Raw genomic sequence first — 72,089 nt, 5'->3', positions numbered from 1 at the left:
TTCAGGAGCGAAAATACCCTCGAGAACTGCTAAACGTAATTTATTGTATTTTCTATATGTCTTTATATGGTTGCGATGTAGTCACCTGAGTTAAAGTTTACCTAAATAACTTAAACATAAATCTACATATAAATGAGTACAACATTCTATTATACTTGAAAATTTGTTGTTTCAATTGTAATATTAATCTTGATATAAAGACATTGGATAAAGCTTACTTGTCCTATATAACAAGTACAGCCGGCCGCGGTGGTCTCGCGGTTCTAGGCGCCAGTCCGGAACCGTGAGACTGCTGCGGTCGCAGGTTCGAATCCTGCCTCGGGCATGGATGTGTGTGATGTCCTTAGGTTAGTTAGGTTTAAGTAGTTCTAAGTTCTAGGGGACTAATGACCACAGCAGTTGAGTCCCATAGTGCTCAGAGCCATTTGAACCATTTGAACAAGTACATACTTTGTACGTAACGTGATCGAGTAAACTGAATGTCATCAGCAATCATTTCCTCTGAAAAGAAACTGATTGTAGAGGATATCAAGAATGCCAACCGATTTATGTTAGAAAGATTTGAGAAGCGATCCACAGGCTTGAGACTGTTGGTAAGTAACAAGGTCACCTGACGTCAATCACGGTGAATGCATCTGGCAAGCCATGGTGGAAAGTGTGCCTTTCTTTGGACCTTATAATATCCCAGCTCCTCAACAAAATTATAATATCCCAGCTCCTCAACACCAAATTAAAACGTTGCATTAGGAGGTGTCTGCCTCGTGCAAAAGGTCTTGAGTTCATATTGACGACAACAAGTAATTCTTCATTACAGACGTTTATTTTCAAACAGAACTGACAGACTTCACAGACTCAACAACTGACTCTCCGAGCTAACCACACTGCATATCCGAACTGGCAACTGACAACTCCTAGGTGTATTAATATCTTTCCAAACAATGAGAATCTTTGACAATGTTTTGTTTACAATACAATAGCAATTCACGACTTAAAACTAAATTAGACATTACAGAATTTTAGTACAGATTAAAGTAAGTAAAAGGATCAGTACATATAAATTCTTACAAGCATAATTTCCAAATAGATTTTATAACATTTTTCTACCAGCTTCTGGATAACCTTCACCAGATTGGTACCGATGTTTCCAGAAATATCTTGACATTTGATTCTGGATATTTCTTGAGTGATTTAGAACAACTATTTATATGTAAAATGATTTAAATCGTGTTTCAAAACGTAAATAAATCTTTTTAGCAATATTTCTTGATACAAATCGTCTTTCGAAATTAGGTTATGAAACAGTTTTCACAAGTTTTCGTATTTTTGCGATCATAATATAGAATTTCTCCATAGAAAGTTCCAGAAGTGTGCATTAAACGTTCATTTACAGACTTTCTCTTTAGCTGGTGAGTTTTTAAAAGTATCTTGTCCATATTATACGAAATAATTTAGCTCAAAACTGATAATTTATACAATTAACCAGAGCTACAGCAAACAGTGAGTCTTTCTTTTACAAAATGAAATATACTTACAAAACACTAATATATATTTACATTAATTCTATTTTTGTTCTTTCTGTGCAAAATGTCCTAATATTGACACAGTACAATATTTAAACATCACCAAAGTTTCCCTTTACATTTTGCATATCTGTATCGACATCCCCTAAAAGTCTACAGTATCGAATACTTCAATATGTCCCGATATGTCCTGTAATGTTACAACCTGTTTCAGTCTATTGAGTTTTACTTGAGCGATCCTAGATTCAAATGCCTCCAAAATACATTCTGTGTACCATGTAGTCAATGCAATGAAGCATTGATGCTGTCGTAAGGCTGAAAGGGGGCGCTGCATGATAACAGAGGGAATCTAATTTATCAAAGTAATTGAATGTACTTTCGAATGACGCAGTATAGAGACACAGGAGTAAACTAAATGTCATAGGAGTCACGGGAGGACAGATCCAATTCTCGACAGATCATGGATGTGTGGGTGTACCATTATTAGTCACTACCTTAAAATACTCAGGTGGACTAAGAGCACTGTAGGTGGTGTAAAACTGGTGGCGAAGTGTTGACGTAAATCGTGTTAGTGAAGTGTATGCTTGTGGCAGTCAGAACAGTAGAATGGAGCTATGATGACATCCTGTTCTGTTGATTGGACTGTCAATACGGACAGCACGAAGTGACTACAAGAAACGGTGTATCACTGGCAGCCATGTAACATGTCGTGATAACAGTGGTCGTAAAACTATTCTAACTGATAGGAAATGAAAACGAGTGTCACGTTTAATCAGTGACAGTCACTTTCAAACCAGACAGGAGAATTGGGATTGTCAGTGACTGCAGGTCCATCTTAACCAGTTTTCAAGTTAACACTGCCAAAGTAAATGTGTGCAATCTACATTTTGAGTCTGGTGCATTGCGAAAGGCCATTGCCAACAGCAGCTCATAAAAACTGCATGTCTTCAATGGAACAAACAACACGAAAACTGCAAAGTAGCTGGTTGCAGGCATGTAGAGTGGGCTCACGAGTTGCAAGTTTGCCTCTTTTCAAATGATGCAAGAAGTCGAGTGCATCCCAAACCAATAAGGCGATATCCCATACTGTTTGAAGGGTATATAGTTCAGGCCAGAGAGCATCCTGTGACATTTGGAGATGCTTTTTGTACAAGAACAGGGACCCACTCAGTCACATTATCTTGAATATGAACTAGGATGTTTCTTTAAACATTCGTGCCGGCCAGGTCTTGCCCTTCCTTCTACATCTTCATGATAATTATGCTGTAGACACTGCCCTCTTCCAAGATAACAACTGCCCATGGTCACAGGGCTGCACACACACGTTCCTGATCTGATGGACACTCGGGCGTCCTGTAAATTTAGAATGGCCCCCTGTATCATCCGATTTTCGTAATATGAAAAGTACCTAGAACTGTTTGGAACATTGGGTAGAATCTAGCAAACCATATCCTAAATCGTCAGTAGCTCTACGAAATTTAAATATCAGTGAGTTGCTTCACATGGCTATAATTTACTTGAAGAAATTTTTGGTATCTTGTCCTCGCCGAATCGAAGTCATTTTCTAGACTAGAGGGTTAATTACACGTTATACGCGTGATGTGTCCTGTGGGACGAGTAACCTTTTGTCTGGGGTTGTTATATTCCTTCGACCGCCAACACAGCACTTTAAGCCTATCAGCGCTGCAACACCACTGAACTGGTTTCTTTCCACGATGTTCATGCCTAAGAGTGGGTTCGGTGAACCAACAACCTGTTATATTCATTAGTCACCGTCCAAGTAAATGAGATACAACATCTTTCCCTTAGTTATCGTTTACTGAATATAGCATGAACTTTAGTAACAATGAAATTTATGGAAAACACATTATTTAAAAGAGAACAATGAAGCTTTTAATATTATGTGAACAACACTCCCACCCCCACTTTGGATTCCATGCTACTAAAGGTTTTTCTGTGTAACATTTTTTATTCTCTGCCTCTACAACAATGCAAGTCTATGTTTGTTATTGGTTGGCATTCTTGATATTCTCTACAATCAGTTTCTTTTCAGAGGAAATGATTGCTGATGACATTCAGTAGTTATTTGTTTTGTATACTTCCAGTGATTTAGTTTAGTTCCCTGCTGTTTACATCAAGACTCAGAAATGTCTAAAAGAATACGTGAATCATCTTTAGAAAGAGTTATGAATGAAATTTTAGCTGAAGATTCCAACTCAGGGTGTGAAAATGAAGATGAGATTGGGGTTATGGAAAATGATTCAGATCAGAAAAGTGATGTGGACGTTAGAGTCGATGAACATGATGTAGTGTCCATCAGGAAGCGACTGTTGTCAAGCCTGGAAGAAGGTATGTAAACGCACAGTCCAGAATATATAGGTCTCTTGCAAATATTACAAGCGAGCAGACTGGAGAAACTCCAACTGGTGTCTGTCATTCTCCTTGACCTTACTTTTTTCGCCTGATATCATGTGTATTATAGTGTTGCAGAAGAAGCTCAGTAGCACAGTCACTGTGGGGTTGTGGTTATGATTCTAGACTGTTGCATGGAGGGTCATGCATTCAAAACTCACCTGAGCCGAAACATTTTAATTTCTATATTCGGTTCGACTACATTCTAGAAGTATCCACAAATGTCAAGAATTATTGTACTGGAATGTTCTTTAACTGTATATATACTGTATGTGTTCTGGCCGGAGGCAGTTTGCTCCTCATTCTTGTTTGTGCAAGTGCTGAATAAACCTTCATTAAGTGAAGTTAGTGTTTGTCTTTCATCTAATTACACTTTCTTCTAGGTGACAATAGTAAAATATTCAAATGAAGAGGTAGTCAGTCTAAATGTTACTTTTACTAATTAGAAATAATTGCATGCCTCTGCAGGAATACTGATACTCGTGAGTGTAAATAAGGACAATTCCGTCATTGAACGTGGCCAGTGGTCAAACCTAAGGAGTTGGCTTGTTCACAAGGATATTATGGCAAAGAAACATTTCAAGGAACTTATTAGAACCCAGGGGTGTGATGACAAAACTACCAGCCAGCAAAGAAAGGAAGCAAACAAGTTCACAGCACTCTGTGAAGTTTTCATCTAAGTGAATAACAGGTTTCCACTACTGTATAAATCAGGAGTGCACCTCACCATTGATGAGTGCTCAGTTTATTTAGAGGTCGCCATCCCTTCAAAATGTTTATGAAGGAGAAAACGTTCCAGAACAGCATCCCTATACACATGATGTCATAAGCAGTACACAGATACACCATGAATATGGAACCCCATTCAGGTAAAGTACAGAGTTTTTCCGAGGAAGAACGAGGTTCAGCAGCTGTCGTTAAACATCTGCAGCATCTGTGAAAAATACTGGTCGAAGTATTACTACAAACCGATACTACACATCGGTGGGTTTGCCATAAGAATTAAAGAGTTATACTAAGACTACAAAGTTACTATGGTAGAAACTCTCCAGTTTAACAAGAAGCATATTCCCGACATAATGAAGAAAACATCAGATCGAGAGCGACTTTCGTAAATGTTTTTGTTCGCCATCCGTTACTTTGGAATCCTACATAGCAGAAACAAAACCAAGTAAAACCTTGCTGATAAGAATAAACCCATATAAATATGGATTATAAGTCCACTGAAGTTGGAACTGATACTATAGATCAAATGGCTCTATAAGTATTTTAATCTCTTGTCAATATCTGTACTAGCAATGACACCACCATATTCACCCAGAAATATCCAAGATGGAATGAAGAGAAATTTAACAAATGGAAACATTTTTTTCTGCTAGATGGGTTGGAACTAGTGAAACTGCAGGTAGCAAAAAGATAAGTACTAATACATGTTGGTTATCCAACTAAATTATTCAGTCAATGAAATATATTCTACAGAAAAAAATTAAAGAAGTGATGACATGTGCAGAGCAGCTTCCTGCAAGGAAAAGTCAGCATATAATTGTGTAAATGAGACTAAAACAAAGAAGCAGAAGTACACAAATCTATGTAAACCAGGCATAATCACATTCAGATAAAACTGTGAAGTGTGTCCTGCATTGAAGCTGAGGACTCAGAGTAGTTTGTCAAACATAAGAGCACATCTGTACTTTGTATCGTAACATGGGAATTTTTTTATTGACTGAACATAATATTTATAACTATTAACAACATTTATAAGTCACTGCATTAGTTAAAATACATAAACGTTTTGAAAGTTGTAATTCTTATCAATAGACTATCTTAATATCAGTAGGTTCACCAAACCCCCCTTCTCTTCAGCATCCATGTTACAAAAAGCAGCTCAGGGTTCCTATGATTATGCTATAGCTCTGCAAACTAAAGAGGGATTCTGACAAAATGTGTTCAGCCTTCCAGCCAGGTAGACTATATTGAAATTCGGCTACATTCTGATGAGTGACACTCATTATTCATTATCTTCTGGGAATAATGAGTGAATGAGTGAACAAATGAATATTAAGTATTTAATACAAGTGATTGTTACAGTATACAGGTACCCACAGGACAAGTGGGTCACTTTCATGAAAATCCTTGATGGTTTACTGTGCTGTCTACCAGATAAATGGAAGGGATTATTAATTTGTAGTGATTACTATGTAAATTTATTGAATGATTCTGAGAGGGAAAGTGATCAAGCAATTGCCATAAGCCACTAGCAATTTACTACTAGTTATAAATTTACCTATCCAAGTTTCTTAAAATAAAACTCCCCTTAAAGATGATGTGTTCAAATAAAGCAAAAATTTAAAAATGTATGTCTATCCTTTGGTAAACAGATTATTAGATCACTATGCACAGTCGCTAACATTACGTAATTTAGCTCCATGCCATTTAGAAACAAAAAAAGAGTGAGGTTGGTTAATGACAGAACAACTGAAGATTTTAAACAAATCTTTGAAAAATATTGCCTAGGATATGTTTACAATGAATGTAATGCAAGATCTAAATTCAACACTTTTCTTGGTGAGTTGTTACCTATTTTTGGAAGTAGCTTCTCTAAAAATACGATTAAATGCAATACTAAGAATTCATTACAGAATTCCTAGATCACAACAGGTATGAGACTATCTTCACAGTATAATGGAGACATATACAAAATAGCCAGAACATGTATTCATACAGAAATACTTTGATAGAATAAACAGGACTGCAATATAATAAAAAAGTTATAAAGTTGCAGGGGTATGCACATCTTGTCCAAAACTGACAGATCATAAATTATATCAAATTAATATGGAATAGTGTTAAAAGAGAGACAGAGAAAGAAGTAATAGAAGATAGTATTCCTTGTGTTATAGGGAATATGTGAAAGATACTTTTAATAAATATTTTTATAAATGGGTGATAAATTGGTGCAAATAGCTCAGAAAAAAAAGCAAAACAATGCAAGATAGTGAAGAAATGAAATGGAAGATGTTTAGTGGAAGCAATATTCTTAACTCCACATCTGAAATAAGGAAAACCATCACTATACCAAAAGGTGAAAGTTCATATGGAGAGGATAATACCTCCAACAAGGCACCAAAATATGTAGCCCTAAAATACTTATGTAATACAACATATAATGTTCTTAGTCATGTATGTATGGTGTATGTAATAGATTGTTACCATAGAATGTTTTCACAGACATATTAAATATGCCATTGTTAGGCCTCTCCATAAGAAAGGTGAGTCAAAGGGTATCAATAATTATCAACCAGTGTCATTCTGTACATAATTTTTAATTGTTTGAAAATCTAACATACCCCCAGATTGCCACCCACCTTTGATTGCCACCCACCTATATAATGCCTGAGTACTTGCTTTGGATATCAAAATGACCATATTATTTGAATCAAAAGCCATGATTATTTCTGTCTGCAGATGATACAAGCACTGTCATGAAATTAAGCTAAGAAATTAGTGAATAATGTTTTTGTGAAAGATGCTGCAGGTTTTCTACTAATTTACTGGATTTAAATTTTGAAAAATACAGCTCATTCAGCTTTGTACAGTCGAAAATATGTCTTGCCTATTAACCTACAGATACTATTCCAGCAATAAATTATAAAGTTGGTAGATAGTTCTCAGTTCTTAGGTGTGCATACCAACTAAAACTAGAAAAGCCATATAGCAGACCTGCTAGAATGTTTGGGTCGGCTACTTTCGCCATAAGAATAATTGGCAGCTTTGGACATATAGATTTACATACATTAACATATTTTAATTCATTGGTGCCTTACAGTATAACATTCTGGTGTAACTTTTCACTTAAGTAAAAGATATTTATTGCACAAAAGAAAGTAATCTGAATTATTTTTGTGGTTCACTTACATACATATTGCTGACATCTCTTTAAATGTCAGGGAATAGAAACCATACATAGTCCATTTGTTCAGTAATGAAATTTGTTGTCAACCATGTATCAAAGTTTGACAGTAACAGAGATTTTCGCAAATACAACGCTAGAAAAAAAATGATCACCTTTGCATTTAATGAATCTAACTTCAGCACAAAGAGTTGGAAAATATGGAGCTGTAAAACTCTTTGACAATATGACAATGGAAATAAAATGTGTGACAGAGAGCAAAAGTGTTTGTAAATCGCCTTCTGTCACAGATTTCGAATGTTTAGCTATCAGCTTCCACAACTGCTGCTTCACTTTCTCTTGACGCATGAGCTGACAGTTACTAACGAAGTCAGGACAGTTTTGATGAGGTCTGTTTAAAATTCGATCAGCATCATATGAGCTCTTGTTTTGTAGAACATTCAAAATTCTACTAATTTCACTACAGTGAAACATATTGGTGCTACTCTCAACTGCTTAACATTTTGTGGAACGATATTTTGGAAATATTTTCTAGCTTCTTTAACTGAACCATTTAATTGTATTTTTACTGCTACGTTTAGAAAGTACATGGTGGGGTAAATAAAAGTGGCCTAGACAATGGAGCTCCATGGTACAAAGAAACTCAGGAGAGAAAAGGAAATGCATTACTAACCTGACAATGGTAGATGTTGAAAGTGATTACAATTCATCTCTTGCCACTTTTGGGACTTGGTCAATAAGTTGCTGAAGGCGCATCGAAGACAGACTGCTGGAATTTCTGCAATCTCATCCAAAACGTTCTGCTGCAGTTCTTGAAGACTATGAGGGTTATTGTAACACACCTTATACTTGAGGGCTCTCCACACAAAGTAATAGCACTGACAGATAAGGTGACATGGGTGGCCAGGTAGGACCCCAACCAGACTGATTTCTGCTAACAGTTCCGTTAGGCGTGAAGATCGTATAAATGTTCTCCAAGAGTCAGCCAGCTATATGGGCAGTTGTTCTATCCTTTTGGAAGTAGCTGTAGGTCCTTTCTTTCTCCATTAATGCTGCCACAAATGGTTTCCAAATGTTGACAATGTAACGTGCCAAACTCTTGATCATCCAATGATGCTTTGTGAAAGTTATGGGGATTCTCTGCTGCCCAGAATCTGTGATTCTGTGAGTAGACATAACCACTCAGGTGAAACTAGATTAATCAGATATAAAGAACAGCTCCATGTCCAAGCCATTGATTGTTATCTCAGTAAACAGCCACTCACGAAACTGGAGGAGTGGGGGAGCATCGGCTGGTTTCAATGGATGAATTACAGACACTCTCTAGAGATGGATTTGCAGGATCAGGTGAAGTTTTCGTCCGCATGATCGACGTAATACGCCGGTTCTTGTGATAGGCATCGGATTGATTTGGTAGGGCTCTGAAGCATTTTCTGGTGAATTGCAGCCACATTTTATGGTGTGCAGTCACATCTCGGAGTGGTTTTTGACTTGTTCAAATTAGATCCCGTCTGAAACCGTTTCCACGACTGTATTGTTACTTAACAGCTTCTGCTCTACTGTGAGTACCCTTGGCCGCTTTGCACTACTACACTCACACTGACACAGGCCGCACTTTGCTCTGAACTGGTGTGGATCACGTGACGGACGTGCACATGGTGCACGTGTCATGGGGTTTGGTTACATACGTACATTCAAGTCCAGTGGTATCCACCCACTCGGGCTACTTTTATTATCCTCACCCTGTAGTTGTTAAAAATACAACTTATCAATTCTGTGTAACGACATTGTTATTTCATTTGGACACAGTCTGGTTATCCTGCCTCCTGCTTCACAATATCACATGTAATTTTAATCATATTATCTGCATTATTATTAATTTTTGTCAGGATGCGCGTATTTCTGGACATTTTAGTAACTTTCCTTAAGATATTGAATTAATTTTTTTTTTTGTAGAATGCAAGTAACATCAGGCAGTGACTTGTTTTTGCTAATTCCTTACTTATGAATGGTTTACTTTTTTTTATTAGACTTCTTGGATAACTACTTAGCAAAGCTACTTTCAAATACTGACACAGATTTACTGTGTAGTATATTGAATTTAACATTAACGTCTCTTTCTGTATATATGCCACCCTGCATTGCCTCTTTTACATTATTCTTAAGCATTGTACTGTATCTTAGTCTCTATGAACAGGCTTCGGGGCTCTATGGTACTATTTTTTTTATTTCCATTAACTGTGCTTCACGTTCCATTAAGTCCATTAACAACTAGGTGCACATTAACTGTTTCTGGCTCAGCACTGTCTATAAAAATGTTATCTTCCTGTATATGTGAAAAATTCACTACTGAAAACAGATTGAAACAGCTAAATAATGATTCCAGTTCATTTTTACTGCCAAAGTCTTTAAATAAATCTATACTGGGATCTCCACAAATCAATAATTGTTTCTTCTTGTCTGACAGGCATCTCAGTAATGCAGCTGGATTTCTCACAAACAGCTGGAAGTTTCCTAGAGGGTGAAGGTGCTACACTGTTATTTCACTCCTCTTATCGCAAATTATTCATCGATCATGTGACAGATTTGTTCATTTTTTCTTGATTAATTCAAACTTTGATATCAAAATGGATGATTCAGATGATTGTATAGATCAAGCCATCCCTCAGCATGGCACTCTACAGAGGCAGCTGACAGCCAGGCGTTTGTCCTGAGAGAGTATGACACTTTATTTGGAAAAAGTAGGGACCAACTGCAGAGGGCAGAACTAGAGAACTAGTGGAATTCCCAGCCAGCCAGCATTTACGACACAAGAAAGTGAGTTCAGTGCTACTCAGTGCATTAGAAAACCTGCCACGGAATGTAAAGAACAGGGCGACAGAAAGGCCACATCATGACGATACGAAATAGGTCAGGAGGTCTTGATCAACTAACACAGATCATCAAGCAAAAAAAAAGGCTGTGTGTCACAATTATTATGGTAAATAAGTAAATGTCGTGTGACTAGGGCCTCCCATCGGGTAGACCGTTCGCTAGGTGCAAGTCGTTCGATTTGACGCCACTTTGGCGCCTTGCGCGTCGATGCAGATGAAATGATGATGATTAGGACAAACTAACACCCAGTCCCTGAGTGGAGAAAATCTCCGACCTGGGCCCTTAGGATTGACATTCTGTCACGCTGACCACTCAGCTACCGGGGACTGACAATTATTGTGGTGCACTCTGCATATGAACAATTATATAAATGTAACTGAGGTGGAGAAAATTTAAACCCAGAAATCTTATGGAACACATCACATTTGCAACGTTAAGCCCTCATTGAATGAGCAATCAGAATGTGAGACAATGGCTATAAAGGGAGTTAGTAGCAGGAGAAATGGAGCACTAGCATGAAGTAATAGTTTAGGCTTAAGGCAGGTAGTCATGGGAAATTTGTGGTTTTTAAGCGTTGAAAAGGCTTCTAACGTTTTTGTGTTCGAGTAGTATCCAGTATAGTAGAATATGTTCGTTAGATTGTTATGTACACTTGTTTCCCTTTAAGTAAGTATAATAATGTTGTGTGGAAGAGTTCCATTATCCCTTTGTTTGTTTAGAAAGTATAAATGGTGGAGTACACATTGCAAGGAAGTAAACAGAATAGGTGAAGTTGTGATTATGGCAGATCCATGCCAGACAAGAATTCATGACATAGAGAATCTCATAGATGATGTGACGATTGTTTGTAGGGTGTGACAGGAGCGTGTGGTGAAATAACGAGTGGAAAGATAAAACACCAGTCTGATAGTTATGGGTAAGAGACTAGTTTTCGTTGCACACTGGACTTTTGGTTCTATTATTTTGTTTTGTGATGTCTGTAACTGGTAGAGAAAGAGAGACTGTAATAGGGAGAGCTATGAGATATTTAATATCCATGCCGAGTCAGCATTTGGAACTTTGGTTGATGAGAGTATAATGTCTAACGTCGAGAGTACCTGTGGACATTGTTTTGAGAGTGATGATTTTTTTATCGACAGTTCGAAGAAGCACATGGAAATGAAATCATCAAACAAGTTTCTTCTCTTGTACATTAGTAGATGGGGATCACAGACAAGAGGATAGTCCACTGGAACGAATGAATGAAGCGACCAACTGCAGAAACGGAACATATGTGAGTAACCTTTAGTCTGTAATACCTTAATAAAGATGTTCGGTGTTTCATTTTGTTGGGCAGATCGTGGAGAGTATCACCATACTAAGTAAAGCGATATCAGATAAAGAAAAACCACAAAGCTTGGATGAAAGTGAAGTACCATGAGAGAGAGCAAATCCTACAACGTTCAAAAATTAACAGAAATGTATATCAGAGGTAATGGCAGATAAAATAAGAAAAAGAGACTAATTAAAGATGGTAATCAACGAAGATGTGGTTGAATAAAGTTAATTGTGCCTATAACTTGTTGTCATAGGTCGATGTGTTTTGTGAGGTTTTTTGACTGAAATTTAACGGAAGGGGTGTAATGACCATTATTGAAATTAAATATTGTTTTGTTGTTTGTCTTATTTAATTGTTTGTCATTTTGCATTGATGTATTTAATGCTTCTGAATGTTCAGAATTATGTGGGATTTAAGTGGATCCATTAACTAGAAACATAGAAAATTAACTAAATTTGTAGTTTACTCCACATTTCTCATTTTTGCACTCAAGGCTAAATTTTTATCTGTATAAATAATTATATCAGCTCAAAATTTATGATTACTTTCCCTATATGCTAAACATCGAAAAATTAAGGATTTATTAGGTGTCATGGCATATGTGGTACTGTATTATGTAATCTGAATGTGAGGCGATGTTTCCAATTACACAGAGGATGAATCACCTAAGACTTACACCGCAAATATTGCGCAAATGGAAAGTGCTATTGGTATGTAGTTTTCACTGAACAGATTGGTAGTCGGGAGCTAATATTTTTTGAGAAAACATGCACTTTTTAAACATAACAATTCCTATTGACATTAACAGACTAAAAATGGGGTAAATTAGGATGTCAGTGGTGTTTGTCACAGGGTTCTAATGTGAGTCAGCAAGATATCGCATTTCGAAAAGTTTCCGCACAAACACTTATTTGTGCCATTCAACCTGTGTAGTTGCTTGGTAAAATTTTGTTATATTTGCTTGCGCGTTCCTTGAGTGATTGCGACTTGTTAGTCAGTTAATGTGTGATAGTGCAAGCAGTAGGCCTTGAGTGGGCGTGGTATTCACCAGTTCATGGTGCATGAAGAGTGTAGGAACAGTATACGCGGCAAGACATCGCAATAGACGTCAACCATCTAGGCAATTATTTATCAACCTCTTCAACCAGTTACGTGAAAGTGGTAGTGCAACAACTAGATAACGCAGCAGAAGGAAACAAGCGACGACAGAACAGGGAAAAATTAATGTTCCTGCTGCTGCTATAGTTGATCCGCATGTTAGCTCCCGCGCAAATCGCATAAGGAAGTGGCATGCATCGGACAAGTATCCTATGCATTCTTATCGAAATATGTTCCATTCCTATCATATCTCTCTCCATCAAGACCTGTATGGAAACAATTGTGAGAATCGTGTTAACTTCTGTACATAGGTATTAAGACAGGATAGTCTGGATGCATCACATACAATGTTTAGTTATGAACCCACATTTACCAATCATGGGCAAGTAAACCGCCGAAACATGCGCTAATGGTCTGTTGACAGTCACCATTGGCTTCATCAGGTGGACTGTCAGTGTCCATGGAGTGTAAAAATGTGGTGTGAAATAGCGAACCATCAGCTCATAGGCCGGTTTTTTATAGACGGAACACTGTATTGCAGCCTCCTCAGCAGGGTCAGAGGTTTTCTCTGCTTCGTGATGACTGGGTGTTGTGTGATGTCCTTAGGTTAGTTAGGTTTAAGTAGTTCTAAGTTCTAGGGGACTGATGACCGTAGATGTTAAACCCCATAGTGCTCAGATCTATTTGAACCCTTTTTTTTTTTTTTTGTTTTGCAGCCTCCTAACGGACCATCTTCCACAGATGCTAGAAGATGATCCTCTGCAGACTAGGAGGAACGTGTGGTACCAACATGATGCTATACAGCCCATAGGGCACGAAGTATTACATCATGTCTTCACAGATTCTTTCCAAATCATTTGATGGGGTACAAAGGACCTGTACCTTGGCTGACCCTGTATTTGACATTTGACATCTGTGGTGAAAACTGAAAAGCACCATCTACAAGGACATACCAACTACACCCAATGATATGTAACGACATATTACTGTAGCCTACTCAGATATCTCCTCTGAAATTTTAGCATGTGTGCAGCAGTCGTTTTATACCAGACTGGAAGTGTGTATTGCCGCCGCCAGTGATCATTTTGAACACAACCTATGAGGCCAATTTGTCTCTTTACTGGTCTGAATCCACATGCATGAATTTTTGTTGTTTTTTAGTGTGTGCTACCACAGGTATTGTACAAGTGTCATTGAGAGAACCTTTCAAAATACAATATCTTGTAAACGACATGCACTAGAATCCTGAAACAAACACCACTGACTTTCTTTTTTACCCTACTTTTAATTTGTTAATGTCAATAGGTATTGTTCTATTTACAAAAGTGTATGACTGGCTAACAACATGACACCCTGATCACCAGTCCATTCTGTGACAACTGCATATCAATAGCACTTTCCATACCTGCATCATTTGTGTTGCAAGTTTTGGGTGATTTACACTGTCTATTGTTTTATGATGCATCTAAGAATTACTGAAATAAGAAATGAATATATTTGTTGATTGTTGCGTTTCAGTTGCCTTTCAAGTTCAAGAAAATGTGTTTAATACCTATTTTACAGATTATAAGACACTGCAGACTATTAGATACACCTTAATTTTTAAGCAGTCATTTTTAAAATACCATTTTTACTATTTTTGTTACTAGATGGCAAAGCCAGAGTAAAAAATCTTAGTTTATAAAATCGAACTAAGTGGGTTATGTGAGGGTATAATACTTCCCAGATTTTTGTTGGAGCTAAAGTTTTTGGAAATAAATGATTTCCTTCAATGAGGAAGATATCTCATACTAATTTTTAGTATAAATGAACAAGCTTTATTAGCAGAAGATCAGTTCATTTATTTATCCATAAAAATCGTCCATAACTTAAAATTTTAATTGTTATGTAAGAATATTTATTAAGGGGCAAGTCTTGTTTTATTATTTTTGTCTGGGGCATTCTACATGAGCTCAGTGCCATCCCAAGAACGATAAAGCTGTACTTGGCATCAGGATGTGCAAAGTAATTGAAAGCAGTGAAGAATGTTTTACTCAAACTATGGGGTCAAGGAATATCAACGTCCAGAAGTTTGTAATAATAATGTAAATACAGATGTCCTGATACTCTTGTTTTTCTTCTAAAGTTCAGATTTTGCTAAAAACGAAACGTACCTAGATGATTAATCTTTGATCACATTTTATAATTAAATGCATAGTAAAAGCCTTCCTATAAATCAGAGTTGATGAATCCTGGTTTCGGTATAAACTGAGTTCTTCTACAGACATAAGAAGAATTATCAGTGAGTCGGCAGCCCACGGACTTCTCAAAGCTGAAGATCAGCAACGAGATAATTTATAAATTAACTGAACTCTCGCAATTACCAGAGAGTTGATGAGTAGATGAGTGTTTGTGACACATAAGGCTGAACATTTGTAGCTTCACTGGCTTGAGAGCTATTTAAGATAGGGAAAATTGTAAGTGAATTTTTCTTATATCAGCCAATGAGACATGAGCTGGATTTGCATTTTGACATTTGCGCAGAAAAAATAAACTTATTATCTCAGGCTTGCATGAGTGTGGTAGCTCCAGATTAGTGTTAATAAGTATTGCTGAAATGTGAACAAAGAAATAAGCTGACTTGGCAAAAACAACTTTTCCTACTTCACTTCTCATTCTCACTTTTTAATTGATGGTAGGAAATTTAAATTACAAAATTTGTTTGATCATTGCCATACTAACGCTGTCTAAGTGTGACATCATCTGCACACGTTCTACCCTGAACTGAAAATGCATGCAGCTGGTGCCAGAAAATCGTTTCACTCTAATTATCAGTAATTAACCATCATACAAGTGGCATATTCATCCCTTTTTTCTCGATTAATTCAAATTTTGATATGAAATTGGATTATACAGATGATTTCACAGATCAATTCATTCCTCTATAAAGTAAATCTGATTACCTTTGAGTATTTATTCTGCATGTGGTATTGAGGTAGGGAATTTGGCTGTCTTGGGGTTTCCAGCTGCGTACAACTTCCAGCCAGGGGCTGGGAAGACACTTCAGATGACCACTAAACCTGAGATCTGAAGACTGTCCCCACACATTGCAGGGTGATGCTCAACAGTGACCAGTCACATGGGAAGGAAGTCGCCAGGCTAATGTTATTCTGTATTCATTACCACACTGCTACAGTATGCTGGCTTTTTGGGCAAACTGCTGAGGTAGCTGGAGCACAGTTGTCGTCGAATAGTCCTCAACACTGAACAGTAAAGAGAAATCTAGGACTGTGCAGGAGCCGTGTGATTTCTTTGCGGGGTGCCCTATTCAGTTAAAATGGTATCATGTGGAGTTTGCTGGTCATGAGTTGGGTGTTGGTCATAAAAGAATAGTACGAGGATGATTGGAAAGGTAGATAAGACCTTATTTGGCTCATGAGAGGGCATAACGCGTGTTTGGGAATGAAATGTCAGCCTAGGCTACTGAGTTTGTTGATCTAAGCACAGCAGAAAATATTTATTTGCTATTTTCTCTTAGTCTGTTACCTACATAAAGGAATAGACCAAATATTGCACATGAATTGGTTTGAATATGGGACATAATATTTTAGCATAACTTCAAATGTGCTAGTAATAACTAAGCATTATGCTGTTTAAGAGGAAAAAATCTACACTCCTGGAAATTGAAATAAGAACACCATGAATTCATTGTCCCAGGTAGGGGAAACTTTATTGACACATTCCTGGGGTCAGATACATCACATGATCACACTGACAGAACCACAGGCACATAGACACAGGCAACAGAGCATGCACAATGTCGGCACTAGTACAGTGTATATCCACCTTTCGCAGCAATGCAGGCTGCTATTCTCCCATGGAGACGATCGTAGAGATGCTGGATGTAGTCCTGTGGAACGGCTTGCCATGCTATTTCCACCTGGCGCCTCAGTTGGACCAGCGTTCGTGCTGGACGTGCAGACCGCGTGAGACGATGCTTCATCCAGTCCCAAACATTCTCAATGGGGGACAGATCCGGAGATCTTGCTGGCCAGGGTAGTTGACTCACACCTTCTACAGCACGTTGGGTGGCACGGGATACATGCGGACGTGCATTGTCCTGTTGGAACAGCTAGTTACCTTGCCGGTCTAGGAATGGTAGAACGATGGGTTCGATGACGGTTTGGATGTACCATGCACTATTCAGTGTCCCCTTGACGATCACCAGAGGTGTACGGCCAGTGTAGGAGATCGCTCCCCACACCATGATGCCGGGTGTTGGCCCTGTGTGCCTAGGTCGTATGCAGTCCTGATTGTGGCGCTCACCTGCTCGGCGCCAAACACGCATACGACCATCATTGGCACCAAGGCAGAAGCGACTCTCATCGCTGAAGACGACACGTCTCCATTCGTCCCTCCATTCACGCCTGTCGCGACACCACTGGAGGCGGGCTGCACGATGTTGGGGCGTGAGCGGAAGACGGCCTAACGGTGTGTGGGACACACCTTCCGCCGACCACTGGCGACAACATCGATGTACTGTGGAGACCTCACGCCCCACGTGTTAAGCAATTCGGAGGTACGTCCACCTGGCCTACCGCATGCCCACTATACGCCCTCGCTCAAAGTCCGTCAACTGCACATACGGTTCACGTCCACGCTGTCGCGGCATGCTACCAGTGTTACAGACTGCGATGGAGCTCCGTATGCCACGGCAAACTGGCTGACACTGACGGCGGCGGTGCACAAATGCTGCGCAGCTAGCGCCATTCGACGGCCAACACCACGGTTCCTGGTGTGTCCGCTGTGCCGAGCGTGAGATCATTGCTTCTACAGCCCTCTCGCAGTGTCCGGAGCAAGTATGGGGGTCTGACACACTGGTGTCAATGTGTTCTTTTTTCCATTTCCAGGAGTGTACATAGAATATCTATATAAAAGAAAAATCATAATAATAACTAAAAAATAAAAAATTAAAAACAAATGTGTCCATACAACCATTAGGCCATCTGATGCAGAAATATCTCTTCTTCAGGAATTCATAAGGCGCATCTCTCTATCATGGCATATGGCCTCTTCTTCGTTGTGTCTCAGCAACGTAGGCTTGCAGTCATAAGCTGATATTTTAGTCGTCCACGAGTTCAGCTTAGGCCATGGTTCCTCATTCCCTATTATATTACAGACTGTTGCATTTACAAATGCGTTCTGGACTTAGTCTGTTACATCTTGTGTAATGGCATGTTGCCAGACGATGTAATCCTGGATGCTAATTGCTCGACATTCACAAGTGTTTGTCGTGCACTGTCGTATTTTCAGTAAGTTACTCGTATACGGACAGTGTCCCAACAGGTAATGTTTAGCTCCCTTGGTCGGAAGGAAGTATGTCATTCTTTTTCTTTTTTATCGTAGAAAGAAACTAGAAGATTCTGCTCCCTTCTCTGCCCTGTTCCAGATTCCTTTCCATTTTAAATCAATACAAGCTATTATTTTGTTATTCGATATGGCTCCTGTGCATACTATCTCCTTTACCTTAACATATTCGAGCTTTATGAACCACCTTCTTCTACTGCTACATCTAGATGTAGCAAGCCTAATATCACCAGCAACGTCTCAGTCAGTGTTGTTCTACATGCACCTGTCAGTCACAGAAGTACACTTCTCTGTGCTCGCCGTAAAGCCTGTGCTGTCCTTACCTTTCTGGTTCTGTGAACCCAAACGCTCAACCCGTAACACACTAGGCAATAATACAGCATTAAGGCAAGTTCTGATTGCACTTAGTGACAGCTAAAAATATCTTTACACCCGTTGCAGCTATTTTATTTAGGATTTTAATGCCTTTGTGGCAGACGATTTGCACATAAGCATGAAATATTTGCTTTTCGTCGATGCTAATTCCAACGTCCTTCATATTTCTTCTCTTTTCACAGGTTGCTCATTTATTCAGATTGTGGGATTTCTCTTCATGATAATGTTCCTTTTAGTAACATATAAACTGTTTTGTATGCTGCTCTCGTTAAATTGTTTTCTACACAATAATTGCTTAATCTTTCAACAACTAACCTATTGTTTTCCTCTAATTTAGCCTCTGGGTTATCAGATACTATAATTAGCAGATCGTCAGCGTAGGCGACGACGCCTCTAGTGTTTGCTGTACTTTGAAGCTGGTTCAGTAATGGCTCTATGCCAACATCTCAGAATTCTCGACCACAAACAGAGCCCTGTGGGCAGCCTTCGTTAAGGTGTTTCACAATTTTTTTCCAGGAAATTCTAATTTTGCATGCCTGTTTGTACAACAACCTCGTGGAATGTTGTAGAGACACCTGGGACAGTCTGTATATTTCAGTCTTTTGAACCATAAATTATCAAACGCTCCAGCTACATCAATCATTATTCCTATAACATACTTGTCGTCTGAGGTGTTCACAATATCCGTTGCGTGATTTATCGCATCCTCGGTGGATTTTCCTTTCCTGTAACCTTACAGCAGGAAGTACTGCAGATGGCTCATGCCTACTGTCTTCCAGTTGTCACTCAGGCGACAGCACAGTAGCTTCCCTGATCTTTGGCCAGAGCATTCACCAAACAAATCGGCCTGTAAGACAGGAAATTGCATGAATGGTGATGAATTGACAGTGCAAAAGAGAGGAGCATGAGTGATGAATATAACGCCATTTTCCAGTTAAAAAAAGGACAACCCAGCTGCTGCAGGCAAGTTTTCTTACAAGGTTTTGTGCTCAAAGAACAGCTAACAAACTTTTTAAATGTAACAAGAGTGCGTTTTGGTGAGATTTCCGTGAAGAACTTGAAACAGACAGGATTTTTTAGATACTTGGATTTTAGGCTGTCAGTCTATCGGTTGACTGGCACACTTCAATTTTAGGTATGCCATCAGGGGCGCTACATTTCGAAGCACTGAGACAAGGGAGAGGGACACATTCAGAGACTGTAATCTTCAGAAGGGGCTCACGTCCATCACCTAAAACGCAGGTGTAATTGCCAACACAGCGCATGCAGCACACTTTGCATCAGAGAGGAAATATGGTAAGAGCTTGCTGCCAAAGTGAAGGGGAGATGAGAGCAGTTAAGATGCAGGCACATTTCTGTAACTTAATGGATTCCTGCTTCAGAACTGCACTAAGTAATTGGTGGCACACTAATAACACAGGCGCTTTGGGGTTTTGCATGCCATATGCTTTACCTGGTGGCAAATCGAAGCAATCATCATGTATTTGATTGCTCGTTTGAACTAATAATCTGATCTGTTCCCTTATCCAACCCCTATGGGCTTTGTCGTACTACAGTTGCATCTCACTGAACCTGTTTGAAGTTTTTATATTTTAATTATCTTTTATTTACAATAGTTCAGACTTAATGCTATGTTGTTATCAAATCGTGTTTTTGTCCTTGAGTGGAATTAAGATTATAATAAACTTAAGATGATCTGGACAACTGTTTAACTTCAGCAGCTGGATGAAAACCCCATACGCTCTTGTTACTAGTGATTTTTGTAAGAACCACACCAAGGACTCATTTGTTAGTGCCATGAATTTTCTAATGTTTCCACTGTGTGACCGCTTTTCATTTCACATCTGAGCCAGTGAGGACCTATCTGCACCTTGATAGGTTTCAGTTAATTGTTGTCAGAGTGGCAGTTACTATTGTGCCATGAGCTCAGTTGGAACTTTACAAAGGGGCCTACAGACTGTTACAGGAGAAGTTTATGTAGTAACTGTTCAAACCATAAGAACTTTCAGTAGCAGGTGACAAAGGAAATTTTTGTCCACTTTTTTATTTGTTTCTTGTCAGTTTGTCACTACAACTACAGAATTTTCGCAGTTATAATTTTGTGATAATTTGCTCTGGAGTATGCCCTAATATGATGGTTTCCTGCGTCTTAACAAGCACTTGTCGTCTGAACCTCGAAGTATTAATTACTGACAATTGTTTACTCACTGTAGTCAGAATTCTCTCAAAAATAAAAGCTCATCTCGATTTGATGGTGTTACAACAGAATACTAAAGACTTGTTACATGTAATAAGCCCCATCTTTCTGGAAATACGTAATGCATCACTCATGCAGGGCATTTTTCCAGTGAGACTGAAACATACCACTGTTAGATCTCTCCACAAGAAAGGTGACACGAGAGGTGTCAATAACTGATAAACATTTTGCTTCTGACACCAGTTCTCAAAATTTTTCAGAAGGTGATTCTAGGACAGTATCCCACATGAACAACAATAATATCCTCTGTAAACCACAGTTTGGATTTACGAAGATTTGGTCAACTAAGAAAACCGTTTACTCATTCATCCACAAAATTTTACAAAGATTTTATAACCAAATAATGTCTGTTCACATTTTCTGTGACACATCTAAGGCATTTGACTGTGTGAATCATAATATTCTCGTAGATAAACTGAGATGTTATAGAACTGATGGTATAGCCAATCAACATATTACATCTTATCAAAGCAAAAGACTATAGAAACTTGCACTTAGCAGTTCAATCAATGTAGTCAGAGGAGACTCTTCTGACTGCGGCAAAATCACTTATGGTTTTCCACAAAACTCAGTCTTAGGCCCACTATTGTTTCTCAGTAATGTAAACAATCTTCTACCTAATATTCAACAAGCAGAATTAGTTCTTTTTGCAGATGACTAACACTGTAATCAACCCAAAAATATATACTGCAACACCAAAAATGCTAAATAATGATCTCAAAAGTATTACTGGGTGATTTTCTGTGAATGACCTTACACTCCATTTAAAAAAAAGACATAACCACTTCTGCCCATGAAGAGGTACTACACCAATGTCAATTGTAATACATGAGAAGGAAATAATAACTAGGGTGGAAACATCAAAATTTTAGGCGTCCATATCAATAACTATTTACACTGGAAAACATTTTGGAGCTCCTACAACAATTTAGTTCAGTCACATTTGCATTTAGAATAATTTTAAAGCTTGGGAAGAGACAAATCAGCAAGGTGACATATTTGCATATTTTCAATCTGGTTATCTTAAATGAGGAATGTGGGTGCATCCAACGACTGTCATATGATTTGAAAACGCTAGAGCACAACAATCACTCATCGTTTTTTGAGGTTTTTATTTGGCAAATCTATATTTCAGCTAGTGTCTAGCCATTATCAATGCATTATTTCATACTATCAACGAATGTCAGTTCCCTGTTGCTCAGGTGTCTGTAACAGTTCTTTCAAGACTAATGAAATAATGCATTGATAATCACATCATAATTATTCACCCATGAAGTTGTTGTAAATATTCATAGCATTTCAAAAAGAACAATAACATACATAATTACAACAATGGAAGAAGAAATTACATTGATTACATCACATCCAGGTTGTCTTTAGCCCAAAAATGGGTGCACAATCTTACAATCAAATTTTTTGATCACTTACCGATTATCTAAAATGTTTGAGATACATACAGTAAAGTAAAAGTTGGGAAGAAACTAAAAACGTTTCTCCTCAACAACTCCTTCTGTTATGCAGAACAACTTCCATATTTGTAATGTGTAAAAGTTGGTGGGTTGAAACTACTAACTCATACCGGCATATTAAAAAATTTAAAAATTTAAAAAAGTCTTGAAATGGTCAGAATTTAGGCATATGTACCGATAAATGTGAGGTGTGAATGTAACCTTACTTGTTCAACATCAATACAATTTATTGCTCAAACGACCCATGGAACATGAAACTAACTATAAGGATCAAAACCCATCATTGTTGTTGGTATCGTCAGAATCGCTAGTGTGAAGGTCAATACACAATATATTTAGATTTCACACAAAGCACATGTCAGCAAACTTCTTGCTGCTCTGGCTCAGTGACAGATGCAAAATTTTCCTCTTTCAAGCATCTTAAAGCTTAAATGTAACATTATTGGTAGCCACTCAGTTCTTTAATTATGGCAATATCGTATCTATTGTGTTTAGTTCTGGGTGATATGGTATCAATCAGAGAACAGAACGTCCATAATGTTCTAGAAGCTTGTCTAAAGTAAACACATTTTCAGGCTTGGTGCATTTTGTTAAGGTGTATAACTCAATTTTCGTGCTTCCTTGGTGCAACAGAATATTACTAGAATTTAACCAATTTTCCATCTAGTGTTCATTTGTGATTGTTTTTCTCCTAGCATGTTCTGATAACTTTCTTTCTTAAGCACAACAATGGAATTGTTTGGCAAGTTGGATATTAATTTCTCTTCCAGCCAACGGACATAAAAAAGGTAGTAAATCAGAAGAAGTGGAATACTGTTTTATGCAGGCATTTGAAGTGAATGGTAATAGCTATAATAATTATCTTTAAAAATTTACATCATTCATCTACTCATTGTAATCTCTCGTTTAACTCCCTGACTCTAATATTAAAAACATGTTTGGGTCAAACCCAGATTTCCCTCCTGTAGGGGAACCATTTACATATTTACAAGAGAAAAATTTATAAATTTATTTCATTCTATACCATCATATGATCTACACACACACACACACACACACACACAGATATATATATATATATATATATATATATATATATATATATATATATATATGGTGTCCCCACTATCTTGTCCACCAAAACTATCTCTAGAACAATAAAAGCTATTGGAAAACGACTTTCACCGGTATCAATGTAGGGCTGGAGCCCATGAATGTACATATTTGGAAACGTTCTAAAACAAAAGCATATGTGTTTTTTAACACAAACTTATGTTTTTTTTAAATGGACCTCCTATATTTTTTCTTCAGCAATCCATAGCATGACAAAGCGCATACACAATGGCGTTGATTGCATCGCAATATTCCCATTACATTCCGAGATATTAAGATGCGAAGTTGGCGCTTGAAACACCCGACATGCGCTGCTAGCGCAGGTCCTGAGGCTCAGGTGTGAACACCATGCTGCCCGTAATCGCGATGTGATTGCATGCGTAATCACATTTTCATACTTATCAATAGGTCCAAAACGAATAATACGGTCTGCTGCCATCCCTCTGCGATTACGGGCAGCATGGGGTTCAAGCCTGAGCCTCAGGACGTGCGCTAGCAGCGCATGTGGGGTGTTTCAAGCGTCAATTTCGTCTCAATATCTCGGGATGTAATGGGAATATTGCGATGCAATCAACGCCATTGTGTATGTGCTTTGTCATTCTATGGATTGCTGAAGAAAAAATATAGGAGGTCCATTTAAAAAAAAGTTAAGTTTGTGTTAAAAACACATATGCTCTCGTTTTAGAACGTTTCCAAATATGTACATTCATGGGCCCCAACCCTACATTGATACCGGTGAAAGTCGTTTTCCAATAGCTGTTATTGTTCCAGAGATATTTTGGGTGGACAAGATAGTTGGGACACCCTATATATATATATATATTGGTCCATTGATAGTGATCGGGCCAAATGTCTCACGAAATAAGCATCAAACGAAAAAACTACAAAAAACGAAACTCGTCTAGCTTGAAGGGGGAAACCACATGCCGCTATGGTTGGCCTGCTAGATGGCGCTGCCGTAGGTCAAACACATATCAACTGCGTTTTTTTTAAATAGGAACCCCCATTTTTTATTACAGATTCGTGTAGTACATAAAGAAAAATGAATGTTTTAGTTGGGCCACTCTTTTCGCTTTGTGATAGATGGCGCTGTAATAGTCACAACCGTAGAAGTACATAGTATCTCGCAACATTCTGCCAGTGCTGTCGGTATTTGTTTCGTGATACATTACCCGTCTTAAAATGGACCGTTTACCAATTACGGAAAAGGTCGATATCATGTTAATGTATGGCTATTGTGATCAAAATGCCCAACGGGCGTGTTCTATGTATGCTGCTCTGTATCCTGGACGACATCATCCAAGTGTGTGGACCGTTCGCTGGATAGTTAACGTTATTTAAGGAAACAGGAAGTGTTCAGCCACATGTGAAACGTCAACTACGACCTGCAACAAATGAGGATGCCCAAGTAGGTGTTTTAGCTGCTGCTGCGGCTAATACACACATCAGTAGCAGACTAATTGCTCCAGAATCGGGAATCTCAAAAACGTCGGTGTTGCGAATGCTACGTCAACATCGATTGCTCCGTTCCATGTTTCTATGCACCAGGAATTGCACGGCGACGACTTTGAACGTCGTGTACAGTTCTGCCATTGGACACAAGAGAAATTATGGGACGTTGACAGATTTTTTGCACGCGTTCTGCTTAGCGACGAAGCGTCGTTCACCAACAGCGGTAACGTAAACCGGCATAATTAGCATTATTGGGCGACGGAAAATCCACGGGCTGTGACAAGTGGAATATCAGCGACCTTGGCGGATTAATGTATGGTGCGGCATTATGGGAAGAAGGATAATTGGCCCCCATTTTATCGATGGCAATCTAAATGATGCAATGTATGCTGATTTCCTACATAATGTTCTACCGATGTTACAACAAGATGTTTCACTGCATGACAACATGGCGATGTACATCCAACATCGTGGATGTCCGGCACATAGTTCGCATGAAATTGAAGCGGTGTTGAATAGCATATTTCATGACACGTGGATTGGTCGTCGAAGCACCATACCATGGACCGCATGTTCACCGGATCTGGCGTCCCCGGATTTCTTTCTGTGGGGAAAGTTGAATGATATTTGCTATCGTGCTCCACTGACAACGCCTGACAACATGCGTCAGTGCATTGTCAATGCATGTGCGAACATTACAGAAGGCGAACTACTCGCTGTTGAGAGGAATGTCGTTACACGTATTTCCAAATGCGTTGAGGATGACAGACATCATTTGAAGCATTTATGTATTAATGTGGTATTTACAGGTTGTCATGCTGTAACAGTATGTGTTCTCAGAAATAATAAGTTTACAAAGGTACACATATCACATTGGAACAATCGAAATAAAATGTTCAAACGTAACTACGTTCTGTATTTTAATTTAAATAACCTACGTCTCGGATAAAATGGTTGCCTCTACTCACCGAATTATTCACACATCCTGATAATACTTCAAATAAAGCTCGTAATTACAGGGTAGACCAAAAAACAGAATATGCTGAACGAGAAAAATATATGAGACATTGGATTTGCAACGATTCTACTTCCGCCAACGAGCATTTCGTGTAAGAACCATGAAGATAAGATTAGAAAGATTAGGGCCTTTACAGAAGCATACAGAAAGTCGTTTTCTCCTCGCTTTATTTGCGAGTAGAACAGAAAAGAATATTACTAGTAGTCGTACAGGGTAGTCTCCGTCACACGCGATACGGTGGCTTGCGGAGAATGTACACAGATTTCTCTAGTATGCTCCATAGATTATAATCGACTTTTAATGCTCTGGCAACATTAAAATGTAACCATTGATTGACCGATAATTCTGTAATAGACTTGAAGAACGAAATATACATGAAGTGCTGTTTTACATTTGTGATGTATCTACTACCACAGAGAATTGTTTGTAGCCGGCACCTAATAAAATTTTAAAAAATTGGTAAATTTCTTTGCTCTGCCCTCAGACTAATGTTTAATGTGTGGAAACAAATGAAAACGACTCGAATTCCTTGTTAATTATATCTCAGCAGAAGATTTTTAACTCATCACCATTTGCACTGGTAAGAGATCTGTAATTGTATATCCTGTCGTACCGTATCTGATTTCTCACACATACTTCTATTTCAGCTTATTTTACTTTTAGATCTCATATGTAATTCCAAGCTTTTACTTGAATCGTTATCAGGATGTATGAATAATTCGAGATTAAACGTAACGATATCAGCATACAGACGATCATCCCTTTCCGCGTAGCGTAATAATTACACATGGCATTATAATTTAAGTGTAAATATTTCATTGCAAACCTGCTCTGGTATCATTATCGTTTAAGAGTGTGATGATGAACTTCTCTTACTGTTACGTATCAGCGACTATCTTATTCTCCAGTCAGTGAGTATGTAAAAGCACATTAAAAGCTTGGCGGAGAGACAGTTTCTGGTCTGGCCTTCACCTTCTTTGTTGACATATTACGATAAAAGATCGATATTAGTTGTATAGTCATTTTAAATCCTTGGTTCACGCCTTTTTAATTGATTTCAGCAATATCCCTGGCGTACTATTCTCATTTCATGTTTGTAACATGTCAGCCGTACTTCCAGAACTCTAAGATGCGAATTGGAATCAATTGTAGACACAAGATTTCCAAAGACTCTCTCCGCGATTTGATCCTTTTGTTTAGATTCGCAATAATATAATTCAAGCGTATTTAAGGCTGTTTACAAATATGTTTTCAGATGAAGAGAATTCAAACATCTTTAAGGCTGTTTACAAATATATTTTCAGCTGTTGTCAAGCGTTGAGTATATTTGAAATGGCGGCAGACGAACAGCTGATCTCACAGCCAATCAGAAATCAGTACTCAGTCTGTCAGCGGTAGCAGACGATCTAGGCAATTAATGAGTCATATTTTTTACTGTTTGTCAGGGAATTTCAAGCTATAAATGACACAAAATATATTTGTAACATACGAAATATATAAAACGCTCATATTATCAACCGCGGGTAAAAACTGTGTGCTGGCAGTACTATATGGTGAATTATTTAAGACGCACTGTAGATTTTGAAGGTCACCATTGTTTGGATGTTGACAGTTTTCGCTAGAATGTTGGACTGGTCGAACTGCGGAAGGTGAACCGTTAATTTCTGTAGGGATGCGAAAGCTATTAAATGGATGCAGTAGCTATGGTTGAACCAAAATGCAGTGTAAGCTTTGTCTGTCAAAGATGCCTGCAACCTGTAAAATTGGATTCTTCCTTCAACAGTTTAGGAGAACATACACTGGCTGAATTATCCTGTAAGTAAAAATTGTATCAGAGCAATATAAGAAAAGTGAAAACTTGGTGATCTGTGAAATTTGTGGTTTTTCGAGTTGAGAGATAAAGTCATATAAATAGTAATCGGTCAGTCGTGTAATTTAATTTGTTCTAAAAGTAGTTAAATATATTGTTAGAACCTTAGAAATAAATCAGAATCATAAAAAATAATGTTCTAAAGATGTTAACTTGTTGAGGTGCAAATAGATTTGTATCAGTCTCTTCGACCAATGGCTTGTTTGTGCAGGTGTAATTTGGATTCGTAACTTCTTTCAAGACCATCGTAACGAACATACGATAGTATCTATATTTCTTACGGCAGCTAACGTCAGTGTCTTCTCCGTAAACCTGCTCTTGGTAAAAACTGTTGTTTAACGTCAGTGTTCATTAGAGCTAAAGGTATAAACATTGTAGAAACTTAAGTACTGTAGAAAGATCTTCATTTCACAGTATTTAAGTGACAGTGGAATGTAATAATCAGTGAAATGTATTGCCTAATCAGTTGTTATTGATTTTAGGTTTTATTGATTTTTCAATACCACAGATTTTGTATTGGTGCAAGATACAGTATTTTTCAGATGTCATTGCAGCAGTGTAATTCCGAAGAACCAAAAAAAATTCTGTTTTTAGAAAAATATGAAGCAGTAGGATGTGCACATGAAAGGTGTTTACAAGTGAGACAGATTAGTGCAGTGGAATAGAACTGTTAATTAATTCCTTGTTAATACCAGTGACTGTTCATCTTTTTAAACTTCACTAGGTGCATGCATTATGTTGTAAAATTGGCATGAAGTTTAGGACATTGAGCAGTCAGTGTTATAGAATTTTCCTCTGAGTAACAAGGAGTTGCAGCTCATTATGCAATTTGTCAGCAAGCATAAGCATGCGCTATTCATTTCATAAATGCTGTGGTCGTTAGTAAGTGGGTATGTAGTGACACTTTTTATCATATTTTTCATTGAGTCCTTAACTGTTCAGCAGTCATGTTGTTACGGAAGCCATCGTACCGTACTACTCTTTGATGTACATTCCATTGAAATAGTTCACAGTATTTATTACATTACATTTTTTTTTACCTGTATCCTTACCATGTTTTTGATCTGGGAACAGTATTCAAAGAATTCTCTCTCTGTAGAGACAAAAATTAATTTGCTTCCTGTCATGCATTCCAGTCATAGAAGTATGCATGTGAATGAGCTAGGATGGAAAGAAGCAACCCACAGGTTTTCCACAAACCCTGTGTTAAAATACTGTGCTTAAGTTTATCATAGCACAACTTAACTACAAGAAGGGATTATTTGGAAGGACACTCCCTGGTGAGACATTAAGGGATTATCAGTCTCATAATGAAAGGAAATGGGGGGGGAGGGGGGGGGAATTATAGAGAGAGACCAAGGCTTCATTTCAGTAAGCAGGTTCAAGTAATGTGGGTTACAGTGCTTATGCAGAGATAAAGAGGCTTATACGAAACAAAATAGCATGGGGAGCTGCATCAGACCAGTCTCTGGGCTCAAGAACTAAACAAAACACAATCTAATGTCATGATTATGTTTCAGAAATGTCGGTAGTAATTTTTCAAGAGCCTGACATCTGGCCATTGTTTGTATTAAGATTTGATATTGCCATTCTTCACATATCAAACTTCCCACAGCAAGTAGGGAAGACAATGAGAACAAAAGCTTTTGCTGCTTTATACAAGTATAACTAGACACATAAGTGTTTATAATGATTTATGAAGCCATTTGTTTCTACAGATTGCATCAAGCCTTATAGGCTATGTTAGAAATTTGATGTTCCTTACACTTTTCCTTTGTTTTAGTAACATTGTTTGTGTGTAAATACCATAGCACTGTAAATTGGTGGCTTTCACTGAGATTTTTGGTAGCATTTTGGAAAGTCCTTAGAGGTCTTTCAAGAGACATAGATATTTGTTTATAATGTTTTAGTCGTGTGACTTTGTTAATGTATCAGCTACTTCACTGTGATGCTTTACCTCATTCTAGCAGTAATGACTAATTTCATTAATAACTTCTTTTATTGCATAAGATATTCAAAAATTAATGCTATCATGCATAGCTATAACACTAATGGATGCCATCATTGTATCTGAGATCTGAAGCTGCTGAATACATGCTCTTATAAGCCCATACCCAATATATGTGTGTATAACTATTCCTCATATCTCATTGTTCATAAAATATATATTGAAATGTTTTCTGTGTTGAGTGTGTAGTGTCTTAAGCCGTGCTGTTGCTGCATTCCCCTAGTTCACTTAAATTATCCTAAGGATGGCTAGCATTTGTGCCTAGGCAAGTTGAGTGGTCCAAACCTTTTATGCTGTGCTGCATCAGTGCAGTGTGATGAAGCAATTCAGTTTGTATTGTGTAAATATTCATATTGTTAACATAACTATAATAAATTCAATTTGGCAAGTATTGTTCAGAGTATCTTTGGGACAAATTTTGCAGTGTATCAGCACATTGCTTGTGTAAGCAATCACAAGACAGCTCTACCTGTAGCTTAAAACCTTTTAACTATTTTAACATGTCTGAGTGTTGTCATATTCATTGATATTTCCAACCACAGCAAAATGCAGAGAAAAAAATGAAATTTATATAGATCAGTCAATGTCTTGGATTTGTATTAACTGGTTGTCACAATCACAACTCTCTCTCTCTCTCTCTCTCTCTCTCTCTCTCTCTCTCTCTCTCTCTCTCTCTCTCTCACACACACACACACACACACACACACACACACACACACAGCATAACCTGCTAAGAGCCTGTGCAACAATTCACATTTTTCATCCTTATTTGTACTATGAACATTATATAAGCAAGTGGTAGTAATTGTCATCAGGCTATGAAAACGTGGCTTGTATTTGAAATATGAATTATTAGTGAACCATGGACCTTGCCGTTGGTGGGGAGGCCTGTGTGACTCAATCATACAGATATCTGTACCGTAGGTGCAACCACAACAGAGGGGTATCTGTTGAGAGGCCAGATAAACGTGTGGTTCCTGAAGAGGGGCAGCAGCCTTTACAGTCGTTGCAGGGGCAACAGTCTGCATGATTGACTGATCTGGCCTTGTAACACTAAGCAAAACGGCCTTGCTGTTGTGGTATTGCGAATGGCTGAAAGCAACGGGAAACCACAGCTGTAATTTTTCCTGAGGGCATGCAGCTTTACTGTATGATTAAATGATGATGGCGTCCTCTTGGGTAAAATATTCCATAGGTAAAATAGTCCCCCATTCGGATCTCCGGGCGGGGACTACTCAAGAGGATGTCGTTCACAAAAGAGAAAGAAAACTGGCGTTCTACGGATCGGAGCATGGAATGTCAGATCCCTTAATTGGGCAGGTAGTTTAGAAAATTTAAAAAGGGAAATGGATAGGTTATAGTTGCATATACAGTGAAACCTCTTTATAACGTTCCTCCATGTAACGTTTTCCTCTATGTTACATCCATTTTATTCGGTCCCGACTAAAAGCCCATATAAATTATGTTAAATTTTCCTCTTTACTGCATTTTCTCTATATATTACAATTTCCTCCATGTAGTGCTCATATTTTTGGAACCCTGGTCAATTATTTACCTCTTTATAACATTTAAGTGACTGGATGTAGACGCATCGTTTTCTGTTCTGTCGATTCACAGTTGGCACCGGCTTGGAAAGCCCGCACTCAGAGTGTTTCATATATCAGCAGCAGAACCTGGTCACGTGATACGTGATGCACATTCTGCTTGCAATCTTTTTAGTGCTATTTCAGTTTCTCAGATAATTTGATGCCAAAATGGGGAATGCTGGAAGAAAAGTGCTGCTGTTTGTGGATAGATGTGTGGCACATCCACCAGACATATCCTTTCTGAGAAATGTGAAAGTATTTTTCAGGCAATGAATGTAATTATGTACTCGTGGAGGGAAGTCAGTGCTGAAACTATTAAAAACTGTTTCACAAAAGCGGGATTCTGTGAAAATGAGATGGCAGCTCCTGTGAAAGATGTTGCAAGTGATTTGCAAGAGTTTCCGGAATTAATAGGCTGTGATTCTGTCACTTTTGAAGACTTTGTGGTTGTGGATGACAAGGTGGCAACCACAGGAGTACAAAGTATTGAGGAGCTGACTGCAGAGAGAAGCTTGGAGAATAATAGTGTAGTGAAAGTGACAGTGACAATGAAGATAACCCTGTGCCCTCACATACTAAGGCAGCTGAAGGCTTTGAAACATTCAGGAGATATATGATTGCCCATAGACTTGAGGACGGAACAGTAGTTCAACTTGCTCATTTGGCCATAGAGTCTAGGAGAAATAGAAAACAAACATGCTTGCTTAAATGTTTTAAAAATCATAGCTATGTGATTTTCAGATTGCTAGGTTCCTAGAGTTTTGTGCAAATTTAAGTTCCATTTCATAATTTAATTATTAAAGTAATTTTTTGTAACTAATTCTTTTTTAATCTGTACCATTTACTGTGTTTTTATGTAATATGTTCAGTATATCATAAACAAAATTTGGCTCATATTCTATAATTGGGTCAACTGAAGAACGGGATACCACGTGTCAGCTTTGGACAATCATGTCATATCTTAAGAATCTGTTATAACTTTATACAGTATAAACTGATCCATTTCCTTTCACCCATCCACCTACCGGGCCCCATATTTTAATTACAAACAACTAATCATTTGATACATTGATCATTTGCAATGAGTGTTGTGAAAATTTAAAATGTCATCTATGGCACCATTTGTCAAAGCTGATTAGTGGTATCCCAATCTTCAATAATGCCCTATAATTATTATTTGGAAGCCTTCCTCTTTATAGTGTTTTCCTCTATACAGTGTTCAGAATTTGTGGTCCCTTGAAAAACGTTATATAGAGGTTTCACTGTAGTGGGAATTAGTGAAGTTCGGTGGCAGGAGGAACAATACTTGTGGTCAGGTAAATACAGTGTTATAAATACAAAATCAAATAGGGGTAATGCAGGAGTAGGTTTAATAATGAATAAAAACAATAGGAGTGCAGGTAAGCTACTACAAACAGCATAGTGGGCGCATTATTGTGGCCAAGAAAGATACGAAGCCCACGCCTACTACAGTAGTACAAGTTTATATGCCAACCAGCTCTGCAGATGATGATGAAATTGATGAAATGTATGATGCAACAACAAAAAATTATTCAGGTAGTGAAGGGAGACGAAAATTTAATAGTCATGGGTGATTGGAATTCAACAGTACAAAAAGGAAGAGAATGAAATGTAGTAGGTGAATATGGATTGAGGGTAAGAAATGAAACAGGAAGCCGCCTAGTAGAACTTTGCACTGGGCATAACTTAATCATAGCTAACACTTGGTTCAAGAATCATGAAAGAAGGTTGTATACATGGAAGATACTAGAATGTTTCAGGTAGATTATATAATGGTAAGACAGAGATCTAGGAGCCAGGTTTTAAATTGTAAGACATTTCCAGGGGCAGATGTGGACTCTAATCACAATCTATTGGTTATGAACTGTAGATTAAAACTGAAGAAACTGCAAAAAAGCGGGAATGTAAGTAGATGGGACATGGATAAACCGAAGGAACCAGAGGTTGTACAGAGTTTCAGGCAGAGCATAAGGGAACAATTGTCACGAATGGGGGAAAGAAACACAGTAGAAGAACAGATAGCTCTGAGGGATGAAGTAGTGAAGGTAGCAGAGAATGAAGTAGGTAAAAATACGAGGGCTAGTAGAAATCTTTGGGTAACAGAAGAGATACTGGATTTAATTGATTAAAGGAGAAAATACAAAAATGCAGTACATGAAGCAGGCAAAAAGGAATACAAACGTCTCAAAAATGAGACTGACAGGAAGTGCAAAATGGCTAAGCAGGGATGGCTAGAGGACAAGTGTATGGATGTAGAGACTTGAATGGAAAAACTGGTAGAAGCTGACCTAGGGGAAGATCAGTTTGGATTCCGTAGATATATTGGAACAAGTGAGGCAATAGTGACCCTACGACTTATCTTAGATTAAGAAAAGGCAAACTTACGTTTCTAGCATTTGTAGACTTAGAGAAAGCTTTTGGCAATGTTGATTGGAATACTCTCTTTCAAATTCTGAATGTGGCAGGGGTAAAATACAGGGAGCGAACGGCTATTCACAATTTGTACAGAAACCAAATGGCAGTTGTAAGAGTCAAGGGGCATGAAAGGGAAGCAGTGGTTGGGAAGGGAGTGAGACAGGGTTGTAGCCTCTCCCCGATGCTATTCAATCTTTATATTGAGCAAGCAGTAAAGGAAACAAAATAAAAGTTCAGAGTAGGCATTAAAATCCGTGGAGAAGAAATAAAAACTTTGAGGTTCGCCGATGACATTGTAATTCTGTCAGAGACAGCAAAGGACTTGGAAGAGCAGTTGAACGGAATGGACAGTGTCTTGAAATGAGGATATAAGATGAACATCAACAAAAGCGAAACAAGGATAATGGAAAGTAGTTGAATTAAGTCTGGTGATGCTGAGGGGATTAGATTAGGAAATGAGACACTTAAAGTAGTAAAGGAGTTTTGCTATTTAGGAAGTAAAATAACTGATGATGGTCGAAGTAGAGAGGATATAAAATGCAGACTGGCAATGGCAAGGAAAGTGTTTCTGAAGAAGAGAAATTTGTTAACATCGAGTATAGATTTAAGTGCCAGGAAGTCGTTTCTGAAAGTATTTGTATGGAGTGTATCAATGTATGAAAGTGAAACATGCACAATAAATAGTTTAGTTAGGAAGAGGATAGAAGCTTTCGAAATATGGTGCTACAGAAGAATGCTGAAGATTAGATGGGTAGATCAGATAACTAATGAGGAGTTATTGAAAAGAATTGGGGAGAACAGGAGTTTATGGCGCAACTTGGCTAGAAGAATGGATCAGTTGGTAGGACATGTTCTGAGGCATCAAGGAATCACCAATTTAGTACTGGAGGGCAGTGTGGAGGGTAAAAATCATAGAGGGAGACCAAGAGATGAATACACTAAGCAGATTCAGGATGATGTAGGCTGCATTAGGTACAGGGAGATGAAGAAGCTAGCACGGGATAGTGACATGGAGAGCTGCATCAAACCAGACAACAACAACAACAACAACAACAACAGTGATAAAGACAAGAACTTTGATTGTCTGGTTGCTTGGGAGTATCTGCTCCTTGATCCGTGGAAGGGTATGTGTGTGTCTAAAATAATGATGCGGCTTGCTTTGTTTCTTCACCTCTGAAACTATCCTGCAACAGTAACATAAAACATCACATATATCTTAATTGTGTCACTATTTTATGTTGTCCATCTACCCTCTTTTTAGCTCATTTATGAAGTATGCAAAAATGAAAAGGATGATTTTTCTGAAGTGGCGTTGTATCATAGCCAATTTGTTTAACAATAGTGAATTTGCAGTTGGGTAGACTGAACAACTTTATAGTGCTTTACAGGAAATGGATGTGGGTTGATCTCTCCAAATCAGTACCTGTTACCCAATTCCCTTTCTTAGGAGGTGAATGTGCTTCAGAAATCTCTTGCGAGGCGGGATGTGGTACACAATGCAGCATGTCCCATGTTTTACTATGTTCTATTGTGTTAGAATTATTTGGTGGAAAGCCAAAGGCATTGATGACTTGCCGTGTCCCAGCCAGACACATGTTGTCACTAACGATATCACAGTATTGGTTATGGATGATATGATTTGTGAATCATCTGAACACTACACATGTAAAAGTGAAGAGATGGACGAGTGTTATTCACAGAATCAGATTATGGTGACTGCTTTCCAGACCCATATGTTGTGGCATATGGAGCAAGGAGCACTTGACAGTATCAAGGCATGTTATGAGACTAGGTGATTGGGCACCACTTTCATCCTGCAACCGAGTGAGACAGTGCAGTGAAAAGATCTAGAAGCACATTTGACAGGAGAAAGGTCTTATTTCCCATTTATCTATCCATGATTAGGTTACACATTGTTTCCCTAAATTTCTGGGATTATTCCTCTGAAAAAAATAAATAAAACAAAAACAAGACAGCAAATTTCCTTTCCCATCCAGGACATTCGTATTGTGTGTTCCATCATCGACTGGTTTTTAAAGGTTAGTATTCCTTCTCAAACAGTGGAAACTTCTAGTGGGAATATCAACAATATTAGGATAAGGCTAGATTGCTACTTATCAGAGAGATAACCCATTGAGTTGCAGACAGGCACAATGAAAAACTGCTACACATTTATCTTTCATCCAAAGCCTTCTTCAGAAAAGAAAAGAAAGGAAGAAAAAGGAAAAAAAAAAAAACACATTCAAACTAGCAAGCACACCTCATGCACACATGGTTTGAAAAATAGATATATTTTTATAACAAATTCCATTAAGAAATAAATATGCTGGGAAGCAGGATGGTAGTTAATAATCCTAATTCTTGAACAGCCCTCTACAGATACCTGGTATTGTTGCCCTTCTTTAGTGTTATCCCTGTGTTTCTGTGGACGTTTTTTCTGTTGATTCATGCACTTCATAGAATGTATTTTATCCATAACTCATTTTCAGAACTAATTTTGTGTTCTTTGTCATATCTGTCTCACGGCGGATATTGACGAGACACTCTCCACCTTCCTCTGTCCTTTCCTGTTTCCTTAATTAATGATAACTTCACCCTTTGGCTGTCTGTGATTTGCTGCTATACGATATATTATATTGGTAATCTTTATGCTGTCAACAAAACTTTTATCTTTCACAAGCTCTTTACCCAGAGATGATCTGTTTTTTTTGTTTCTTCCACGTGGCTTCCATTGTATGTCACCAAACTTCCTAAGTACCTCAAAGATTTGACTGGTTCCAGAGTCTTTCATTCCAATTATATTTTGAGAGAACCTTAATGTTTACTGATTCTCATCCCTTTTTTCTTTTCTATATTTATCCACATTCAATACTCTTTTCCACGTTTATGACCCTCTTCTTCATAAATTGTAGTTATTCCTTGGATTCAGCCGACACTGCTTAATCATGGTGTACTTAATGTCTTTTTGATCTTACTATGTTTATTTTTCCTTTTTATAACAGTTTCTGTTGCTTAATAATTCAAAGGTTTTGTCGACATAAAACACTCTTGTCCACCAGGTTTTCCAATACTTCTCTTGTTTGTTCCCTCATTGTCAATCCTACCACCACTTTGTCTTGTATAGAATTCCTTTGTTTGTCCTTATAGTTGACACAAACATCTTTTTAAGGTCTTCAGGGTATTACTTCAATCCACACTTCTTCATAATCAACATACTTAGTACATATTCCTGTTAACCTATAACATTCTGTGTCATGTCATCTTCAAAAATCCAATAGTGGTGCATGTTCCCTCTCTTCTCCTCAGACCAAACTGACTCTCCCACACATTTTCTTCGGTTTTCTTTCTAGTGTTCTGTGAATAGGCTGCACATGGCTGTTATAATGTGGCATATGAAATTAATTATCATGCAATCTTTGCATTCTGTGGCACTGTATTTCTTTGGTAAAGGGACTGGAATAGTTTTAATTAACCCATCAAAAGAAATTATGTTGTTGCATATCCTGTTGATGGAGTTGGTTGATCTGGTATTGCTCTATTTTGCAAGGCCTTTACAGCTTCAGCTGTATTTTTATGATAGCCTGTCACTTTCGTATTTTTGACATCATTAATAGCCTTCTCCTTCTCATCTCCTGGTCCACATTCCATACCATCAAATATTTTCAGAACAGTGTACCAGTACTTTTGAATTAGCTTGCTTATGATCTGCTTCATTTGTTTGTAAGCACAGAATTTAAAAGAACCTAACAATAATAAATAACCCCCTCTGAACAACAAGAGTAGTGGCAAAAGACACATCTGTTTTGAAAAATTGGCAAAGTGTGATGTTTGGCACTCACTATACTTGTATGAGCTTATCAACTTCATTTTGTGAGAACACGTGATGCATATAGTTGGATTTTGTTATTGTTATAAGAATTAAGACTTAATTGTATGGTAGTGTCAGAGTAGTTCCTTTTCACTCATTAAAGCTTGTGGTACAGTCTCCTTTGTGCACAGCTTATACAGATGGTGAAATGAAGATGATATTTACATTTGAAAGCTTTGTATCAATGGTCACTCTGGTTACAAATCCAAAGCTGCAGTGTTGAGCATATGGCTGTTCTAAAGCTTTTTCTGACTGAATATGAAATAATTCTTCTTCAACTGATGGATAATTGACATTTTTATATTGTAACTAGTTCTGAGATGAGAAATATAATTCTCAAAACAGTAGTAACCATAAGAGAACCACAGAGGATCATGTGGTCATCAAGTGAGTCAGATGGGCTCAAAATAATGACCTCAGTCATTACTATTTCATTGTGATCATTTATAATGATAGCTGCATATTACAAGTATTGTGTTGTGGGACATTCATTTGTAATGTGTCCACTCATTTTGAAACTGTTTAAGCCATAATAATAAGTCACCAGCCAAGATGCCAAGTAAGACTTAGTTCACATTCATCTGCAATCAGCCAAGGACAGGAAAACTTTCATTAAATTGTACAAAATCATGCATTTTTTTCTGTTAATGTTGTAAAACATTGGGCAATTCAAAACCAACCTTCACAGAGCAAGATAGGCTGCACTCGCATTCAGAAGGGTGAGGGTCAATACCCCAACAGGCTGTCCAGATGTAGAATTTCCATGGATTCCCCAAAATGTTTGAGGCAAAAGGGGAGAATAGTTACAGCCAATTTCCTTCCCCATCCATCCCGAACCCAAGCTCGTACTCCATCTGTTATGATCGATATTAAACTAATTTTCTTTTAGTCCATCCTTTGGATTAATGATTGCTTTACTTGATCAGTATGCATAACTGGTTAAATGTGGTGGCGTTATTATTCACACTGCCATTACCAAGTGCAAACCAAAAAAAGTCACATTAAGTGTGTAGCAGATCCTATTGGGAAACTAGCTCATTTTTTAAAGTTCTTGCGTGCAGACTGTACACATGACCTGTCTTGAAAACATGTTTGGTCAGTGCTTAGGTTATATTAACCAGAAGTACTAAATACACACAAAAGAAGGAAGTGCTTGTGGTTACTGTGGTTGCTGGTCAGTGTCTTATTGTCAAGGCAGACTTCCCTGTATAGCTTGGTAGTTTATTTAGGGAAGATATTAAGGTAGATTTAAAATACTAGCTGTAATTGGAGGTGGCTCCACAATATTTACCCTCTTTCAACTACTCACATGGTGTTCATGAGAAAAATAACAATGAAATAACATTCATTGTGTCACATGCCAGGACAGATAAATAATCACTCTGATGCCTTTTCAACTGCAAATAGAATGATGTAAGTGCTACATTGCATGGTAGTTTGGAAAGTTGATTAAAGGATTATATATAGTAAGTATATGTGCACACACAGATATACATATAAAAATACACATGTAATAACTCACTGATTGTTGCAGTACCAATCCAGCCAGCACCAGAAGTAGATTTGGAAACCCATGCAGCGAGTCTAGATCGGTATGTACCAGCGGTCAGACTCACTGAGTCGGGCAATGGTGCTAACGGGTTTATGCTTATTGATGACGAAGGTGAAAAGGAGAGCCTGAGTCACAAGATGAGGGTGAGTTAACATTGTTTTACTCTCCCCCCCCCTCTCTCTCTCTCTCTCTCTCTCTCTCGCTGCATTTGCATATCAAGCAACAGATGTAGTCGTTGCACTGCAGTATGCAGCCTTTTTGGCCCAGAATTAATTGTGGCTGGCATTCTACTCTTTTTTTTTCTGTATTGGAGCTTGTTACCCCTTTCTACAGTCACGTAGAATTATAGCTCTCACATTTTTGCTGAAAAAGTGGAGTTCATATTTACTTTCTAGTGTACCTGGTCTCTTAACAAATTAAGAACATTGTAGAGTATTTCTGCCTCCTATGTAGCATACACAAATTTCAAATATCCAAAACTACATTCACAATATAACAAATTGTAGGAACTGGTGACATGAATATAATTATAAAATTAGGCCAGTCCTTTCTTGATTGCGAAGTATGATTTTAACAAGTTCATTATAGTTATTGTTGTATTTTACATTTCATTTACAGGTAACAGCCGGTCTCTTTGACCTGCTGTCAAGTAATTCAGAAATTGATCACCCTCTATGTGAAGAGTGCACTGATGCATTGCTGGATCTTCTTGACCAGCAGTTGAGGCTCACAGCTGAAGAATGGAATGATTATAGCAGCTTTTTAAAGAGGTATTTTTTGTTTAGTTTTGTAATTCACTTGAACTTCTCAGAAGAGTGATCCCTTTCGAATAGCTTAAGCTTCATACTTGGTAATAGTTACATTTCTTTGTAGCAAATAGTCCACATCTTAGAATTAGGTAACATTAATGAAAAATGCTAGTGTTTTGAAACTTTCTGCATTGGCTGCCTGACATTTCACGGCAGTAGGAGACTAAAAAGGGTCAAATATGGAAAAATTGGAAAACTGACAAAGAGGATAAGTCACTGTGCTTTTGATCAAGACATAAATCAGACTGCTATTTAAGAACAAAAGTAAAAATTCAAGCCCAAGCAGGAAACCACACCACAGTTATTCAAGAATAGTTCCAGACCAACATGAAATTTTATGTGAGAACAAAATAATTTGTCTTCAGAGAATAATGATAAAGTACCAGAGCTTTGAAAGTGACTGATTCACAGAATGCCTGTAAAAACAAGTGTAATTTCCTTGCTTGGTCCAACAATAAGCTGTTATAGACCAAGAACACTGTAACAAAGACAAAGTACAGACAACACACAAGTGACCAGTGGAGCTTTGCGCTCTGGCTTGTATAGTCATTAGTTGTAGCAGAAGACGCAGCCGGCAGGCTGCGCATGCAGCTGCTGTCGTACTAGCAGGTTTGGTGGGCTCTAGTGGCCGAATCAAGTACAGATTTCACATATGAAGTAGGATGCATCACACATGCAAATTTGGTAGTTACAGCACACTCATAATGAGATGGTTGAATGCAGTGTGACATTGGAATGGGGTCTCAAGTTTATCGTATGTATAATGGAAAAACTTCTGTAAAAGAACCCTATAAAAATCTCATTCTCACAATGAACCAATAGTGCAAAATGAACTGAACAAGTGGTGAAGCAAAACACTCATAACTATGTTAGGTTCAGTATGTGTCACCTCTTGTTCGCATTATATTAGCTCAAGCATTGGGTTCTGCCAAATAAACATGAAAAAATTTACTGCTGCATGCAGCAGGTGTATTGGTTATCAGTAGGTGCCATAGTGAGAAAACAGCTGTACCCTATGATACAGATTGTCTCTTCTTTCTGTTCAAGTGATTTTGCAAGAGCCACACATTGTAGAGACTCCCACCAGGGAACCCTTTAACGTATTTTCATTTGTGGAGAACTTTGACTTTTTGCTACTCAGTCAGCCCTGGTGACAAAGTAAATATGAACTCAGAATTACAAAAAGAAGTCAGGTCAGCCATCAATAATGCAAAATTTCTAATCAAACTGTTTCAGAAGAAAATTCTCATTAACATGAACCCTCAGCCCCCAATACTTCAGTCTCAATTTAAAATCCACAAACCTAACCTCGCGATACATCCAACATCTAATAGTATGAATAACACTTACGAAGATTTGGCCAAATTTCTACGTGAAATTCTGAAAAAATTGTTTTTCAGGAGCAATTATTCCACCGACAATAGCCATGCATTAGTCCAAAAAATAAAAGATTTAGAATGCAGTTCAGACACCAAGTTGTTTTCATTAGACATAAAAATCTTTGTACTAATGTCCCTGTACAGGAAACGCTTTCAATGATAAAAAAAATTTACATCATTTCAAAAATGATCTTTCAGATGAACAAATCACTGACTTTATGAATGTCGACACAGTCATAGTCAAGTAACTTTTTAACTGTTTTTCAGCTACATCACTAGACATTCTCTCCTATTTCAGATGCGTTGATGATATTTTAATCATCTACAAGGGACCAGCTGATGGCATTGACTGTATTTTTACTCTCTTCAATGATCTTCATGAGAAGATATCTTTCACCATCGAACTTGAAAACAAGGCCTGCCATTTAAACTTTCTTGACTTGACACTTGCAATAAAAGATAAAATCTCATTCAATATTTTTCATAAAGAAACATATACTGTTTAGATTGTACCTGCGTCCTCCATTCATCCACAGTCTCATAAAAACTCCTTCTTTCATTCTGCTACATCCATTCCACTTTCAAAAGAAAAAGTTCAACAATGAAATCAATTTACTCAAAATGATAGCAGTTAATAGCTAGTATAAAGCTAGCATAGTAGATACATCCTTAAAAAGAAAACTGCTAAAAGAGTTACTATGCTCGGCATCTCTTATCATTTGAATCCAATCCAAAAAAATATTTCTCTGTTCCTTTTGTAGGGCCCATCTCCTGTCAGATCCTACACCTTCTTCGTAATAAATACAACTGCAACATTTAATTTTCTACCAATAATAATTTGAAAAAAAAAAAAATCTTCATTCATAATTTAAAATCGATGCAGTCCCCTTTAGAAGGTTCTGGCGTCTATAAGATTGTCTGTGATACCTGCTCTTCTTACTACATTGGACAAACAGGACGTCCCTTTACAACCAAATATAAAGAACACTTTTTAAGAAAAAATGGCACTAGCCCCCAAAATTCATCTTTTGCCAACCATCTTCTAATAACAGGTCACGCACCCAAATCTATTTGCGATATCAACATTTTGCACACTGAGAAGAAAGGATTTAAATTAAACATTCTGGAAGAATTAGAGATTTTTAAATCACTTTTTCAAAATGGTTGTCTCATTGTCAATGAACAGCTGCAGTTGCGTAAAAAAAAATTTCTTCGACAGCATAAAGCTGTTACTTGAAATTTAATTTCAGGTCTCCTTGTGCAGTTTACCAAAATGTTTTTTTCCATGTAAGTTAACTCATAATTTTTCATTTATTAAATGGTTTATTGGCTGTATATCACTTTCTACAAGCTGTGTTTTTGAGTCCTTACTGTATTTTCTGTAATGATGTTTTTATGCTTCAAACTGTGCTGCTAAGCTTTGATGCAGACAAAATGTTACTTTATCTGTCGCTATTAAACAAAATATTACTTTTTAAGTTATGTACTGAACAATATTCATTTATAATTTCATCTGTCTACACTTGAATGTTAAGTAGCCAAGTTGTACCTGCGGCTACTAGATGGCACTCTTGATGCAATGTCATGTTCATCTGCCCACACTTGTTAACGCGGGTGCCTCAGTCTGTTGCAACCTGTGGCTGTATAGGTATGAGCAGCCCATAGTGACTCACTTTTATGCATTCCTCTTCATATATTTTGGGACTGAAGCCCTTTTGGCCTGTTAATTATTTTATATGTGCATGTAAGTACTGCTTCTGTCTTTTATTGTTCATCAGTACTTACACTTTTTATATAAAAAAAAGTCTTTTCTTAGTAATTTGTAACTATGTTATAGGCCATTTTGATTGTTTTAATTCGGATGAAGGCACTCATAGAAGTGTTGAAACCTGGTCAAGAAGACTAAAAATAATTGTGACAGGGGGCTCATTTGTTTCAATTTTACTCCTGGTGACGTTTTCTCATTGCTTTGAGAGTCCAACAGCAATATTCCTATTAGCATCCAATTACCATGCTAATCTCTGTGTCCTGTGGTCAGAGCTACATGGTTGGGTCAATGGTTTCTGAACCCAAAAAAGATGATGGTCCTTGATGGAATGGCTGCTCACCAATTTGAACTGCTGAGTAATTTACTGAATTGTGACCAATCAGTTGTTAAATCTGCAACAGCCATTGGTAATTACTGTCACTAACACATTTTAGCTCTATAAATTGACACTGATGGCGGCAGCTTCCCTTGACTGAGAAACATATGATACGTCCTTGACAATGTAGTACACAAGAAGCCAAGTGGCCTGCTTGGACTTCATACATTGAGTTTACCATGTGTTGGGCATTTGTGATTAAATGAGCTGATATTGCATGTCTTGCCTAGAAAGTCCAGTGACATCCTAGGCAGTTTTGACAGCCTGAATTATTCCATTCTCCTTGCTGCCAATGTTCTCCATTCAACATAGTAATTATTTCTAATTCAGTACCTCATGAGTGTAAATGGATAAATATGGCACAGTGTGTGAGGAAATGAGGAAAATAACCCACTGCCCACTGCCCCCCCCACCCCCCCCCCCCCCCCCCCCCACACCTGTCTGGGAGCTAGAATAGGCCCAAGGTATTCCAGTCTGTCGGAAGAGGTGACCAAAAGGATTCACACGTTTTGGCCTTTATGTGAGGTCCACTGTAGGGTTTGACCATCCTTCTAAATTTTCCTGAAAAGCTAGCCAATTGGGGAAGGGTGCCTTACATGGTGCATTGTGTCCGTCATGCTTTGAGGTCTTTAGCCCACTTTCTCATCAAGGCATTGCAGTCCCATTCATCCTCCATCTCTTGGGCGAAGACACCTTCCTGGGTGCATTTCCCTCCACCCACTACGCAGTGTCGTTTTCTGCGCCGACAATGACCATGGAATTCTTTGTACCTCATATCGAGCATGGTAGCCAGTCTGTTGTGTGGTGGGGCACCACGTACCCCGTTGGTTGTAGCCCCCTGACTACACAGGGATCACTCTTCTGATACCTGCACTGTTAACTCCCCACATATGCCAAGGAGTTGCCCATCACCGTGGAGCATCGGAACTCCCAGCAATGGCCATCCTGCTAGGTGGCCTTTGCTGCGGCTGGGTGATGCCTGTGGGGAGAGCCCCTGGTTGGAATGGGTCACATCAGGGCGGATGACATGCCATGAAGCATAGTACGTCATCCCTTGCTGGTGGTCCACCGCCAGCAGTCTCTAAGTGGGCAAAATCTAACTTCAATGCTAAGAAAGATAACTCCAAATTGTTCCCCTCCCTGGCCACACCATGCAAGGAACGCCAGGCTAAGAATGGCAGTGAAGCTTATTCGCCCCTGTAGCCCCCCCACGCACCCCCCCACCCCACATATCCAGGAGAATGGGATTCCGCAGGGCTCTATATTGAGTGTATCTATATTTTTAGTGGCTATTAATGGTCTAGCAGCAGCTATAGGGCTATCTGTCTCACCTTCTCTGTATGCACATGACTTCTGCATTTCGTACTGCTCCACCAGTACTGGTGTTGCTGAGCAGTGCCTACAGGGAGCCATCCACAAGGCACAGTCATGGGCTCTAGATCTCGGTTTCCAGTTTTCGGCCACAAAGTCATGTGTTATGTGCTTCTGTCATCACCATACCATTACCAGAGCTTTACCTTAATGATGATCCACTCACTATAGTGGAGACATATTTATCCTTAGGATCAGATTGACAGGGCTTCCTCACCTTCGTCAGCTGAAGTGGAAGTGCTGGCAGCACCTCAATGCCCTCCGCTGCCTGAGCAACACCAACTGGGGTGCTGATCGCTCTACTCAGCATTGTGTTCACTCAACCCAGTGAACCACTGTGGCGTTTGCCTATCAACAGGAGCTTTTAGGATGAGTCCGGTACCAGCGTCCTTGTGGAAGCTGGAGTCCCTCCATTGCAGGTTAGGTGTGCACAACTGCCAGCCAGTTATGTTGCACACGTTTATAGTTCTGCACATCCGAATCACTGTCTCCTTTTCCCATCAATGGCGGTTCGTCTCCCGCATCGGCGGCCCATGTCTGAGCTTCCAATTCCAGTTCGTGTCCAATCTCTTCTTTCCGAACTGGAGTCCTTGCCTTTACCACCTATACTTAGGGTCCATTCACGTACGCCTCCATGGTGTATACCTAGGCCATAGCTTCGCCTAGACCTTTCACTTGGTCCTAAGGACTCAGATAATGCCGTAACTCTCCGCTATAACTTCCTCTTGATTCTTGTCATGTACCGAGGCCACGAAGTGGTTTACACAGACGACTCAATGGCTGAAGCTCACGTCTGCTTCGCGTATGCCCATGGAGGACATATTGAACAGCATTCCTTGCCCACTGGCTGCAGTGTTTTCACTGCTGAGCTGGTGGCTATATCTCGTGCTCTTGAGCACATCCGTTCATGCCCTGGGTAGCCATTTCTTCTGTGTACTGACTCCGTGAGCAGCCTACAAGCTATCTACCAGTGCTACCCTCGTCATTCTTTGTAGTGACCATCCAGGAGTCCATCTATGACCCGGATCGGTCCAGTTGTTCAGTGGTGTTTGTCTGGATCCGAGGTCATGCCGGAATCCTAGGCAATGAACTTGCTGACAGGCTGGCCAAACAGGCTACGCGGAAACCACTTATGGAGATCAGTTTCTCTGCAACTGACCTGCATTCAATACAAGTCTGCAAGGTTTTGCAGCTTTGGGAGGCAAAATGACATAACCTCAGCAAGCACAACAAACTGTGTGCCATTAAGAAGACTACAAATGTGTGGCAGTCCTCCATGCGGGCCTGATGCAGGGACTCATTGGTTCTCTGCTGGCTCCGCATTGGCCATGCTTGGGTGGCACACAGCTACCTCTTGCGCCGTGATGACCCACCTCAGTGTCCGTACTGCACTTGGCTGACTGTTGTCCATATCGTGGTGCACTGTCCTCCTTTGGCTGCCCTGCGACAGACTCTTCAGTTACCAGACTCGTTTCTATTAATTTTAGCTGACAACACCTCATCGGCTAATTTAGTTTTACGTTTTATACGTGATGGTGGGTCTTATCATTCTATGTAAGTTGTAGTGCATGTTCTTTGTTCCTTTGTGTTCTCCACTCTAATCCTTTAGGGTGGATGTTTTAATGTGTCGCAGAGTGGCGGGCTTTTTCTTTTTATTCTCGTGGTCGGCCAGCCACGGTCATCTGCTCTGTTGTTTTTACCCCTTCTACGTGTTTCTTGCTTCTCTCTGTGGTTTTCTTTTCCTGTTTTGTCCATAGTAGTGTTGGTTGTCCTTTTGTCAGTCTTCTGGTTCTTCCTTTCACCTGTTATTGTGCTGTCCATCTCCCCGCCCCCTAGCCCCTTATGTAATTATTTTACGGGGAACAAGGGACTGATGACCTCGCAGTTTGCACTCCCCCCCCCCCCCCCCTCTCTCCCTCTTTTAAACCAGCCAGCCAAATGACTCAATGAAGACATTTTGAACAGATGAAAAGCCTACTGCAATATTCATTACTGTAATAGTTATTTTTTATGTTATTGCCTCCCATTACTAAATCAGATTTATTTTACTTGCATAATAATTTAAGAATATCTCCAACTTGTTCACACAATTGCATAACAAAGTAGTTAAAGCCAATCTTAAATGTAGAACATAATTGACATTAAATGTTAAGTTTCATTATTTCTGTTTTCCAAGGGCTGTAAAGTTCCCACTTCGATAGTTCAAGATTTTTTGATGATGTTTCCTTGGTGTATTGTGTAAGTGATTTCAAGTCATTCCCTCAACTGCTTCTTACATCTAGACTTACATATTGTACTTAAGACTGTTGTTACATGGCAGTAAAAATTAAAGGATCATGTTTATTTTCAGGTTGGAGGCTGAAGATGAAGAACAGAACTTAGATGAATTGGAAAAAGAACTAGAAGCAGTGAGTCTTTCGTATTTGATTGATGTGTTCCGTTCTTTTTATTCAAATATGTTACTTAGCATGTGTTCTTGAAAGGTGTATCTGTGTTGTTTCTATATGGAAACACTGTATTTGAAATTTTGTAATCTTCCTGTGTGTGTGTGTGTGTGTGTGTGTGTGTGTGTGTGTGTGTGTGTGTGTGTGTGTGTGTGTGTGTGAGAGAGAGAGAGAGAGAGAGAGAGAGAGAGAGAGAGAGAGAGAGAGAGAGAGAGAGATCCCACTTCTCTATCATCCATGAACATATTCATTCCTCAATCTGGTTACAGGAGAGTGAGTTGTGGTCCTGTGCATTTGTTTCTTAATGCCCATGTATGTGTAGGTTAGTACATTTTAGTAGTTCAGAGTGGTCATTTTATCATGGTATTGACTTTATGACCAAAAAGGGGAAAGGAGGGTGGTATGTTTTACATGTGTATGTTGTCTGTCTGTAGTTGTGTACTGTGGGTTCTGTGTCTTCATTCTAACATTTTATATATTAAGATCAACATATCCAAAAGAGAATCATTTTTCAGCTGAAAGCAGAAGAGGGGCAGTTGATGGAGAGTCTTGAAGATCTGCAAGAGCAAGAACGCAAAGTACGAGCAGCTTTGGCTGAACAAGAGCGTGAGACAGAGAGGCTTGATCGTGAAGAAGAGCGCTATTGGAGGGAATACATAAGGCATCGTAGAGAACACCATCTTATGGAGGACGAGTATCACAGGTAAACTATTGCCCTACACAATAAAGTAGCTTCTAGAATATTCTTAATTTAGCATGTGTTTTTTGAACATACTGAAATTGTGTTGCCAGTCATAGAAGTTGGATTATTTTTAAACAGGTGAAGACTACTGCCCTCTTAAGGAGATGAAATATCTTGAAAAAGGTCATACGATATTTATTTATTTGTAATTTTTTTTAGTTGGAATTACAATAAAATATTGTACTCTCTGTTTCTAAACTGCTTTTGAGCCAATGAATTGTTGCCTCCTTTTAATACAGTCAATTTTGTAAATGTTGGACTTGCCGTACTCATTGTTTTGGATTTCAGCCAACTCTCAGTCCTTAGTATTATGTGGAATGGCCGTTTTCTATGAGAGATGTGAGCTCTGGGATTTGGCTTCAAATACTGCAGCAACTAATAATTTAAAATTCTCAGTCTGTATTTGATATTTGGTCTGTAGAATAATTGTTTCATCTGATGCTAGTATTTCCTTCAGGGATGGGGGTGGGGGGGAAGGGGGTGGGACCACATTGGTATTCCACACATACTTCCCCATTTCCAGTGCATAATCCACACCTAGTCTTAGCAGGGTAACTTTATAAGCCTTCAATGAAACAAAGACCAAGGAGTATACAGCTGGTCTTATCGCAGAATTGACCTGAGATATAGACTATCCACTTGCCTCCAGACCAGACGGCCATGATCAGTCATAAACTTGCATGATCTCTGATTAATTATCAACTGGAAATTTCTATTCATGGGTGACAAAAACAGATTTGACACACTATGGTTCCAAATTGGTTTGTATCGCTTTAGTATGAGTAAAAAAGAATTTGTTTTCAGAACAAAATCGTTTATAGGTTGCCTATAAGCTGTCCTGTTTTAGTAGCCAGTATGCAGTAATAACACATGTCAGTGCTTGTTACCATATAAACTCTTGCTTTGTCTCATATATTATTGTTATACATCTCACCAATATAACTAATATCAATCACCCAGTACTTATATCAGCCAAAATTTGCACACTGTCTGTTATTCACTTTCATGTCATACAATGCATAGACTTGCTGCATAAACTTCCTGTACAGTTGTGTTCACTACCAGAGGGTTACAGACGTATTTCAGACTTCTAGTGCTCCAAACTCATTTTACGACGCACATTGCAGCATCAATACTTTACAGACAGAAGACATTCATTATCTCATTTGTTAATGAATCAACTGTGGTTATACCTCACATCAAGTGTTACTCACAGTAATAACTTTACTTTGTGTATAGTTGTATCTGTATAAGCGTCTTCAAGTGACTTCAGATTCATAGACTCATATGGCTGACATTAAGAATCAGTTCAAGGTGAACTGTTTCAGAATCATAACATGACATGGAAATTCTGTCCTCTTTTACTTTCCATTGCTGTCCAAGATCCAGGGCAGAGTTTTGTACACTGATGAAAAAGTATTCAACAAGGTGCCCATAGACATAGCGCAGGTTCCAAGAAATCCTTCACATTCAAGAGTCCAGTAAAAGTAGATTCAAATTATGTGGTGGTTCTTAAACTGCACACCTCAATTAGTTTTGTAAAATATAATTTACATTGTAAAATAGGGCAACCATGCTTTCAGCATCATTGTGGTCAGCCACTCAAGATTTAAAATATTTTCTGTAAACAGTGCTGCACAGCTACATTTTACAAGGGTGATTCAAATGAAAACTTTATTTATTATGATATAAATAATGTAATAAAGGAAAATTACAGAGACATAATCATTATTCAATTACATTTGAACTCTGTGGATACTTTGTGGTTTGAAACTGTAGCCACTCATCCATCATGATTTTCTCCTCTTTATTGCTTTTAAAATGCTTCTGGAGCTGTCCAAACACATGAAAGTTACTTAGGGTGATGTCTGGTGTGTAAATGGGTGTTCCAGACATATCCCTTATTGTTGTTATGGTTGAATAAGCTGTTTGTTGGAGAAGAGCACTGTCAAGTTGCAACTAAACACCTGCAGTCATAAGTCCTTGTTTTTTACTCTTGACTGCAGAACAGAAGTGATTTTATAGCTGATTTGAGTATGAATTGCTGGTCGCTGTTAATCCCATTTCCATGTAATGCTCCAAAATTACTCCTTTTGTATGACAAAAGTGGGCATGGCTTTTCCTGCCTGTGATTGAGTGCATAATTATTTTAGCTTTGATGAAGAGTAGTACTCTCTCATGCAAGGTCTTTTCATTTTAGGTTGATGATATAGTGCTCAGGTTTTACCTCCTGGAAAAGCTGTTCAGAAACATGTTACCTTTGATGAAAATGAAAAAATCCCTCATAGGCATCACAGTGATGACCTTTCAATTCAGCTATCAACTGATATGGCACATGTCTTGTGGACACTAAATTGAATCACAGCATACCGTGGACAGTATTGTGTGCTGAACCATGACAAATATCCTATATAATGGCTATTTCATTTACAATAATAGGCCTGTTTTCCTTCAAAAGCTCTTACACTGCATCATTGTTTTCATTCATCACTACACATTATGCATGACCTTAGCATAATGCATCTTCCACAGAGATTGCATTTCCTTAACACCACTTGTACACTTGCTTCAGGGATATACACAAATCACTGTACTTTAATGCATATTACAGGTCACTACACCAGCAAAGTTCTAGCAGACAATGTGGTGGCCATCTATGCACTGACACGGCTTCCTTTTCTCTGAGTCGACAATAGGCTGCCAGCTGTTGTTCACTTGTTGAAACACAAAGATAACTCTTGCCAGAGCTGTGAAATAGATTGTAAATATTTTAGGAATTTTATTGCATTACCTAAGTTTTCATCTGAATCACATTTTTATTTAGAGAGTGACATTATAAAGCCATCAAAAGAGACTGTAATGTGTATTTATGAGCAGCCCTATTCGATCAAGCAACCAACTTCAGGTCACATACATATTAACAAAAAATGTGTAAGAAATAGTATATGTTGAAATAATTATGGTGAACAGTCATATACAGCAGATACCCAGTGCCTTTACATTAGCTTGAGGAGAGGTTCCTTGCTGTCAAATAGATAATTAGTAGCAGCTGCACATCTAAGTGAAATAACTAAAATTAAAATATAAATGAAGACACTAAGAAACATAGCATACATATTTTGGCATGTTACAAATGCACAAAAATCTAACATGAGCTACTGTCAGTTATACAAGCATCCGTTATCGTATACAATCCGTTGCATCTCCTTAATTTTTAAATATCATCTCATAGTCTGCAGTTTGCTTTTCTGTTTGGTGAGGGTTTAATTTCTCTAAATTTATTATTTTTTCTTTTATACAAAAAAGTCAGCTGCATTTTAAATCACACTTTTTTTGTTGTCCTTTGGCTTTAAAGACGACAGAGAGGAGAGGGAGGGGATGAGGGGGTCAGGATGATCATTTATAATTAAGGAAAACACACAATTTGGGTGAAAAATTATATATTCAGTAGTGTCACCCCTTTGCATAGCCAAAATCTTCCTAATAGAAAGTGCAGGGCTCATTGATAGATTCTGTCACAGATGTAAAATTAACTTCAGAATCCAGAATGTACTTTTCACCCTGCAGTAGGGTGCACTAAAGTGAAACAGTCCTCCAATCTTTGGCTAAGCCATGTCTCCACAATTTCGTTTCTTCCAGAAGTGCTAGTTGTGCACATTCTCCAGAAGAATATCTGTGAAACTTGGAAGTTAGGAGATGTATTGCCAGAAGTAAAGCTGTGAGAATGGTTCATGAGATGTGCTTGGGTCCCACAGAACATGTCAGATCCAACTCAGGTTCCACAAGCTTCGGTCACTCCTTAATGTACATAAATTGTCTTCGAATAGCCTTAAAGGGTAGTTCATAAACTATGATGTCTGTTGATGACTTCCTAATCAAAGGCCCCGACTCTGCCTTACCGGACGTATCTCGGACAAGCACACCAGACAAAATATTGGTTTCCTCTTATAAAATAGCACACTGTTCACTTCAGAGCAGTATAGATCATGAGTGAGAGAGAGAGAGAGAGAGAGAGAGAGAGAGAGAGAGAGAGAGAGAGAGAGGATCTATCATGCTGGACATGGCGATGACCACACTATGAATGAAGTTGCACAATTTTTTGGTGTATCAGCATGGACTGTCCAATGTGTGTACAAGGAACAGTGTACCATTGCAGCCATATAACACAGCATAAGAACAGTGACTGTAAAAAACATCCTAACCAAGAGGACCATAGATAAGTCCCACAAAATGAGGCCATTATCAAAGCTAGAGGTGGTATTACACAGTTTTAGCATGATTTATCCTAAGGATGCCTAATTTTTTGTTTGGCAGCTTAGGGAAACAGGAGGTGAGTAGTTAATTTTCCAGTTAATAGTTTAAGTCTTAACAGATAGTAATTGTTGTTCCCTGTGAATGCAGGTATGTCACAACCAGTTTCTGAGTGAACACAGATAAGTGAATTGTGTGCAAGGCATATTTGGAGTTGGGCTTGTGACTTGGTAACTCAATGGTTAAGTTCCGCAGTATAGATTTGAACCCCAGCCAGTCCTAGAATTTTTATTTGTGACTTACATTTAGCAGTGTTTGTTAATGTGAACAATTCGAAGTATCACTGTGGTTTGAAGGCCATGTTAAACTGCTGGGCTACCAGTAACTGGCTTGATAAACCGGTTTAGAGTTTGTTGGAAAGAGCATAACACGTCCAATAGGACCATACCTAGTAATGCACTGTGGTCTTCAAATCAACATTAGGATTGATGGTAGCTTTATTAAGTTGCAAATGGTAATTGCTTACAGTGGCATGTCTTCAGTTGGCCAAACAACACAGAAGCTGGACTGTAGCTTACTGGAAGCTTGTTGTGTTGTCAGATGAGATGTAATTTTGCATCTTTTAAAGTGATGCAGTGTCTGAAGACCAAGGTGAGGCATTTAACCCAGTGTGTGGAGGGTGCAGTTCAGGCCAGTAAGATGGTTCTGTGATTTTTTGAGGGTGTTTTTTGTACTCTGAAGTTTATTTCAACGTTCTTGGCGACCAGGTATTGTCCTTTCTTCTACGTCTTCATGATGAGTGTGCTGTGGACACTCCCTTCCTCAACAGCGATGTTCGTATATTGCACACATACAATCGTGATTTGTCTAACACACAGGCACCCTGTTATACTTTGACTGACCCACTAAATCTTCTGATCATAATCCAGTAGAAAATGTGTGGAACTATTTGGAACATATAACATCCTCACAATTTGGTATTTTTATATGCTTTAATTATCAGTGAGTGGCTTCAGCAGCACGTGGTATACCTGAACAAAGTTATGAACTCTCCTCAAATTGAGACCATTATCACAGCTGTAGGTTTCATTACACAGTTTTAGCATGGCTCCTCTTAGGGATGACTAAATTTTTTCTCTCTTGTGCTTAGGTGAACAGCTAAAAGCTTTAGTCTTAAACTCACAGAGACTAATGTGATGTGATTTCAAAAAAGTTAAAATGACCTTTTAGCATTAGCAGTTAGCATTAGTGGTCATACAGTAAATTAAAAACCGTCCAAACTTTCTCTGGATACACTTGTATAAAAAGTTGAGATTGGGTTAAGACATTGATATACTAATCTAGAAAATGAGTTAAGCTTCTCTCTTTGTATTTGCCCATAAACAAGAGTGCAAGCTTATTCTGAATATTGTCACTCCTTATTGTCTCATGAAATTATTTTCTAAGGTTGTGCAACTAAACTAAATAGTATTTGTTCAACAGAAGCCTATCCCCAATGTTATTCAGTCTTTTGGAAGCAGAGTTAAAGTTCAGATAGAAGAATAAAAACTTTGTTGTTTGCCGACAATATTGTCGTTTTGTCACACAGTAAAGAACTTAGAAGTGCAGTTGAATGGAATGGACAGTGTCTTGAAAGGAGGATGTTAGATATGAACATTAACAAAAGGGCAATGGATGTAGTTACAAGGGTGAGTCAAATGAAAACCGTAAATATTTTCTAAAATATTATTTATTGTGCAGTAGTCATACAAAGCTGTATCACTTGTCAACATAATCTCCCCCACACTCAAAGCAAATCCTTCATCGCTTACAAAGTGCATAAATTCCTTTAGAAAAAAATTCTTTTGGTACTCCATGCAACCACTCGTGCACCGCATGGCATACCTCTTCATCAGAACGGAACGTCTGTCTTCCCATTGTGTCTTTGAGTGGTCCAAATATATGGAAATCACTTGGGACAAGGTCTGGTGAGTATGGTGGATGAGGAAGACACTCAAAATTCAGGTCTGTGATTGTTGCAACTGTTGTATGGGCAGTGTGGGGCCTTGCATTGCCATGTTATAAAAGGACACCTGCTGTCAGGAATCCACACCGTTTTGATTTGATTGCAGGCCACATATGATTTTTTAGGAGATCTGTGTATGATGCACTGGTGACAGTGGTCCCTCTAGGCATGTAATGCTCCAAAATGACACTGTTTTGTCCCAAAAGAGAGTCGACATAACCTTCCCTGCTGATGGTTCTGTTCGAAACTTCCTTGGTTTTGGTGATGAGGAATGACGCCATTCCTTGCTCACTCTCTTTGTTTCCGGTTGGTGGAAGTGAGCCCAGGTTTCGTCCCCAGTAATGATTCTTGCAAGGAAACCATCACCTTCTCATACAAAGTGCCGAAGAAGTTCTTCACAAGCATCAACACATCGTTCTCTCATTTCAGAAGTCAGCTGCCGTGGCACCCATCTTGCAGACACTTTGTGAAACTGGAGCACATCATGCACAATGTGGTGTGCTGACTCATGACTAATCTGTAAACATGCTGCAATTTCGTTCAGTGTCAATAGGTGGTTTTTTCCTTCACCATGGCTTCAACTGCTGCAGTGTTCTGTGGAGTCACTACTCATGCCCGACCTGGATGAGGAGCATCTTCCACTGAAGTCACACAATTTGCATACTTCCTACTCCATTCATAGACTTGCTACTGTGACAAACCTGCAGCACCATACTGAAACTTCATTCCTCGATGAATTTCAATATGTTTCACATCTTCACTATGCAAAAACCGAATAACAGAACGCTCTTCCCTGGTGCAAGTCACAAGTGCGGTCACCATTTTTATACTGATACTGTGACGGTAAGTGTGCATCTGCACTATGCTGCCACCTACAGTCCATTCTGCACGCTGTTTGTAACACGCTTACCAACTTACAGGATAATGTCGCGAAATTTTGATTTGTTATTATAAATTTAAGGTTTTCATTTAACTCACCCTCATATTAAATCAAGTGATGCTGAAAAAATAGATTAGGAAATATGACACTGAGAGTGGTAGATACGGTGTGTTATTTAGTTAGTAAAATAACTTATGATGACCAAAGTAGAGAGGATATCAATTAGAATTTCAGTGGCAAGGAAAGTGTTTTTTAATAAGAGAAATTTGTTAACATTAAATTTAAACTGTTAGGAAGAGTTTCCTGAAGGCATTTGTGTTATTTAGTTAGTAAAATAACTTATGATGACCAAAGTAGAGAGGATATAAACTGTAGAATGTCAGTGGCAAGGAAAGTGATTTTTAATAAGAGAAATTTGTTAACATCAAATTTAAACTGTTAAGAAGAGCTTCCTGAAGGCATTTTTCTGGAGTGTAGCCTTGTACAGAAGTGGAATGTGCACGACAAACAGTTCAGACAAGAAGAGTATAGAAGCTTTTGAAATGTGGTCCTACAGAAGAATGCTGAAGATTGGATGGATAGATTGCCTAAACAATTAGGAGGTATTGAATATAACTTGCAAAAATAATTTTATGGCGTAACTTGATTAAAATAAAGGATCAGTTGGTAGTAAATAGTTTGTGACATCAAGGAATTGTCAATTTAGCACTGGAAGGCAGCGTGGGTGATGAAAATTGCAGAGGGAGACCAAGAGACGAGTACAGTCAGCATCACCAGATAGATGGATGTGGGGTGCAGTATTCATAGATGATTAGTCTTGAACTCCATAGAGCAGCATGTAGGCTGGAGGTAACAAGAGCAACAACAAGCAGAATATTGAGTATTGTGTAAAGTAGATTACTGGACATCTTACAGAAGCCTTTGTAAGGGTCTAGAAATGCTTAGCTCATTTTCCAAAATGTTTTACCTTTAATCTCTCTCTCTCTCTCTCTCTCTCTCTCTCTCTCTCTCTCTACTCCCCCCTCTCTCTCTACTCCCCCCTCTCTCTACTCCCCCCTCTCTCTCCTGTATATATTATACAATAATTACTGATGTACATGTTAACTATAATTTAAACTAATAAATGAGTTTTGGAAATGTTTGTAATTCCTAAAGTTTTCTCCTCATGTGCATGTAGCCTAGAATGTCAGCGAACATATGTACAAGCACAGTTGGACAAACTGAAGAAAACAAATGTTTTCAATGCCACATTCCATATATGGCATTCAGGGCATTTTGGTACAATAAATAATTTCCGGCTGGGGCGACTGCCAAGTGTCCCTGTTGACTGGAGTGAAATCAATGCTGCATGGGGACAAACTGCTCTTCTGCTAGCAGCTCTGGCACGCAAAATGAATCTCTCATTCAAGGAGTACAGGCTTGTACCTTATGGGAATCATTCTTATATTGAGGTATGTTTGTAACTCTTTAACTAATCAATAGGTACATGAAAATGTAGCATCTATATTTGGTCGAATTAGAACCTATTTGTTTTCAAATTAGCATATGTTTATGTCCAAGTTAACATCTGTTTTTGACTATATTAGCCTTCCATTCCACCTGAAGTAATTGTTTCTGTTAAAGAACAACGGCATTTTCTCGCTAGTGAACACAGAGCTTTCTGATTTAAAATGTTTCTCAATATTACATTTATTTCCCAACACATTTCAACAGCTACAAGACCTGCAGAACAGTACTTTTGTTCAATAATGTATCAATGGTAAAGGTTGTTGAGCTCTGTGGCTGTGGATTAAAATACTTGAATAAAATAGCAGCCAGCCACTATTCACTTAACTTTATTCATGCCAAAACTCATTACAGGTTTTTATCCATCTTCAGTTGGCATAATACATGTATATCTTCATTAAGACATTAAAAAGTAGTGAAAGCTGCAAATGTGTTTTTATAAACATCAGGACGAATTCAGTTTGAAGTTGCAGCAAAAGGGAGCTGCTCAACAAAACAATGAATATGATTTGATGAACAAACAATATTTATCTGTCAGTGACAAATACATAGAAAAAATAAACTGCATCATCCATGATCATTGCAATGAATTAGGAACAATATTTTTAGACTGAAACAGGTTTATTAGTGCGAACTGTATAGCACAGGATGGCTTTCATGTACATAGGATAAATTCCTTAAGTTTTAGCAAAATTGTTATTGACAGAGCAAACTTATATGGACTAACAGATCAGGGGACTGACCTGATAAATAGGAACTCTGTAAAAAGAGAAACATTATTCAGGTAGAGATGTGTTCAAAAATAAGTAACTGTAAGACATCATTCTTAATGTACTAGAACATAAATGGCTTGACTGCTGCATATCCCTGGGATAAAAGCACAAATATGGATGAGGTGCACACTGTCCTTCAGAAGGAAGAAACATCAGTCATTTGCCTAAATGAACACTCCTTTATGGAAGAGTGTATGTCTGTTTTACATAAATTAAAAAACTATAGGGTAGATAAAAGCTTTTGTAAGAAAAACAGGACTCATGGAGGCACCTGTACACTGGTTGACAACTTGTTAGAATATAAAGAAAGGCAGTTTTAATTTACTGAACAAAGAACTTGTATTTGAAAGTTGCGGTGTAGAGGTTGAACAAGAGAATATTATTACTATCTCCATATATAGGTTAAAAAAAAAAAAAAAAAAAAAAAAAAGAGCTACTCGCCAAGTGGCGGCAGAAAACACACACACACAAAAGTATTACAATTTGCAACTTCTGTTTTGATGTCAGAAAATTTTAATAAATTCTTCATAACTATAGCAAAGTCTGATGTTGAAAGGTAGTGTACATTTATTCGGCTCAAGTCAAAGCAATACTTAGAGCCTAGTAAATTAAAAATGAATGATAATTTATATTTACAGGTAAGTCACATATGTAAAAACAAAGAAAAAGAATTGAACCTTGTGGCGCCCCTTGTGAAAATTAAACAGCATAAGATGTAGAAAAACTACGTTAAACCTACAAAATAAAAAAGTGTGGGATGGGATTAAATTCCTACCAAAATCATCAAAGCAGCTTGAAATATAATAGCATGCCCACTGTCCAAAGTAATGAATCAATTTGAAGAAGTCTGCTTTCCAGGCTTTCTCAAATGTACAGAAGTGAAACCACCATTTAAAAAAGGCTCCAAAGAGGTATGAGAAATTACTGTCAAATTTCCATTCTTCTTGTGTTTTTGAAAATATTAGAAATTTTGCAACTGAATTGCAATGATCATTTCATTTACAAATTTAATGTTATCTCAAAAAGTCAGTTTAGATTCCAAAATGACAATGAATTCGTGAATAAAGCTTCACAAAAAGTTGTGGGAAACTTGTTACTTACCAAAAATGTCTGACTGTGTGGACCATTCCTTATTATATAAAATGAAAGATATGGAATTATGGGTAGTGGCTTGCAGCGGTGCAAGTCCAGTCTGACAGAGATAAAGCAAAGGATTGCCATAACGTAAAGCAAAGTAAAGTACTCATTGAAGTGGAGAAGTGTTTCATATGTGATACCCCAAGGTTCAATCTTTTTTCTTTTTTGACATAAATGTAAATTATGATTCCTTTTTATTTGTTGATGACACATCAGTACCAATAGAAAATAAACATGCAGAAGAAATATCTGAAAATCTCATAAACACTTTAAAAACCTAGATGTCTTGCTCTACCTAAAAGGTCTAAAACTAAATATTTCAAAAATCCAGCTGATGCAGTTGGGGACAACAGTCTAAAATAAGTGAAATTTAGATTATGCATAGAAGTCAGGAACTAAATAAAGCAGAACATGTTAAATAGTTAGGAATGCAATTGGACAGAGATCTATCATTCTCCTTACACATAGACTATTATTACACATAGGCATAATTAAACAGCTTGTCATTTGATATTTCATTCTTACCCAAAGTAACTGGCCACGACAAAACAAGAATACAATAATTACTTTGAGATAGTTGTGAGATACAGTGTCGTCTTATGGGGAAATTGTAGCAACATGACAAGAATATCAACTTTGGTGAAAAAAAATGATCAGAAACATGTTCAGTGCAGAACCAAGAGAATCTTGTCAGCCATACTGTTTTCTTGTTATGCTCACATGAAATAATTTTCTTCACATACAATAATCTTCAACTGTTTCTTCTGAATAACTTCTACCAGGGGTATCAAACTAGGAACAAAGAAAGTTTTATGCTTCACCACACAGACTCGGTCTTTCCACGCAGAAACCCATAATGTATGGGAATGAAAATATACAAAAAGCTAAAAACCCTAAATTTTGGGAATTTTGAAACTGAGTCAATGAAAAGAAAATATGTAACAATGTAACAATATTTTGAAAAGGAAAGTTGCCACTCACCATATAGTAGAGATGCTGAGTCACAGTTAGGCACAACAAAACGACTGTCACAAATAAAGCTAGTGGCATTAAGGACTCTATCAAACACACACACACACACACACACACACACACACACACACACACGTTAATGTGACTCTTCTATTGTTGATGGAGTTCTTAATGACCGAAACTATCAATGTCAAATATTTCAACTGGATTCAGTTTGTTACAACATATGATTTGTTACGTTATGTAATTCACTCTGTGAATGGGAATTTGCATGCATAGCAAATGAGAAGTGTTTCGGTCTCCACTAATCAAATATCAGTGTTGGAGTAATTGCAGTTCTTTGATTTCTGTTCAAAATTGTTTTTCAGAGAATTGCAATAGTGCTTTCATAACATGTACGTTGAATGTTCCTGTCTATGGATGGTTGTTGGCACGATTGTGGATGGTTGCTGGCATAATTGAAATATATAGATGTACAATTTACATTTGTAAAAAATTAAAAATAATAAACCACTTTGCTGGCCAATCTATTCACAATTAAATAGTTTTCTTTTAGGATGATTTGTATATATAATGTGTTTGTGTGTGACAGAATGCATAGTTAAAACAGATTGACTTTTTATTAAAAGTTCTGCATTTTGAGATCACTTTTATGATCTTCTGGTGAAATTCTTAGGCTGTGTCTTTGCTATCTCCATAAATGTGATGTCCTGGAGGGGTCTTCTTCCCAACGGCATTGATTGTTGGCTACCTTTATTAGCTTTCTTTATAAGGCTGTTCCAGAATATAAACGTCAAGGCTGCATAATATTCTGGTCCTTTAGAAATAGAACAAATTAAGTTTTTCTAATATGTGTTTGGCAATTGTTGATTCCTCTCGAAGGCCAATATATTTGCCATGTGCCATTGCTGCAGAAGAGCGTCTCACCACCATCCTTACTGGTGTGATACTGTTGAAGATGATAGACCTGCAGTTAAAAGTATTTGTGTATTCTCGTAATCTCTCTAGTGTCCTTAAATCATTCTCACAGTGTTCCAACTGTGTTCATCCATCTTTGTCAGTCATGACTGTCACAATAAAGGATCTCAAATGTAATGTGTGGATCTCAAATGTAAATTAGCTAAGCAAGTTCTGATCTGTAAGGTACTGGAATAAGTGGGACAGTGTTCTTTGTCTCGTACAAAAAGCCGTACAGACTTTGTCTAGGACTGAATTAGACACATTTTCACAGAACATAGACCAATCATTTTATTTGTGATATACAAACAATACAGGTTGTAATCAGTTCAGTGGATGCAATTCACAAGTATCATCTTGAATGGTCTTAACACGTCTAAGACTCATGTGATGCAGTTAAAAACAGTCAAAATGTGGGCAGATTAAGATTATATACAACAACTAAGATAGAAGAAGTTGACTCAGTCAAATTCTTAGGTTTAAATGTAGATACAAATTTGAGCTGGCAGGCACACATTAAATACCTGGCAAAGAAGCTGAGCAGCTTTGCATTTACAATGCAAATATTATCAACAGCAACTGACATGAACACGCGAAAAGTAGCATATACAAGGTACTTCGAATCCATTATTAGGTACAGTATTGTTTTTGGGGTAACTCAGCAAACATAGTGTGGATACTAAAAATACAGAAAAAAATCAATTGAAATATGTGCACTGCAAATCACAAAAAACCATGTCGAACATTATTTAGAAAACCTAAAACATTAACCCTGCCATCCTTATACATAATTAAGATTATTATATTTTTGTACACCAGACATTAACTATTTGAGGGAAGCAATTTCGTCCATTCACATGATACTAGAAGCAAAGAAAATTTTATGCTCCCCACCCACTGCCTCAGACTGTATGCCCAGGTACCTCAATACATGGGAATAAAAATTTGTAATAAATTAAAAGGGAACAAGTTGGTGCAGATGAATTTAGGTTCACTTAGAAGAAAGCTATATGAGGTACTGGCACTGGAGTGTTACTACTCAGTGGATGAATTCATGCAGGACAAACCGGAAATTTAAACTGGATACAATGTGTTACACAATCCAAGAAGTATCCTTAATAGAGTTGTTATTTATTGTAGTGCTGAAACTTCCTGGCAGATTAAAACTGTGTGCTGGGCTGAGACTCGAACTCGGTACCATTGCATTTGACGGGCAGAAGTAAAGCTGTGAGGACAGGGCGTGCGTCGTGCTTCAGTAGCTCAGTTAGTGGAGCACTGGCCCGCGAAAGGCAATGGTCCCGAGTTCGAGTCTCGGCCCGGCACACAGTTTTAATCTGCCAGGAAGTTTCATATCAGTGCACACTCTACTGCAGAGCGAAAATCTCATATTTTACTGCTATTATTTATTAATGTAAGAATCATTGTAACTGTATTGTGAATTTTTGATGTTTCTCCTGTACGCAAACCAAATGAATTGCAAATGTACGTCATGAGATGAATAAAACACAATTCAACAATCCTTTTTTAAGCTGATAAAAAAGTTATATGTATCTCAAATTTGATTGACTATGTTTTGCGCAGTGGTATGAATTGATATGTGTGTATAATAGTTTTAATAATTTCAGGTATTGAAGGACAATAGAGAACTGCCTCTGTATGGCTCTGGTGGTTTCCGTTTCTTATGGGACACAAAATTTGACTCTGCAATGGTTGCATTCCTTGATTGTCTACAACAGTTCAAGGAACAAGTAGAGAAGGGAGATTCAGGTTTCTGCTTGCCTTATCGTATGGAGAAGGGAAGAATAGAAGATTCTGCCACTGGAAATTCCTACAATATAAAGTAAGTAGGAAACTCGCTGTAATTATTTAAAGTCCACTTATAATGAGAAAGCAGAGTTAGTCCTCAATACATTAGAGAGTCAAAGAAACTGGTTCCCCTGGTCTATATTCTGTAGGGCACAAGCATGCAGAAGTACCACTGGATGACATAGCATGGACTCAACTAATGTCTCAAGTTGTGCTGGAGGGAACTGACACCATCAATCCTTTAGGGCTATCCATAAGTCTGTAAGAGTACAAGGGGGTGAAGATTTCTGAATAGCATGTTGCAAGGCATCCCAGATATGCTCAATAATGTTCATGTCTGGTGAGTTTGGTGGTCAGCAGAAGTGTTTAAGGTTAGAAGAGTGTTCCTGGAGCCACTCTATAGCAATTGAGGATGTGTGGGGTGTCACATTGTCCTTCTGTAATTGCCCAAGTCCATCTGAATGCCTAATGGACATGAATGGATGCAGGTGATGTGCAAGATGCTTACGTACGTGTCACCTGTTAGAGCCGTATTGAGATGTATCAGGGTTTCCATATCACACCAACTGCACATACCCCACACCATTACATAGCCTCTACCAGCTTGAACAGTCTACTTCTGACACGCAGGGTCCATGGATTAAAGAGGTTGCCTCCATACCCATACACATCCATCCGCTCGATACAATTTGAAACAAGACATGTTCGACCGAAACAAGACATGTTTGACCAGGCAACATATTTCCAGTCATCAACAGTTCAATGTCGCTGTTGACAGGGCCAGGCAAGGCTTAAAGCTTTGTGTTGTGCAGCCATCAAGGGTACACAAGTGAGCCTTCAGCTCCAAAAGCCCATATTGATAATGTTTCGTTGAATGGTTCGCACGCTGACACTTGTTGGTGAACCAGCATTGAAATCTGCAAAAGGGTTGCACTTCTGTCTCGTCGAATGGTTATTTTCACTCGTTGTTGGTGTTGTTCTTGCAGAATCTTTTTACGGCTGCAGTGATGTCGGAAAGTTGATGTTTTTCCAGATCCCTATTATTTACAGCGCACTTGTGAATTGGCTGTACATTAAAATCCCCACTTCATCGTTACCTTGGAGATCGCTTGAGCACCGACTATAACATCATGTTCACACTCACTTAAATCTTGATAACCTGCCAGTGTAGCAGCAGTAATCGATCTAACAACTGCACCGCACTTGTTTTCTTATATAGGTACTGCTGACCACAACGCCATGTTCTGCCTGTTTACATTTTTCCATATTTGAATAAGCATGCATCTATCAGTTTCTTTGGCACTTAAGTGAGTGTGTGTGTGTGTGTGTGTGTGTGTGTGTGTGTGTGTTTTTAGGGGGGGGGGGGGGGTTGTGTAACGGTGTCTCTAAATAATGACAATATTATGAAAAGGATAGATTGCTGCTCACCACATAGAGGAATTGATGAGTCGCAGACAGGCACTACGCACTTTTAACCAAAAGGCCGTCTTCAGAGCACACACACACACACACACACACACACACACACACACACACACACACACGCCAAAAAAAAAAAAAAAGGCTGAACTCGCACACACATGGCCTGTCCCTGGCTACTGAAGCCAGACTGCAAACTGCATCTGTCCCTGATAAATGGGAGAGCAGTGTGGTATGGGTTGTGGGGATAAGGAAAAATGCTGGGGCAGTGAGGGGAGGGATAGCAGAGTAGGGGTGGGGGAAGCTGCTTATGGAAGCATGCAGGAACATGTTGGAGACAGTGTAGGGCTGCTAAGTGCAGTTGGGAGGTTTGAGGAGGAGGGAAGAGAAGTGAAAAAGGAGAGCAGGGTAAAATTACTTGTGGAATAGAAGACTGTATAGTGCTGGTGTGGGAGCAGGGAAGAGGGTAAGTAGGTAAAGGACAGGAACTAGCAAAGATAAAAGCCAGTGGTTTACGGAAACATAGGGAGAGTTTCCACCTGTGCATAGGAAGAGTTCCCACACATGCAGTTCGGAAAGGCTGGTGTTGGTAGGAGGTACACAGATGGTGCAGACTGTGTAGCAGTCACTGAAGTGAAGCACGTTGTATTGTGCAGCATATTCACCAACTGAGTGGTCTGTCTCTTGGCCACAGTTTTTCAGTGGCAATTCATGCAGACAGACAGATTTTACAGGTAACCCTGCCTTTGATGGGATAGGAGATACCTGTGACGTACAGAAGTAGGTGGTGGTGGGAGGATGTATGGGCCAGGTCTTGTATCTAGGTCTATTTAAGGGACATGAGCCATGAGGCAACGGGTTGGGAGCAGGGATGGAGTGAGATGGGCAGTGATCTAGCATTGGTTTGGTGGATGGTGGAACACTGTTTTGTGAAGGTTGGGGAGGATAGTTGATAGGATATTTATCATTTCAGGGCACAAGAGTCAGTCAAAACCCTGGCATAGAAACTGATTCACCAAAACTCACCATCACTATACATAATCCAGGACCCAAACAGATTTGAAACACAGTCATGAACCTTCTCTCCCAAAAGCCCTAGTCCCAAAGAAGTATCAGTCCTTTCCAAAGGCTTTACCTTCCATTGCACTCCCAAATCCAATTAGGCTGGACTTGTTAAAGACTTTCTCTCCTTTTCCTAGCCAGTACACTGGAAACACTTTCTCGTGGTTAACCCTACCAATCATACTCAATCCAAAACCAATACTGATCCATACCAGCCTCAGTCTATTCATCCATCCAACTGCGATCCACTTCTACTGTCTCCAAATTGTCCCTCTGTTAAGATTACAGAATTTTGTGACCTCAAACTTTGCCTCATCATAATTCTCCAAACCCCTCAACATTGAAATTAACCTTACATCCAAAGAAGGAATCACAATCCGCCACCTAAAAACTAACCCTGACCTTATAATCCTACCTGTTGACAAAAGCTCCATCACTGTTGCTTTGAACCACTGAGATTGCCTGACAGATTCATCCACCAACAAACCTTACCACAGTTTGTTTTACTTTCCCTTGGATACAAGTAGTGATTATGATGTAGTTCTCGATGCTATATGAGCCCCTATATTCCATAACAGTATTGACATTCACATGTATGAGGGCTGCTCATAAAGTAAACTCTAACTGCCTATTAACAGACAAAATAATATATTTTACACACAATCTGTACTTACATGTTCACATTAATTCTCCACATAGTTGCCACCCACTTCAAAATTATAACATGACACCAGTGTCTTTCTCTCTTCATCATAAAATGGTGCTGCCAGTTGTTGAAAACATCCTTGAGCTCATCAACAGTTATGAAATTATGAGTAGTCAGCCAGGCCTTCATCTTGGGAAAGAGATGAAAGTTGCATGGTGCCAAGTCCAGATTATTGGCAGGTCTTTGAAAAATTTGCCAGCCAAAATGTTTAAATTTTTCATTCATTTAATTCACAGTATAGGTTGTACATTGTCATGAAGGAGAAATATTCATTTGGTAACCATCCCACACCATTTGTTTTGGGTTCACCTTAGTAGGTTTGCAATTCTGATAAAAATGTATGTTGTTACAGAATTTTCATGCATTATTACCATTATCTCTAACATGTTTTTTTAATATCATATCAGTTTTAAAATCATTTTAACTTTATCTACTGTTCTTTAATATGATTAATTTTGTATTTAATATTTCAGGATTCAGTTCAACTCTGAAGAGCAGTGGACAAAGTCTCTTAAGTTCCTCTTGACCAATCTGAAGTGGGGCCTTGCGTGGGTTAGCTCACAGTTTACAAAAGATGAAGCAGAAGCCTCCCAACGTTAATTATTGTATTGCGGCATGCAGTGTGAGCTAGTCATGATGTGTGTGTGTATCCGCATGTAAACGCTGAAGCCTTTTGGCTTTTTTTTTTTAACTTACCTATACACCATATAGGAAGTGACTGAAATGGATCTTTGGACCCATCTCCTTGTATAAATTCAATGGGCACCTGTGTTGTTACAACTTGGCTTATGTCTTTCATAATGAATGTATCTTTTTCTCGAAGTGTATAATACGTATTCATAAAACAGAGATGTCACAAGAATGTCATGATTTTTAACAGAAAATCTCATTGGAGTGTGTTTAAAATTTATTTCAGTGTGTTCTTTTTGCGATGAGTGTATTTTGACACGTTTTGTACTCCTCCCTTTTTAAGTATAAGAATGAAGTGGAAAAATATTGTTTGATCTCAGCCATTTTGCTTTTTTGTTGAGTGACTAACTTGTATAATATAGTATTGGTTCTTCATTCATGTTTAGGCTAAGAATAAGGTAAACAGAATAGAACTGGAAATGGTGGAATGCTGTGTGAGAATAGCTAGTTATCTATGTTTTGTTCCTGTGATGATAATATGCAGATATACTGCTATAGGAAGTGTGTGCATCTGTTACAGAAAGCTATAAAGAAAATGGGACCAAGGAGTTCAAAGATCCATCAGTGAGTGAAATACAGCTTTCACCAAGTATAGAAATTCGATGTAACGGTGGTTTGTGGATCGCTTGAAGGAAGATGTTATCACACTCATTGAAAATAACATATGAAACTGCTCATGAAACACAACCTGGATTAGACAACCCACTTTCTCATCATCCCCCTCTACATGCACACTTTTCCCCAACCCTGCCCTTCTATGCAAATAAAAAGTATGCACACTCCGTGTGTACTATAAGTGAAAGCTCTATCTTTTCGTTTGGCAAACATTTTTTTCCATATATGTAAATTGTGAAATTGTGTCAAGACAGTCCAGGAATCGTTTTAGTAAAATGTTTCCTAGATAGTTATGTTTATATCATCATCATTACAGTAAGGTTAAAGAAATCACTCGTCGTATAGTTGAGGTATTAAGGAGAATATAGGATAAAAAATAAAAATCTCTCTCTCTCTCTCTCTCTCTCTCTCTCTCTCTCTCTCTCTCTCTCTCTCACACACACACACACACACACACACACACACACACACACACGTGCGTGCACACAGGAGAGGGGAGGAGGGGGGGGGGGGGAAGAGAGAGAGACTGTGTGTATTTATAACACAGTGCCTCAGTTGCATGGTGAGTGATTACCTTCACTCTTCCGTTGTCTCTATTCCAATTAGGGCTTTTCAGTATCTAATTTTTACTGCTCTCATCCAGTATACTCCTTCACTAATTGATTACTTTCCTTGTTCAATATACTAAATGTAGAAATTCATTTCAGAGTCTTTAACTTACAATTGTTTCTATTCCACATTCCCCCTACCCTTCTGGAGCACTTGTTCTGGTTACTGTCTATTCCTTCATTTTTATCTAATTTGTGGTACACATTGAAAAGTTCACATTAAAATAATTTAATTTCAAGTAAAACTGGTGGTCAACTTTCAGGGCATTTGGGTGTGTTAGACATGGCACTGACTGGAAATGAAGGATATTATGTTGTACAATTGATGAGCTGCTTCTGTCAGAAACAAAAGCTGATTCAGAATATATTCTTTTGTGTACAGTCTTCATCTCATATATACATAATAATTGCACTGAAACACAAATAACTTAAACAAGACAGTGAATATTTAACCACAATCTTCTCTTCTTCCCACATCCTCCCCTTTTTTTTTTGTATCTTTTCCCAAATTCAACGTACCAATCCTTTTCTAGCAATTGGATAATCCGCTGTACTGAAACTATTTTATAAACTTGAAATATTCCAATTCCAAATAACGTTTCCTCAAGTATTGTTAGTGTATGTGAAGGTAGCTATTAACAATGGCACAATGAGTCGTAGTTCAAACCAACTAAATGTATACTCTATAATAGAGGGAAACATTCCACGTGGGAAAAATATATCTAAAAACAAAGATGATGTGACTTACCACACAAAAGCGCTGGCAGGCCGATAGACACACAAACAATTGTAGGAGGATGCTCTGAACAGCCAGTGTTTGTAGGAGGATGCTCTGAACAGCCGGTGTTTGTAGGAGGATGCTCTGAACATCCGGTGTTTGTGTGTCTATCAACCAGCCAGTACTTTTGTTTGGTAAGTCACATCATCTTTGTTTTTAGATATAAATGTATATTCTGGTAACTATGACTGTGGCATCCCAGGTATTTGAGTTGGTGGTTGCTTCCAGACACAGTTCTCTGAAATCCTATATGATGGAATCTAGGCATCTGTCTGTTTTTTGTGTTCCACTCCCACCCTTCCCTCTCCCTTTTAAATTGAAATAAGTACAGTTCTGTTGCGAACATACGACAGAAATTTCCTGTTCATGGAACTAGTTGGAAATCACATTCTGAGCTTGTCTAAAGATTGGGGTAAAAATTTAAGTCCATTTATCTTGATAGATACTTCCTAACAATGTCTTGAAAAAATTATTCATTTAGCGCATAATTAATGGTATCATGTTACACTGTCATAATTATTTAATGATTATTCTGCTCAAGAGGTAGTTGCATTCTGTTCTGTGCTCATTTGCCTTTATTTATTGAAATGCTTATATTCAATTGAGTTCATTGTTGTTGTCCTGCTATGTGTAATTGATTTGTTCAGCCTTATACAAAATTTTGTGTCTACTATTATTCAGATATGCTGTAATACGTAAAAAGTGAACTACTTTAAAGAGCTAAGAACTTAACATAATGGCACTAGTGTGTGTGTGTGTGTGTGTGTGTGTGAGAGAGAGAGAGAGAGAGAGAGAGAGACTGAGTAAAGATGATGAAACATTGAATTAATATATAAAGAATGCAGTGATGAGTGTTTTATGAGCAGAATTGATAATGTATCCCAAGATGGACAAGTTCTCCATGCCAATATTGCCTACACCCTTGTGAAAATATTTTTGCCACCTTATTTTAGAAATTAATGGGATTCAGCTTGGATCTTACTGTATTCCTTTGCCATAAATATAGTTTATAGTGTAGACAGGCAGCATGCAGCCTTTTCTTTGCTGTTTCCACCAGCAGCTAGCATTAACGATTTTGTGCGTAGTTGAACTTGAGTAGGGTGATCATGCAGTTGTCTCCGTATATAAAAGTGAAATTTGGTAAGATTAATGTCACTGTTATTCCAGTAACAAACACAGTTGTTGGAAAACTAAGAATACATGTTCAAACATTTACCCGTGTCATTTAATTTTAAAGACATTGACTTCCAGTGGAAAGTTTGAATGTTGGTGCAATACATCGTTTTTCAAAATATTCATTCACCAGGGTCTAGCAATAAATTTAAAGGCTTTGCAAAATACAGGTATGCAAGTAGTCTATTCACAGATGACTAATAATATTTAGAGTATTATTAATCACTTTGCTTTGAAAAATCGTGGCGATCAAATGCAGTCACTGTTGCACATATGCCCCTGAGGCTCTGTTCTGAAGTTTTATGTCTGATGATACCCCATTAGTTGTGTCTTGTGCCACGGCAGTCACTTCTTTGTTTCTCATAAGATACACATGAAGAACATAAGACTTTGAGAATGTTCAGTGCATAAAATTTTATTTGCTTACACAACAGGTGAAAGTTATCAGCACCTTTAGAGCATCAAAATCCATTATTGCCGCATACAGTCACTGTAAAATCTGTGTGTTCAATTAACAATTTATAGGAGTGAAAATTTAAGTTTTGACGCAAAATTCACTTTAAACATGCTAATCAGATGGAAACAGGGCTCTAACATGATGGGCTGTCTAATGTAACAATCAATCTGTGTGGCATATCAGTTTCTCTGCAGTGTGGCGTAAAAGTGGTTCCTCCTGATTCACACCCATATCTGGAAAAGTACCCACCACGTCAAACAATGTACTGATACTGCCTACAGAGTACGTCCACTCTTTTTCAAGTACACAGACATGCCAAGTTCCATAATGTCATAAAAGTGACTTCACTAAGAGATGCTTATGACCTTATGTCACTATCGTACATATTGCTATGGAAAATTGTAAAAATCATTGCATCTTATTGCTGGGCCCTGACATCTTTCATGATTTCATCTAATCTGTGTTCATCATCTACACCTTGGATACCCTGCAGATCACACTTAAATGCCTGCCAGAGGGTTCATCGAAGCACCTTCACAGTAATTCTTTATTGTTCCAATCTCGTGCATTGCTCAGAACAAATGAACACTTATATCTTTCCCTTTGAGCTCTGATTTCGCTTATTTTATTATGATGATTTTTCTCCCTATTTAAGTTGGCGTCAGCAAAATACTTTCGCATTTGGAGGAGAAAGTTGGTGACTGAAATTTCGTGCGAAGATTTTGCTGCAGCCAAAAATGTCTTTGTTTTAATGTTGTCGCCCACAAATCTTGTATCATATCAATGACACTCTCCCCCCTATTTTTCGATAATACAAAATGCCCTGATCTCCAGAAGTAGGGTAGCTTTTTTTCTTCTTTTTTTACTTGTGTTCCATTCTTTTCAACTTTTGGATACCAGTGTGCAACCTTCCATTGTGGTACAGTTAAACATACTTCATTTTGAAACTCACTGTGATACTCTCAGGTAAAAAAATATTGTACAGTTAATAATCAGGTGTTAGATGCAAAAATGTTGAAGCAACCCCAACATTATGACTATTGAGTCCCTAGACTTTGTGATACACATATAAAATTCTTGTTTCTCTCCTTAAAGATGGACATTACAGAGAATACAGGAGGAATTAATAAAAACAAAAATTATCTTGCATATTAATTAAAAACACTTAATTTAAAAGAATTCAGCATGTATACATTTCCACTATGTTAAGATTGTATGAATGTGACACTGATTTGCTCTACTAATTGTCTGACTATCTGCATGTGTAATATGTTTTTAAAATATATGTTCTTGTGCACCCACGCACAATTGTAAGTTTAGGAAATTGTTGAATAAATTATTTTTTAAAACTGGCTTGTCATTAAATTCACATTTGTCAGAATATTTATTACATTGGAAGTTAACCTGCTATCACAATAATTTAAGCTAGTGGATTTGTCACAGCTGTTACTGGAGTGCTGTGTGAGGAAACTTAGGCTCTCTGAGGAATGATGAAATTGGAATTAACCATCTACTACTTGTTGATTCCTTGTTCAAGATGGTTCACAAATATAGCAGTTACAAAAAGAACTGTCATTAATGTGAAATTGTCTAATAAATATAAAATATCTGTGGTTTGGTGGGTGTCGGACAATAAATCGAAAGGTCTAGGGTTTCAACTCAAGTCACTATTTTCTTCCTCCCTACACTTGGTTCTTTCACATTAGCAATGATTTGCTAATCCAAATATTTTTGTTCCTTTGTCATTTGGAGTACACATTAAATTGTAGATCATCCTCTAAATTTTCTGTTTACTGCCCCATTTCATTCTTCCCAGTCTTTCCAAAAATCATTGAGAATCTAGCTTGTGTAGAATATTGTAGCACATCTTGGATGTTGCCTCACAGTTTAGCTTTCAATAGAAGTCAGAAAAATAGTTTCCAA

The 72,089-nt window shown here is 38.2% G+C and overlaps 1 protein-coding gene across 1 annotated transcript; it reads left to right on the top strand.

Annotated features, from left to right (window-relative positions):
- Nucleotides 1-27,432: 27,432 nt before the first annotated feature.
- Nucleotides 27,433-71,531, top strand: LOC126278190 (beclin-1-like protein). The gene is made up of 9 exons (XM_049978104.1): nucleotides 27,433-27,685; nucleotides 27,775-27,977; nucleotides 39,465-39,625; nucleotides 40,101-40,252; nucleotides 47,536-47,593; nucleotides 48,145-48,332; nucleotides 56,685-56,958; nucleotides 62,478-62,692; nucleotides 66,319-71,531. Exons 2-9 carry the CDS (start codon nucleotides 27,851-27,853, stop codon nucleotides 66,443-66,445), a joined length of 1,302 nt encoding a protein of 433 aa, XP_049834061.1. The 5' UTR covers nucleotides 27,433-27,685; nucleotides 27,775-27,850; the 3' UTR covers nucleotides 66,446-71,531.
- Nucleotides 71,532-72,089: the final 558 nt, after the last annotated feature.

Source organism: Schistocerca gregaria, chromosome 6, assembly GCF_023897955.1.
Source record: "Schistocerca gregaria isolate iqSchGreg1 chromosome 6, iqSchGreg1.2, whole genome shotgun sequence".
Lineage (NCBI taxonomy): Eukaryota > Metazoa > Arthropoda > Insecta > Orthoptera > Acrididae > Schistocerca > Schistocerca gregaria.
The sequence above is the reverse complement of the archived record's forward strand: the minus strand, read 5'-3'. Positions and strand labels throughout refer to the sequence as shown.

Coding starts and splice junctions, on each gene's coding strand:
- LOC126278190 (XM_049978104.1), top strand. CDS start 27,851: ATGGATGCAGTAGCTATGGTTGAACCAAAATGCAGTGTAAGCTTTGTC. Junction 27,978..39,464: donor TACACTGGCTGAATTATCCT/GTAAGTAAAAAT, acceptor TGATTGTTGCAG/TACCAATCCAGCCAGCACCA. Junction 62,693..66,318: donor GGAAATTCCTACAATATAAA/GTAAGTAGGAAA, acceptor TTAATATTTCAG/GATTCAGTTCAACTCTGAAG.